Source organism: Simochromis diagramma, unplaced genomic scaffold (assembly GCF_900408965.1).
Source record: "Simochromis diagramma unplaced genomic scaffold, fSimDia1.1 OVJJ01000254.1, whole genome shotgun sequence".
Classification (NCBI taxonomy): Eukaryota; Metazoa; Chordata; class Actinopteri; order Cichliformes; family Cichlidae; genus Simochromis; species Simochromis diagramma.
Genome location: NW_024387056.1, coordinates 92,773 through 164,861, shown reverse-complemented (window position 1 = coordinate 164,861; position 72,089 = coordinate 92,773). Strand labels below are relative to the sequence as shown.

The 72,089-nt window shown below is 40.5% G+C and overlaps 1 protein-coding gene and 1 pseudogene across 7 annotated transcripts; one reads left to right on the top strand and one right to left on the bottom strand.

The window, feature by feature from the left end:
* Positions 1-15,999: 15,999 nt before the first annotated feature.
* LOC120741893 lies at positions 16,000-30,813 on the top strand (annotated as a pseudogene).
* A 3,767-nt stretch (positions 30,814-34,580) lies between these two features.
* LOC120741894 (leucine-rich repeat flightless-interacting protein 2-like) lies at positions 34,581-59,890 on the bottom strand. Of its 7 annotated transcripts, XM_040044998.1 has the most exons (19): positions 58,875-59,854; positions 52,209-52,292; positions 51,236-51,253; positions 50,970-51,017; positions 49,307-49,351; positions 48,774-48,824; positions 47,801-47,878; positions 47,634-47,669; positions 47,319-47,444; positions 46,929-47,099; positions 45,577-45,669; positions 43,151-43,243; positions 42,903-42,995; positions 41,449-41,587; positions 38,036-38,085; positions 37,816-37,933; positions 37,505-37,584; positions 36,717-36,821; positions 34,581-36,582 (listed from the first exon to the last, which is right to left on the bottom strand). In XM_040044998.1, exons 1-19 carry the CDS (start codon positions 58,962-58,964, stop codon positions 36,472-36,474), a joined length of 1,629 nt encoding a protein of 542 aa, XP_039900932.1. In that variant the 5' UTR covers positions 58,965-59,854; the 3' UTR covers positions 34,581-36,471. The 7 variants fall into 7 exon arrangements, with proteins under 7 accessions (XP_039900932.1, XP_039900926.1, XP_039900925.1 ...); XM_040044992.1 differs by lacking the exons at positions 34,581-36,582; positions 36,717-36,821; positions 37,505-37,584; positions 37,816-37,933; positions 38,036-38,085 and adding an exon at positions 38,092-40,498 and having other exon boundaries at positions 58,875-59,024; positions 59,624-59,890; XM_040044991.1 differs by lacking the exons at positions 34,581-36,582; positions 36,717-36,821; positions 37,505-37,584; positions 37,816-37,933; positions 38,036-38,085 and adding an exon at positions 38,092-40,498 and having other exon boundaries at positions 58,875-59,887.
* Between the last annotated feature and the right edge of the window lie 12,199 nt (positions 59,891-72,089).

Here is a 72,089-nt window from a genome sequence, read left to right as displayed (position 1 = left end):
TTGTATTGATGTATAATTTTATAAGCTGTTTCATTGTTATGATTTCAGCTCTGAATTTTATAAAACTGCATCCAAAACAAAGAGCAAGTGATGACAGATGTTTATGTTCACAAAGGAAAATTATCCCCCAAAATGCCTTTTAAACAACCTTCTGTATTTTGGAGCATAGATCGCTCAGTTTACAAAGGGATTTTTGATGTCAGTCTGTTTTTTGTGATGACACATCAGTAATTTCTACCATATTTTGCTGTTTCTATTTGAATGAGAGCTTTTTAAAAAGACCATTATATGGGGGTCTCTTTTACAGCCATAGCAGAATAGAACCATTAAGTCTTTTCACTGTTTGTTTGTTTCACTTTATTAAAGACACACATGGGTCCTCAACCTCATTCCATCATTGTATGCTACAATGAGTTTTTGTATATTCCCTTCTCTGTAGGTCTTGTACAAATAAGGAGTGTACATTGGAGTGCAGAAGGCTTTGAAGAGTCCAACCTTCACTGGAGCAGTGCCCATACCAAACTTATGGCTCAACATGTTATCTTGTGCATACACTAGGTGACATTGTCTATAAATGTCCACATCATCAGACAAATAATCAGATATGTAGTGACCTAAATATTTAACCACAGTACACACTTTAAGAACAGAGCCTGATAGAGAGAGTTCAGGAATGACTAAATTCTGGTCTTCTTTATTTCTGGCAGTCAACATATTCTACAACCATTCTTGGCTTTGTAATGAATATCAAACTCGTATTGAGACCAAGCCTTTAATACTTGTTGAAGGCCAGCACTATATGGGGGGGGGGGGGGGGGTAGGTCACTAAATCATCTGCATACATCAAATGGTTAACTATGGTACTGTAGGATTGAAAGTTTTTTTTTAATTGATTTCAAACCTGTCACATTTGATTTAGCTGGATGAAATGATGAGATTTAAGCAGTTAAATGTTAATGTGAATTAACTGGAATTAAAGCTGCAGTTTGTATTTTCATTTAGCAAAAAAATGCAAATTATCTGTAACCTTCAAATAATAATACTAATAAATATAGTGATGCTTTTCTATAATAGTGAATGAAATCAGCTTTGCACATGAGCTGAAGGAGAGCCCAAACTGTTGTTCTAACAGTATAATACTCGTATGTGCTGTTTATGACCTGCACTGCAGCCAGACACCAGGGGGTAATAGAGATATTTTGGCTTCCTTCTATGGGGGAACTGTTTGATAATTCATGTTTTCTAGTAATTTCATGGTCACCATGGTGACCTGGGTGTTTTGAAGCCCACTTTAGACTAGTGTTTCTAAACGGTGTGGAGTTTTACCAGATTTAAGCCCTACTGGCAGTTGTTCCTTACAAGGGTCATGTGATTAGGCAGATGATCAATAATGGGTCAATGACCCTTAAAAGGGACAACTGCCTCTAAGGCCTTAATCAGGGACTCTCCATCAATTGTTCTTTGAACTGAAGAAGCATCTCGGGTGAAAGGTGAAATGTCTTCAAGAAGTCAGGTAGCTTTTCTTTCCAAGCCTTTTGTTTTTATATCACAGAGACTGATGGATGCGCTCCATTCACTCACACGTTGCTGTAAACTCATTAAAATATCTCAATAAAAACGTCCTCTCTGCTTTCACGGAGAAAATAGCTGTGACTCAGCTCTGATTCACTTTGGTTTTCAACAGAAATTTTTGTTTGCTGCCTGAAGTGGCTTCTTCCTCACTGTAACACGTTACTCACTGGGCTGCCATAGGTTAAAAAAAACCCATATATATACGGCAAAAGACACTGTGTTCCAGTGTTGAAACGCTGCAGGAAGAAGAAAAAAAGCGTCATCACAGATGTTTGTTTCAAAAAAACTGGAAAATTAGGAGAAATAAATCTCCCTTAGGCAGCCTTCCAGCTGTTTGAGGAAAGATTTGGGGATTTCCGAGGTACACTTCCGAGGCATCGTCGATCCTTCTCTCTGAAGTGTAGATATAGAGACCGCAGTGTTTTTGTCACAGGACCGTGGTTTGTGGACCCCTCTTTTTGCGTTTCCTTCTTTCTCAGATTCATGAACTTTGTGTCGCATATAATCGTCTCAGTGTGAAGCTCCACCTGAAGGTAATGTTAGTAGTCTGTAATGTGGTTTTTTTCCTGGCTGACATCAGCTGTGCGCAGCTTAGTTTCAGCTCAAACAGCAGAAATCCGCCGCTCTATATCACGGTAACGGACTCACAGCTGGACCACCGAGGCCGAGCGCTAAACGCTCTTCCTCCTTTAAGTGTTTGTGTCTGTACAACATAAGAACATAAGAAGTAAAACTAGTTACAATTTTTTTCTATGTTGAAGCCTGGAGTTCAGTATTCTATCATCGTTTTATGGAAGTTTCAGTTGTTGGTTTAACTACAGTAATAGTTTTAGTAATAACTATGCACTGAATTATTATTTTCATTTTCATGAAGCACTTGAAAGCAAGAGTCCAAATTCTTCTGATAATGCCAGTCGTTGCTGTGACTTTGTATGTTATATTGGTATTTATATATTTTATCTAGTATCTGCAGTAGCTTTAAGAGATTAGCATAATGTTGTGGATGTTATTTTCCATCCATAACATTCTTACATTTTTATTATGGATAAAAGCACAAAGCTTGAAATAGGAGGAGGAGAGAGAGAAAAAAGTCAACATCATTGTCATAAAGCCAACTGGTTTTATAACAGTGATGTGATAACAATAAAATGATTCATTGACGATGGTTTCACGTGACCAAGTAGTGCATTATACGATCATGGAATATGCATTTTTTCCAGCATCCTTGTCGAATAACCTGTTAAAATTACTTCATTTTGTTTTAGTGGCATCATACCATAATTTTTAAGCTGGAAACAACATGTTTATGTAATTGCCAGTGAAAAGAGAGAGCGAGAAGTGTGGAGAAAGAGGATTTTACAAGATCCGGAAGGACTAGGTGAGCAATGTTAAGTGGAAAACAATAAGTAACAATAAGTCAAAAATAAGCCAAAAAATAAATATTTACATGCATGCACAAGGCTTTGTGTGCGTTTCAGTGGCACACTTAAATACGGGTACATCATACTTGATGTATAATGACTATGTAAAATAGAGGTGATGGTATTTGAAAAATCTCTCCCCAGTTTGTTTCATGCTCAGGTGTATGGAGTGGCAGACTGTTTTTCCAGTGTCTGTCCTGAACAATGCTACTTGAGTTTCTTGATGAGTTGGTAGACTGTCCTCATGTACAGTGCTCCATTATAAACCAACATTAACAAGACAGACAATACGCTAACTAATAATAGTACAATACACACACACACACACACACACACACACACACATATATATATATATATATATATATATATATACATACACATAAGTCACTCATTAATAAATAGCTGGAAAAGAAACATGTGTAGTTGTAGCAATAACCAGTGTGTTAAGTGGATGCGTTGTACAGGGAGATGGCCACAGGCAGGAAAGATTTCCTGTGTCGTTCAGTGGTGCTTTTTGGTAATCTCAGTCTCTCACTGAACGTGCTCCTGTGACTGACCAGCATGTCATGGAGTGGGTGGGAGGTGCTATCCAACATTGTCCAACATTGTCTTTATTTTGGACAACATCCGCCTCTCCGACACCACCTTGAGGGAGTCCAGATCCATCCCTACAACATTACTGGCCTTACGGATTAGTTTATTGAGTCTGTTGGCATCTGCTACCCTCAGCCTGCTCTCCCAGCATGCAACAGCATAGAGGATCGCACTGGCCACAACAGACTCGTAGAAAATCCTCAGCATTTTCTGGCAGATGTTGAAGGACCTCAGTCGCCTCAAAAAATAGAGACGACTCTGGCCCTTCCTGTAAAGTGCTGTGGTGTTTTTATCCCAGTCCAGTTTATTGTCAATGTGTACTCCAAGGTATTTATAGTCCTCCACAATGTCAACACTGACCCCCTGGATTGAAACAGGGGGTCAAGTGTTTCCTGGTCTTCCTGAAGTCCACTATCAATTCCTTGGTCTTTGCCACGTTGAGCTGCAGATGATTCTGCTCACACCACGTGACAAAGGAGTCGACCACAGCCCGGTACTCTGTCTCATCATCCCTGCTCAGAAAACTTCTGAAGATGGCAGGTCTGTGTGCAGTGGCTGAAGTCTGTGGTGTAGAGGGTGAAGAGGAAGGGGGAGAGGACAGTCCCCTATGGTGCCCCTGTGTTGCTGATTACCTTGTCAGACACACACTGTGGGAGACGTACATATTGTGGTCTTCCTGTCAGGTAATCAACAATCCAGGACACCAGAGAAGCATCCACCTGCATCGCTGTTAACTTATCACCCAGGAGGGTCGGCCTGATGGTATTTAAAGCACTACAAAAGTCAAAAAACATGACCCTCACAGTGCTCGCCGGCTGGTCCAGATGGGTGTAGACACGATTGAGCAGGTAGATGATGGCGTCCTCAGTTCCGAGACGAGGCTGATAAGCGAATTGAAGGTGATCCAGATGTGGTCTTACTATGGGTCGCAGCTGGTCCAGGATGAGCCTTTCCGGGGTCTTCATGATGTGGCAGGTCAGTGCCATGGGCCTGTAATCCTGGGGGCCACTGGGACATGGCGTCTTTGGTACAGGGACAAGGCATGATGTCTTCCACATCACTGGTACCCTCTGCAGACTCAGACTCAGCATAAACAGTTCATGAAAGACTCCACACAGCTGGGAGGCACGGGTCTTGAGGACGAGGGGACTCACTCCCCAATGGCCACTCCCCAAAGGAACAATGGGCTGGGCGGTCAGTTCCTTAATCTTTGCATAATTAAGATTAATTAAGATTAAGGAACTGACCTCCCAGCCCATTGTTCCTTCAGTGGGCTGGTTTCAGTCATTATGCAAATGTACTGTTTATAAGATTGGGGAAACCTGCTGTCAGCTGAGACTGAAGAAGTCACTTGGATGAGTGACGAAACGCTTCTCCCACAAAACGCTATGTCCAGATGAACAGATTCAACTTTTGGAGATTTACTTTCCTGGATGATTGAGAATGCATCAAGACGTAAATTCTAGAACCGCCTGTGTTTTACAGAGTTTGAAGATTCAGCCTGAAAGTATTCAGCGATTACTTGTAAAGAAATAACAATGAAGGCCATTTTTAGTTTTTAGCACATGGTGGTTTTTGTGGCTCAGCATATAGGACATTTTGCAAAAAAAGGTATCAGCTTTTTTGGGGCTTACTGTGGCACTTTTTGGATATCATGACCTGTTCCGGCATTTGCGGTTGATGGCTTGGCTGTTTGGATGGCTTGGCTGTGTACTCCAGTATTTACAAAGTACTGGAGCACACAATAGTGCATGTACATGCACATCTTCAGTAGAGTTAAAGGCTTGTAATATGTCAGGTTTAAATACTTCAGTTAACTGAGCACATAATCAAATGTTAGACTGACTTTACCACAGTGAAACATTCCATTTCTGCCTCTCATCGCTGTCAAACATTACATGTGTTTAACATCTCCTTGGATCTGTTCTGTTCTCTTTTCCCCTTTATTTTACTGTGGAGTGGTTACTCTCTATTTCCATCTTACACACACACACACACACACACATACACAAATTGGACTGGCGGTCGAATAATGATACCCAAATAAATTTTTAAAGATATTTCTATGCACTCTTTTATGTAACAGGCAAACATCTTTTTGTCTACAGATGATTGTCCAGAAAATGTTTCACAATAAGAGCATTGTTACAAAATGAACACTTTTTGTCCACTGAAATATTGAAGAGCTTTGAAACCGAAACAGTGTAATTCGGCATTTTGGTACAAATTCTACTCATCAAATAGAAGGATAGAGAAATGTGCAGTTACATCCCGGAGTGTGGTGTAACACAAAAGAGGCAATTTCTGTTCTTGGTTTTGTGTGGTAGCCAGTGAAGCTAAAGGTAGTATCACCACTGTTAGCAGCAGATTGTGCCGAGCAGCTGGAAAAACAGGATGGGTGGGTGATGGTAGTGAAGTGTAGTCCTAAAGAGAAGCCCTTCAGTACAAGTACAGGTTTCAAATTGTTTTTCCCCACTCAGCAACATACCTGCCAGGGAACAATCTCTGGTTATTGGCAATTTTGTTCTGAGACATGTGAAGCTAGAGTGGTGGCTAATGATAAATGTAAATTTGGTAAAATTAAAATTCACATCAGCAGTAATGGCTAAGTCAATTGGAGTTAGCTAAAATAAATATTGAATTGGTGTGTAACTTTGCCAAAACAATATCGGGCTCTGTAGTGTTTTTTCTGGCCACCACCTCAGTTGGATCAGGAGTGAGATGTTTAGCCGCATGTTCCTTCAATTGATAGTTGTACTACCATTAATCATTATTTAATTTTTAAATATGATAAACATATCTCTGTTAATGAGCTATGTGCTAAAGGCCTTAAGGTGGCAATAGTTAAAGCCATCACTTGACCGAACTGTTTTAACTAATTATAACAAAATTCCTTCTTAAAAAATTATTTAAAGAGTTGTCATTAAACAGCTAACTAATCATCTAGTATGGTTTATTTCAAGAGTTTCAGTCAGGTTTCAGAGCCCATCCCAGCACAGAAACAACTTTGGTGAAGGTTACAAATGTTCTTAAGGACTCTGACAGTGGACTCGTCTCTGTGCTTGTCCTGCTAAACCTCAGTGTAGCGTTCAATACTGTTGACCTTAACACTTTATTACAGTGATTAGAGGATGCTTTAGCTTTTACAGGTACTGTACTGCAGTGGTCTGAATCATGTCTATCTAATAGGCCCAAATTTGTTCATGTGAATGGAGAGATCTCTTCATACATGAAGGTTTTTTTTTTCTTTTTTCTTTTTTTTTGCCTGTCTCATTTGGATCTTTAGCCATCAGAATTGTTGTCTGAAGGTCAATACAGATGCCAAGCGGATTTACTTTACCAAGTCGATCATCATGGCCTTGCCATATTGGTCCATTTGATTGACCTTTATTACACTTATGTATTTATTTCTTTATTTTATTTTATTTTCGGTTGTTACAGACAGGACAGACAGGACAGACAGGACTTGGGGATAGGACAGGGAGAAAGAATGAAAGAAAGAGAGGGAGAGAAAGAAAAATAGAGGGGAGAAGAGATGGTGAGAAAGGGGGGAAGAAAAAAAAAGAAAAACAAACAAATCACCTGGATTATCTGTATGGAGAAGAGAAGAAGAAGAGAAAACAAACAAAAAAAGCAACATAATAAATACTACACCATCACAATAAACTAGCTAACAGTAGATACTAAATATTAAATGATATTGTGCAGTATGCAAAATCGACAGTGCACAATTTGCTTTGAGGTAGCAACCACGAAAGGTGTAGTTTGTGTCTGTGAACACCCGTGTGTACACCTGTGTGCACACCTGTGTGGATCAGCACGCTTGTATTCAAAAGGTTTCTCCATGTAGCGATCTGCTAGGGAGTGTGGGGAGCCATAGACCCGTCCCCAAGGGCATGAAGCAGGTATGGAAGAGATCCAGGCCCCAGACATCCAGAGGCCCTCAGAGCAAAGAGACCAAGGCAGACCAATGGAGGGGCAACCGTGCCACTCTCTTGGAAAGAGCTGAGGAGAGCCCCAGATGAGGGGTCACCCAGCAGCCACGGAGCAGAGGCCAGAAGGGATTACAGTGACATGCCCGCGGGCTCAGCCGGCAGCCAGAGAGGACCATGAGGGCACCCCACCCCCCGGAAGGGGCCCAGCCGGCCACAGGCACCAGGCCCTGCCAATCGGCCACCAGGAGTGACTCGGTACATACATGAGCACCTAGCCCCAGACACCAAGAACCACCAACACACAAATGTCTGAGGGCATCAGCCACCGGCAGGGAGTGTGGTGAGGGGAGATAGGTCTCCATACCTCGGAGAGCCTAAGATGTTCCCAGAGAGGTGGAGTCAAAGACCCAACCTGACATATAGACACAGACGAACAGACACACGCAGACACAAATGTGCATTCCCACCCCCATATACACAAACAAATACTCGGCACTCACCCAACATGGAGACAGACACAAATAGACACTGTACACACATTCACACTCCCCAAACATACTCTATATCCCAGGTCCAGGTACCCCTGCCCCCAGAGGGGCAAACCGTACCTAGATCCAGCAGATGTAACCATTCTCTCTGGGGTGGAGGCAAGGAGACTGCCTCCTTATCTGCAGTAGCAGGGAGACCCTGCATCCCAGACCCCAATCTGACGGCCAGCACCTCCTCCCAGCCCCCCAGCCCCGGCGGTTAACAGAACGGGGGTGAGTGAAGACCCCAAACCTCCCTCCGCCCACTCATATGTAGTGTTGCAGCGTGCTGTTCTAAAGTGCATTTAAAACACAGGAGGGCATGGTGCTTCCTGCCAGAGAACAGCACGGCTCCTCCCTTCATACACTAAGGTTAATGATGGAGTTCCAGGATTCAGTGGAATCCATCTGTTTGGGCTGATTAGGGATGAGAGGATGGGGAAAAAAAAGCTTGAAAATATTTGTAAATTTAAACATTGCAAATATCTGAAAGATTAGAAATGGAAAGATAAAATGTATTAGGTATTCACCCTATGACAGCTGGGATAGGCTTCAGCAACCCCCTTGACCCTGAAAAGGATAAGCGGAAGTGAATGGATGGACGGATGGATGGTGTATAACTTTGCCAAAACAATCCTGGACTCTTTAGTTTTTTTCCGGCCACCTCCCCAGTTGGATCAGGAGTGACATGTTTAGCTGCATAAATTCTATTAGGTATTAAGCTCACAGAAAGATGACCTGAGCAAGAAGAACAGTCTGAGGTTACTCTGTTTTATACTCCATTCTAGTCTGTGACATTAAGTGCACATAGCAACAACATAGCAACTACATTTCCTGTCATTTCCACTTCTCTGAGCTCACGTATGGGACAAATGCTAAACCACTAACTAACTAACTAACTAACCACTAAGAGAAACATGGCTGTAACCACAGGAAGTGCAACATTTTGATGAAAGCACGCACCTCTTGTGTTGACACAGGAAAGTATGTAGAGATAGCTTTCCTCTTGTCTTTCTGGGTTTCGATCAGAGTGGTCTGATCTTTTACTTTCTACAACACACACAATACACAAAAAAAGCTTGTATGAAACTGAATCTTCCAAAATGTACTTTAACTTGAAAATGTACCAAATAGGTGGTAGTAATGAGTCAACATTCAGTCCACAATTATAGATGAATATGAGGTTCTTAGAATGAATTTTAATGAAACATCTTGTTAAAACTGTAACTCTGTTTAATAGGGACATGGTCATTAAAAGCACTTGATGCTGCTCTCTACTGCATCTTTGCAGAGATTCAAAAAGGAAAAAAGAAAGTTTCTCTTTTTTAGTCACATTAAGTTCTCCAACATGTTTAGACGGTAGATCCTCTTTAAATCCTGGATCAGTTGAAAATGTTTTTCACACATGTTGAATTGACTTAATGTTAATTGGCAGAAGCTTCCAGTTCGAGTGAATCAGTGTCTGTCATTAAATGTATTGTCTGTCTGTGTGTTTTTGTGCGTGCTGGGCTGCTCCTTCATGGCTCCAGCTATAGTGGACTGATAATAGAGGTAGAGCAGCTGATGGCAGCTTCCTCTGCCCGACACTGCTTTCTGACTGCATTCAGCTGACACTCAGATGAAGCGGAAAAGAAGCAGTTGATATTTGGACAGCACATATTATGGAAAGGAGGATTTCAGATGATGTGCAAATGAATGATTTATGTTTCCTCTGCAGGTGAAGGTAGAAAGTGTGTGAATGTGAATTCAGCAACATGGATCACTGTGAGGTCAGAGAGGAGGGAGTCCCTCCCTCTAAAACCACTCTGTGTGGGAAACATGGGAGCCAGACCAAAGCTCAGAGGTGAGATGACCATCTCTAACTGTCCATGACTCTTCTCCATATCACAGCTCAGCACTCACACCACTGCTCCATCGTTATTCACAAGAACCAAACTGGACTTCAATCCAGTGAATTTAGAACACACCAACTCTCTGCTATTAGTGACTTTGAACAAATTAACACCTTGATGTTGTTGGATATAAACTGCAGTGCAAACATGTAATTCCCTCAATCCCATTTAAACTGACTCTTTAAAAGTAGCTCTTTCTTTCCAAAGAACTGAAAACCCAGTTTGACAAACAGAAAGTGATGCTTATGAGTTTTTTTCCATTAATCATGTTGTACTGTATGTTATAGTAAGTCAGAGAGGGGTTAATTCTCCACTTAAGTGAAAGAAAACACTAAGTTTCAAGTGCAGAAACGACTTACTTATAAAACAGCGTGAACATCATTAGTGGGTTCTTCTGAAAAAAAGTTTAAAAAAAATTCTCATGATTGATTATACTCTAAACTCAGGCAACATTTTTTAACTCTAGTTTTCACAGGAAACAGCAGCACACTGCTGTGTATGACTTTAATGGTAATTGTTTTCTTTCAAGAAATAGAAACAGAACATGGTTTGTTTTCAAGAGAAATCAAACGACCTTTTCCAGTCAATCGATAGTCTATATAAATATTTTAATTTTTCTTCAAACAAAAGTGTGATCCAGAGTTTATCTGAAGTGATTCTTGATCATTTCCAGACATTACAAAGCAAACATTAGGCCCAACCAGGCACTCTCAATTTTACTCCACACTGAAAATCGAACAAAATTGACAATTTCATCTACATTTCCATTAAAGTCTGTTCCAATCACAACTCTATTTAGCCTGGAGATACTCTTTACCATTTCATCCAGCTTACTCCAGACTTGGTCTTTATCTTCTGACTTATATCTACTTGTGGGGCATATGCGCTGAGATTACCTCCTTGCCTTACTTTTCTCTGGTCTCCTGCCCACACAATATATCTTCCTTCATTCTCTCCATCATATAAGCCAGCTCTATTTTTTTTTCACCAATCATAGTTAATACATTTAAAGTCCTTACTCTTGTGGTGGCAGATTTCTTTTCTCATGTATTAATCACATATTTAATCATATCACTTTAGTATAGCAAGATCCCTCCTGTCACCCGTTTGCATGCATGTAGAATGCTATCACAAGTGGGCCCCAGGGTTTATTGTACCTTCACAGAGGGTCTTTTATAGACTTGAAGATCTCCAGACATCCTGCTCTTAGGGAGGTGACAGCCAAGCAGAAAACAAGGTCATAATTCTCTCTATGAGGAAAGAGGTTTTAAGGATGGGGCTGAGGGTATAGCCTCCCCGTGACAGGGGCCAACATGTAAGAGTTTGTGGAATGTCTCTGTATATAACGTGCAAGGGCGGTGGCCACGATTCAGAGATCACCCTGGTGTTTGACTGGGGTGGTTCTCTCCACATTGCAATGTATTAATTAAACCACTTCAAATAAAACTGACTGGGTGTATTGCAGGTTATTGTTAAATTTCCACAACACTCTCACGTCCACCCTCCGGCCTTTTCTTCTCTCTCACTGCCTCCTAACATGCCTCCCCTGTCTGCTATTCCTTTGTCTTCAGCCAGCAGTTGCACAGTTTTGACTGGCAACCTGTAGACAACAGCATCAATGGTGCTTGTTGTTAACCTGAGCTCTGACTAATGTAAAATCTGGAAATGGAAATCTGAATTTTTAGTACAGTTTCTTACACAGATATGAGCTTCCAAAAAGGTACATTCCACAGCTTTGGGAATTATGGAGGCAGCTCTCTTAGAAACTTTGCAGACTTGATCGCTTTCCCCTGTGCCTCCCCGAACATAGTATTCAGTTCACTATTGCACTGCAGTTCAGTGAGTTCAGTTTGCAGTATGGTGGGGAGAGTCCACATAGCTGAGAAGGGTTCTGCAAACAGCTGGGAAGAGTCACAGTATGTCTCGAAGTCACCAAATCACTATTCAAAATCTCATTGCAGGTTTTCAATAGCAGACAGATGAGTTTTGCATAGTCTCAGTTTTGTGGCAAATCTTTCATACTCTCATAGGCTGCTGCGATGAGCTGTCTAAGACATGGCAGCTTTAGGTTCAGAATTTTTAGCTCATGTGTAATGTCCACAAGGATTGCCAAATCCATTATCCAATTTGGATCATCCAACTCAAGAACATCCACTTTTCCAACTTCCATGAATTTCTTGGCTTTAGCTCTTAACTCACAAAATCTCCTCAACACATGCCCCCTCCTGTGCTAATGCACCTCAGTAAACTATGGAGCTTGGAAAGAAAAGCGTCTGGACTTCTTTGAGTTGCTTGAAGATGTTTCACCTCTCATCCGAGTAGCTTCTTCAGTTCTAAGGGTCAATGGTGGAGAGTCCCAGATTTAAACCCAGTGGGAGTTTCCCCCCAAAGAGGGACAAAGGACCCCCTGATGATCCTCTACCTAATCACATGAGCCAAGGTGTGAAAGCAGGTGTGGGTCCCAATCAGCCAGGGTTTCGGGTGAGCTCATTGTGAAACCTGGCCCCACCCTATCATGTGATTTCCTGAGGTCAGATGGCCCAGGATATAAGTGGGCGTTAAGGCGTCTTGGAAGGGATCTCAAAACTGGGTTATAGATGGCAGACAGTTGGTGTTGTAAACCACCGCCTCTGTTCAAAGATGGTCGTTCACAGTGGACGTGAAACGTCTTCAAGCAACTCAAAGAAGTCCAGACGCTTTTCTTTCCAAGCTCCTTAGACTATGATGACCTGGATGACTGAGAACCTTCACAGACGCACCTCAGTAAAGTACCATACAATCCCTCAATTTCCTCCAAAAACGCCCTGAACCTGCGGCGTTGTAAACCTCTGGACCTGATGTAGTTGGAGAGTTGGAGAGGAACAATATGAGGGAGGTCTGGAATGGTGTGAAAACCATCACAGGCCACAACACCAAGAACAGCACAGTGGGGGGGACTGTGGAGAAGGCAAACAAACTCAACAACTTCTTCAACAGTTTTGACCAGCCCACAACCCTCCCCACCCTCACCTTTACTACAGAGCCCTCTCCCTACTCTCCTACCTCCCTCACTTCCCCCCCTCCCTGACACTATGACACCCCCCTCCTCCAAACCCTCTATCAACAGCAGGACCCCACCCCCACCCCACCCCCCCATCCTTCCAATCATCTCCCAGTTTCACAGTGGATCAGGTCAGGTGACAACTGAGGAAGCTTCACCCCAGGAAGGCAGCAGGCCCAGACAAGGTGTGTCCTAGGATGCTAAATGCGTGTGTTGCTGAACTTGGGGAGCCGCTACAACGAGTCTTCAATCTCAGTCTGCAACTGGGGAGAGTGCCCGCCCTATGGAAGACATCCTACATCGTCCCGGTCCCCAAAAGGAACCGGCCTAATGAGCTGAATGACTTATGACCAGTGGCACTGATGTCACATCTTATGAAGACTCTAGAGCAGCTCTTCCTCAACCTCCTCCGACCACAGGTACAACATGCCCAGGACCCACTACAGTTTGCATACAAGGCGGATGTCGGAGTGGAGGATGCCATCCTGTACCTCATACATAGAGCCCACTCACACCTGGACAAGGGAAAAGGCACGGGCAGGATCCTGTTTCTTGCCTTTTCAAGTGCCTTTAATACCATCCGGCCCTGTCTGCTTCAGGAAAACTAAACAGGATGCAGGTGGACCCCTGCCTGGTCACCTGGATCTCAAACTACCTCACAGACAGACCACAGTACGTCAGGCTGAAGGACATCACGTCTGACACTGTGGTCAGCAGCACAGGAGCACCACAGGGAACTGTGCTGTCCCCTCTTCTCTTCACCCTGTACACCTCTGACTTCTGCTACAACTCTGAATTATGCCATATTCTGAAGTTTGCAGGCGACACAGCCATCATGGGGCGTATCTGGGATGATCAGGAAGAGGAGTACTGAAGTCTGGTGAAGAACTTCGTCACATGGAGTCACACAAACCACCTGCAACTCAACACCTCAAAGACCAAGGAACTGGTTGTGGACTTCGGAAGGTCCAGAGCAGGTCTACTGGCGGTTCAGATAGAGGGACAGGAGGTGGAGGTGGTCAACACATACAAGTACCTCGAGTTGTGGGTGGACAACAAGCTGGACTGGTCATGCAACACGCAGCACCTGTATAAAAAAGGCCAAAGCCGACTGTACTTCCTCAGGAGGCTGAGGTCTTTTAACATCTGCAGGAAGCTCCTGAGGATGTTTTACCAGTCGGTGGTTGCTGGAGTACTTTTCTATGCTGTGGTGTGCTGGGGGAGCAGCACAGCAAAGAAGGACTCATTCAGGCTGAAAAAACTGATCAGGAAGGCTGGCTCTGTGGTCGGCATGAAGCTGGACACTCTGGTGACAGTGGCAGAGAAAAGGACACTAAAGAAACTGCTGGACATTATGGGCAATGCTGGGCATCCTCTGCACACGGCCATAAACAACCAGAGGAGTCTGTTCAGTGACAGGTTGCTTCTCCCAAAGTCAAGAACCAACAGACTTAAAAACTCCTTTGTCCCACACGCCATCAAACTGTTTAACTCCTCTCTAGAGGGGAGATGGAGGGGAAACAGGAGGACAAAGGAGGGGGGGGGGGGGGACAACTAAGCTGTAGTGCCTTTTCACTGTGCAATACTTTTTGTTAATATCCAACGGTGCAATAGACTCACAATACGTGAAATGTGCAATTCCCTTGTATTCTTATTCCTATTTATTCTATTTATCCCTTTTGTATACTCTGTATTTATATATGTCTCTGTATTTATATATGTGTATATATGGTATATTTCTGCTCACATTCTGTAACTTCTGTCGGTGCTATGCTATTGGAAACCGAATTTCCCGGAGGAAACCACCCGAGGGATTAATAAAGTTTTATCTAATCTAATCTAATCTAATCTAATCTAGTTTATGCATTTTAGGATTTACAGACATGACTTCAAGCATTTTCTGCACAGTGCATGTTGATGTAAACGGCAGTGTCATGGATAATGCTGTGTTCCAAAACACACCTAGTTGCTCAATTGCAAAGAACAGCTGCAGAAATATAACTTTAGCTTTGGTTTGGCCAAAAATGCAACACAAACTCAGCAACTCTTCTGTCAACTCTGTGTGAGCCAAGTGTTTCTGACCTCTGCTTTGAAGTTTACCCAGGATATATATTTTGCATTTTTCTTCAGTAAATTAGAAGAAAACAGATCAGACATCCAGTGTACCAATATGCATTCCCATTCCAATATCTCATAGATATTAAATTGGTGCAGTTTACTGAAAATATTAGATATGCCACAATACTATTAATGTTGGTTATTGAAAAAGTGTTCTTTAAAGAAGAGACGAGATTGTGGCATTTAAAATTAATGTAAACTTGATTCACAAGTTATTGTACAAAAGAAAATAATCTGAGGTTGTCAGAAGAGAGCTACTCACAGTTTTGTCATGGACTGGTTCCTCAGTTGCTTGTCATCTGTACCACACTAATCACCCTGGTTTGGAAGGCTGATGGTAAGGTGCTGGAAGAGAGATTGGTCGGTTATTGGATGTTAGATAATTTGTTTTTGGTTTTATACTGACTTCTTGTTATTCATGTGTTATTGGAGCACTGTAAGTACTTGAACTCAATACAAAATACTAAGCTGAGCTGTTGATTCTCAGTGGATTCAGAAGGACTAGTAAACTTTTACAACTATAGGGAATCATCTGATTCACTGTCTTAAAAAAATTCACTTACTGAATTTTTACTCTGTGCTTGAACTAATTCTTGATGATTCCTCCTCAGAGTGGACCAGGTGAGCTCAGAGGTTCCCAGTGATCAGTCTGCCCAGCAGAGTCAGACACACCTGGAATCCATCATTACGGTCTGTACATGTACAACAACTACTTTTACATCTATTCTGTTCACAGTCATCTCCATGCTGCTCTTTGTAGACCAGTGGATTGTCATTGTGTCCAACATAGATCTGATGTTTGGCTCCATGACTTCAGTCTGATTGGGTCATTCATAAATTATTCCGTTCCAGCTGCTGGAGGACAACATCATCACTTTTGTGAAGAATGAGGTGAAGATGATTCACAAAGTTCTGAGCCAAGATTACCCAACATATTTTGAGAGTGAGAGGGAGGAAGAGGAGGGGTTGGAGGATGAGGATGAAGAGCAGAGGTGGAGAAGCAGAGAGGCATTTGTAATGATTGCATTGAACTTACTGAGGAGAATGAAGAAGGAGAACTTGGCTGACAGTTTGCAGAACAGTAAGAGGATTTCTCTCAAAATGTAAACTCCTGAATGAATGGGACATTTCTCTCAAGAGATGGACCAACATGTAGTCAAATGGACATGTCTTAGAGAAAGGAAACTGGACCGTCCCTTTACAAAACGTGAACTGATAATCTGCTTTTCTTTTCAGAATATCTTGCTTCAGTTTGTCAACGCAAACTTAAATCTAATTTGAAGAAGAAGTTCCAGTGTGTTTTAGAGGGGACTGCTAGAGTAGAAAACCCAACCCTTCTGAATCAGATCTACACAGAGCTCTACATCACAGAGGGAAGAACTGCAGAGATCAATGATGAACATGAGGTCAGACAGATTGAAACAGCATCCAGAAAGCAGTACAGACAGGAAACAAGAATCAGAAAAGAAGATATATTCAAAGCCTCACCTGGAAGAGATAAACCAATCAGAACAGTGCTGACAAAGGGAGTGGCTGGCATTGGGAAAACAGTCTTAACACAAAAGTTCAGTCTTGGCTGGGCAGAAAACAGAGCCAATGAACACATCCACTTCACATTTCCATTCACTTTCAGAGAGCTGAATATGTTGAAAGAGGAAAAGTTCAGCTTGGAGAAACTTGTTCATCACTTTTTTACTGAAACCAAAGAAGCAGGAATCTGCAGCTTTGAAGACTTCCAGGTTGTGTTCATCTTTGATGGTCTGGATGAGTGTCGACTTCCTCTGGACTTCAACAAAAATGAAATCCTAACTGACCCTAGAAAGTCCACCTCAGTAGATGTGCTGCTGACAAACCTCATCAGGGGGAACCTTCTTTCCTCTGCTCACCTCTGGATAACCACACGACCTGCAGCAGCCAATCAGATCCCTCCCGAATATGTTGACTCAGTGACAGAGATCCGAGGGTTCACTAACCATCAGATGAAGAAGTACTTTAGGAAGAGATTCAAAGAAAACAAGCAGGCCAGCAGGATCGTCTCCCACATGAAGGCATCACGAGGCCTCCACATCATGTGTCACATCCCAGTCTTCTGCTGGATCACTGCTACAGTTCTGGAAGATGTGCTGAAAACCATACTGGGAGGCAAGCTTCCCACAACCCTGACTGAGATGTACATCCACTTCCTGTTGGCTCAGGTCAAACTGAAGAAGGTCAAGTATGATGGAGGAGCTGAGACAGATCCACACTGGACTCCAGAGAGCAGAAAGATGATTGAGTCTCTGGGAAAACTGGCTTTTGATCAACTGCAGGAAGGAAACCTGATCTTCTATGAATCAGACCTGACAAAGTGTGGCATCGATATCAGAGCAGCCTCAGTGTACTCAGGAGTGTTCACACACAGATTTTTAAAGAGGAGAGAGGACTGTACCAGGACAAGGTGTTCTGCTTCATCCATCTGAGTGTTCAGGAGTTTCTGGCTGCTCTGTATGTCCATCTGACCTTCATAAAGTCTGGGGTAAATCTGCTGGAAGGACAACAGAAGACCTCCATATGGTCTAAATTGTTTGCAAAACAAGATTTAAGAGATGTAGAATCTGCAGTGACATTTTTCTACCACAGTGCTGTGGACAAGGCCTTACAGAGCCCAAATGGACACCTGGACTTGTTCCTCCGCTTCCTTCTTGGTCTTTCACTACAAACCAATCAGACTCTCTCACGAGGTCTACTGACACAGACAGGAAGTAACTCACATTCTTGTCATAAAACTGTCCAGTACATCAAGGAGAAGATCAGTGAGGCTCTGTCTGCAGAGAAAAACATCAATCTGTTTCACTGTCTGAATGAACTGAATGATCATTCTCTGCTGGATGAGATCCCACGGTACATGAGTTCAGGAAGTCTTTCCACAGATAAACTGTCTCCTGCTCAGTGGTCAGCTCTGGTCTTCATCTTACTGTCATCACGAAAAGATCTGGATGTGTTTGACCTGAAGAAATACTCTGCTTCAGAGGAGGCTCTTCTGAGGCTGCTGCCAGTAATCAAAGCCTCCAACAAATTCGTGTAAGTATATTTGTATATTTGTGCTCATCCTTTAATTTTTTAAAATTCTTCCTAATGTTGATTTTAATTATAGAAAGGCTTCCATGACTAATTCAAAAACCTGAACAGTGTGATGGTAAATGGATTGGTTCATATACAGGGAGTGCAGAATTATTAGGCAAGTTGTATTTTTGAGGAATAATTTTATTATTGAACAACAACCATGTTCTCAACAAACCCAAAAAACTCATTAATATCAAAGCTGAATGTTTCTGGAAGTAGTTTTTAGTTTGTTTTTAGTTTTAGCTATTTTAGGGGGATATCTGTGTGTGCAGGTGACTATTACTGTGCATAATTATTAGGCAACTTAACAAAAAACAAATATATACCCATTTCAATTATTTATTTTTACCAGTGAAACCAATATAACATCTCCACATTCACAAATATACATTTCTGACATTCAAAAACAAAACAAAAACAAATCAGCGACCAATATAGCCACCTTTCTTTGCAAGGACACTCAAAAGCCTGCCATCCATGGATTATGTCAGTGTTTTGATCTGTTCACCATCAACATTGCGTGCAGTAGCAACCACAGCCTCCCAGACACTGTTCAGAGAGGTGTACTGTTTCCCCTCCTTGTAAATCTCACATTTGATGATGGACCACAGGTTCTCAATGGGGTTCAGATCAGGTGAACAAGGTGGCCATGTCATTAGTTTTTCTTCTTTTATACCCTTTCTTGCCAGCCACGCTGTGGAGTACTTGGACGCGTGTGATGGAGCATTGTCCTGCATGAAAATCATGTTTTTCTTGAAGGATGCAGACTTCTTCCTGTACCACTGCTTGAAGAAGGTGTCTTCCAGAAACTGGCAGTAGGACTGGGAGTTGAGCTTGACTCCATCCTCAACCCGAAAAGGCCCCACAAGCTCATCTTTGATGATACCAGCCCAAACCAGTACTCCACCTCCACCTTGCTGGCGTCTGAGTCGGACTGGAGCTCTCTGCCCTTTACCAATCCAGCCACGGGCCCATCCATCTGGCCCATCAAGACTCACTCTCATTTCATCAGTCCATAAAACCTTAGAAAAATCAGTCTTGAGATATTTCTTGGCCCAGTCTTGATGTTTCAGCTTGTGTGTCTTGTTCAGTGGTGGTCGTCTTTCAGCCTTTCTTACCTTGGCCATGTCTCTGAGTATTGCACACCTTGTGCTTTTGGGCACTCCAGTGATGTTGCAGCTCTGAAATATGGCCAAACTGGTGGCAAGTGGCATCTTGGCAGCTGCACGCTTGACTTTTCTCAGTTCATGGGCAGTTATTTTGCACCTCGGTTTTTCCACACCCTTCTTGCGACCCTGTTGACTATTTTGAATGAAACGCTTGATTGTTCGATGATCACGCTTCAGAAGCTTTGCAATTTTGAGACTGCTGCATCCCTCTGCAAGATATCTCACTATTTTTGACTTTTCTGTGCCTGTCAAGTCCTTCTTTTGACCCATTTTGCCAAAGGAAAGGACGTTGCCTAATAATTATGCACACCTGATATAGGGTGTTGATGTCATTAGACCACACCCCTTCTCATTACAGAGATGCACATCCCCTAATATGCTTAATTGGTAGTAGGCTTTCGAGCCTATACAGCTTGGAGTAAGACAACATGCATGAAGAGGATGATGTGGACAAAATACTCATTTGCCTAATAATTCTGCACTCCCTGTACAGTGCTATTCTACTCTGAGCACTCAGCGCTTTCTACAACTTGCCTCTTTCACCCATTCACACCAATTTTGCACATGTACTTTTTATTCCCTTTTTCAGTAAGTTCTTTCAAGCTAACATTTACACACATGCTGGCTTCAACTGAGCAGACTGGCCAAGCCAATTACATTTGTTATGTTGCAAGGCAGTTTCTGTTGCTAGATATAAGAAAATTCTCTCTCGCTGATTCTTTCTCCACCTCCTCCACAACTTTAAGTTTTTCTCTGAAAACATTTATAATTGGTGTTTTTTTGTTTTTTCTTTGGTGGAGTAAACTGTTGCTACACCTTCATCTGTTGTTAGTGCGCAATGTTCAGGTTTGTCTTTTTTTTCTATGCTATGATGGTATTGTAGTTAGAGAGGAAATAAATGTTACAGAGGCTCTTGTGCCACTGGGTTTGTTTTTATCTGGGCAACCAGTTGTCATAAATTGCAGTGGATCAGTGCTAATCATTCATCATTAAACATTATTTAATCTGACAACAAATATCTTTTTTTTTCTTCAGAATGAGTCTCTGTAATCTGTCAGAGAGAAGCTGTGAAGCTCTGTCCTCAGTTCTCAGCTCCCAGTCTTCTAGTATCAGAGAGCTGGACCTGAGTAACAGTGATCTCCAGAATTCAGGAGTAAAGCTTCTATCTGCTGGACTGAAAAATCCACACTGTACACTGGAAACTCTCAGGTTAGGGTTCAGACTTTCCACTTTTGGTAATTTTAATCCTATTGCCTAAAAAGGCTATTTTTCACAGAATTGCCAAGTATGTGTGAATTATTTGTATCTCAATTTCTGCCTGGAAAACTTTTCCATATTTACATTTTTTTAGTTTTTAGTTTGTAAAAATGACTCATGAACATGACACTGGAGAGAAAAAAATCTATCTAAGGATTTTTCATGTGTTGTTTGGTGTAAAAATGCGCTTTTTAATCTACTTTTGCTTTCTTTTCTTACTGGAAGAAAGAAAGTGTCCAGAATCCATGTTTTTAGGTGCCTAATAGGCATTAATAAAAATGACTGCATATTGAACATCTTAAATACATGGCTGTATAATATAGTGATTTACACATATACTGAACAAGCATAAGATTACTAACTTGCTTAGTAATGACAACAACATTATCATCCTTCCGGCACACAATGGTAGGTGAGCGGTTTTGCTAAACCAGAAAGAGTATCATGAGAAATTTTTATCACCACTCAGTGACAAAAATACTTTTTGAACCCCTGAAATGAGACCCAGGAAGTGGTTACAGGAAGAAGGTAATAGACCTGTCTGAAGCAGTTAGAAAAATACAATGCTATTCACTGGACCTCATAGAGATGTGAGTGTGGAGGAAAAATCAATTGAACTTTTTTTATTTATATAGCTCCAACAACAGTCGCCTCAGGTGCTATGTTGTAAGGTAGCCACTACGATATACCATACAGCAGTGGAAATGGGCTTCCTCCAAAGGGTGGCTGGCCTCTCCCTTAGAGATGCGGTGAGAGGTTCGGCTGAGAGGGGTTCAGAGTAGAGCCGCTGCTCCTCCACATTGAAAGGAGCCATTTGAGGCGGTTGGGGCATCTGACAAGGATGCCTCCCGGGCACCTCCTGGGTGAGGTGTTCCATGCATGTCCCATCGGGAGGAGACCACAGGGCAGACCCATAACATGCAGGAGACATTATGTCTCTCAGCTGGCCTGAAAACGCCTTGGTGTTCCCCTGGACAAGCTGGAGTAGGTGGCTGGGGAGAGGGAGGTTGGGGCTTCTCTTCTTAGGCTGCTTCCCCCACGAAATGACCCCAGATAAGCAGATGGATGGATGGATTATTAATTCATGTACTAACAGAGACTTAATGTTTAATAATCCACATTTCATTGTTTTACTCTTTGGTGCTGTTAAGGATACTGTGTTGTTCATGTTAATCACATTTTGGTGTAAGTCTCTCATCTCAGAAGGAGAGAATGAGAGAGAAGGGCAAATTAGTCATCATCTAAGGATTTGGCCTGGAGAGTCCACAGGTATAGTGAGTAAGGCCAGAGGAGCAGCCACTGTCCAAAACTGTGGACTTGCACATTGTTTTTGTATTTGTCTGTCTTTTTTAAAAGTGAACACAGAGAAAGGTGCATCTCCACCTCCAGTTGTGCTTGTTCTCTCTAACCTCTCTCCTCTCAAAAATAAGAACAAAATCCACATTAGCTCAGAGTAGGTTAATTAGATCAGCGGTCTCCAACCTTTTTTGCGCCACGGACCGGTTTATGCCCGACAATATTTTCACGGACCGGCCTTTAAGGTGTCGCGGATAAATACAACAAAATAAAACTAGTACCGGTACCGAAAAAAAGAAGATTTATTCATAACACACGTGAAAAGACCCAGGAAAACCGAGTTAACGATAAAAACGATAACAAAATAACGCTGAAAACCGATAAAAACCCTGAAAACCATACATTTCACAACTGAGCCTCAACTCTCGCAGCCCGGTACCAAACGACTCACGGACCGGTACCGGTCCGAGGCCCGGGGGTTGGGGACCACTGAATTAGATCATTCAAGTTATTTTTTCAGTTTTTAATTTTATTTGATTTTGCTTTGCTCCTGCTAAATTCCAATATATTGCAATTAAAGTCTAAAATTTGTCTTCCCATCAACTGCATTACACCCAGTTAGTTACCAAGTGCACCAATCTATAGGGGAGGTACTATTAACAGTCCAGAACTGCAAGAACTTGTGTTTTGCGGAGTGTATGACAATACATTTCTTTACAGTTATCCTGCAATAGTCTTATGCTGCTGGGGCCTTCCCATGACACACAAAGGGAGGAATCAGGGTCACCTGATCCAGAGCTACTTATATGCTTTATCAAAAAGGAAACTTTTAAACCTAATGATGAAAGTAGAGATTCTCAAAACTGGGAGCTGGCTCCAAGGATGAGGAGCCTGAAGGCTTCCTTTCACTACTCAACCACAAGTAAACTAGCAGTGTGAAAGCAAAGTGCTTTATTGGGGTGATATGGTACTGAAAGGTCTGAAGGGCCTAATTATTCAAGAACTTGTATGTGAAGATTGTTTTGTGTTTCTGTAGTGTGTCGGGCTGTCTGATCACCGAGTAAGGCTGCAGTTATTTGGCTTCAGCTCTGAGCTCCAATCCCTCCTGTTTGAGAGAGCTGGACCTGAGCTACAATCATCCAAGAGGCTCAGGAATGAAACTGCTGTTGGCTGGACTGAAAGATCCAAGTTGGAGACTGGACACTCTCAGGTATGGATGAGAATTTCTAATAAAGGAGGAAGAGCTGGAAACATTTTGCATCCTTCACTTAGTTCATGTGTCTTTCATGCAGATGTGACATTCTAGTTTAAAAATAACAAGCAAAATATATATAGGTGCCTCCAAGCAGAACAATAATGATAATAATGAAAGCTTGGCAGCCTGGCATTGGGGTGGAGGACGCCATCATCTACCTCCTGCACCGAGCTCTAACTCACCTGGAGAAGCCTGGAAGCACTGTGAGGATCATGTTCTTTGATTTATCCAGTGCTTTTAACTAGGGGTGGGTTTTTATAATCGATTTATCGATTAAAATCGATTCTGGCTTGGATAACGTAAAATCAATTCATTACAATCCTGAATCGATTTTTTAATATAAATTTATTTTGCCCGAAATGCCAGAATCTCTGGTGAAATCTCACAAAATTTCAACAACCACCAAATAGCTAAGACAGTAAATGAGAGCAGGAACAGGGATTCTGCACAAAGACTTAAACACACAGCGCGGACCCGCGGATCAGAATCAGTTAGATGTCGCCTTTCTCACAGTCGGGGCTGAAAGCCGACAGCTCGCTGATTCTGATCTGTCGGCGGGTCCGCGCTTTGTGTTCACGCCCTTTATGCGCTGATTCTAAAGCTGTTAGTTTGATCTCTCTCCAAACAATAAAAATAAAACTGACTGAACCAGCAGCAAAAGAAGATCCAAACTACGCTTCACATAAACATCGTCATGTATTCACTCTTACTTTTACTGTTTTGCTTTGACCACGATGCACAGCTCTCTCTCTCTCTCGCTGTACTTCAAGAACAGTTTCCCGTCTAAAAATCTGTTTTCTTCATTATTTGCTTGCTTGTTACGCACAAGTCTACCGTTGTTTACAGTGCTGTCGGCCGACGTTTTTTTTTTTTGTTTAATATACTTCCGAAAAGAAAACCTAATTTCTGCCATTCAATACTGAACAAATTTAAGCTTTTTAAAATTATGCAAAATGCAAAACGCTTAGCCGTGTCTCTAATAAAACCGCTGTAACTTCAGATGTAATGTTCATGTGTTGATTAATGGTTTTCTTTTGTTTTTGATGTATTGTAGAATATTTTTATAAAATGCCAGGCCAGGAAAATCGCCTTCATGTTTTTCTGTGTTTTATCCTCAGCTACTTTGACACAAAGGCATCTGCTGTGATGCTCACACCTTTGATAAAGTCTTGTGTGTGTCAGCTTCCTTTTTATAGATACAAAAATATGTAAATGTACTGATCTGAATTATAATATTTCTGACTGAATCAAATCGAATTAAATTGAATCGTGGATCGAATCGATTCGGGACCTTGTGAATCGGAATTGAATCGATTCTAGAAATCAATGACAATACCCAGCCCTACTTTTAACACCATCCAGCCACAACTTCTGAGAGACAAGCTGGAGCTATCGGGAGTGGACCACCACATGTCCCAGTGGATACTGGACTACCTCACAGAACGTCCACAGTATGTGAGGACACAGGGCTGTGTCTCTGATACGCTGGTCTGCAGTACGGGAGCCCCACAGGGAACTGTGCTGGCACCGTTCCTCTTCACCCCCTACACTGCAGACTTCTCCATCAACTCCCCACGCTGCCACCTACAGAAGTTCTCTGACGACTCTGCCATAGTCGGCCTCATCACAGGTGAGGACGCCGGGAAAACCAAGAAGTTGGTGGTGGACTTCCAGAGACGCAGACCCACCACACCGACACCGGTGAACATCCAGGGAGTGGACATTGAGATAGTGGACTCTTATAGGTACCTGGGTGTTCACCTGAATAACAAACTGGACTGGAGCCACAACACCGATGCTTTTTACAGGAAGGGCCAGAGCAGACTCTACCTGCTGAGGCGGCTGAGGTCATTTGGAGTACAGGGAGTGATTTTAAAGACCTTCTATGACTCTGTGGTGACATCTGTCATTTTTTACAGTGTGGTATGTTGGAGCAGCAGTTTATCGGCAGCTGAGAGGAAGAGGTTGGATAAACTCATCAGGAAAGCCAGCGCTGTTCTGGGATGCACCCTGGACCCAGTGCAGGTGGTGGGAGACAGAAGGACTCTGGCCAAAATAACATTTCTGATGGACAGAGTCTCCCACCCCATGCATGTAAATGTTGCTGAACTGCAGAGCTCCTTCAGTGAGAGACTGCTGCATCCTAGATGCATGAAGGAGCATTTCCGCAGGTCCTTCCTCCCTGCAGCTGTCAGACTGTACAATCAGAACTGCTCCCAACAAACATAGATGTTTACATCTGCGCTGTAACTGCAATAATTTAATCAACCGATTCGCACTACAACCTGGTTTGCCTCTTATCTGTAGTTATTTTTATTTAATTTAATAACTGTACAGTACTCTGTTTATAGTAACCATTGTCCATTTGTAAATATGTAAGAAAAATTGTGTATGTTTCTGTTCTGTGTCCTGTGTACTGTTTGTTTGTATGTGTGTCTTTCTGGCTGCTGTTACAACCAATTTTCCCCTTGTGGGACAATTAAAGGATTATTCTATTCTATTCTATTCTATTCTATTCTATTGTTTACTTCCCCTTAAAATTACAATATTTGCAAGGAAAATGCATTTGTGGGTTAAGCAACACAGATGAGTATGCGGGTTGCTCTCATGGAAAAACTTGCCAGATCTCGTCTGCCACTGCCAAGCGGTTATTCTGTTATTGATTCTTGTTTGGTGTTTTTTTTTTGTTTGTTTTGTATATTTATTGTACTGAAGTCTAAAGAAATATTTTGTATTATTGGTAATTTAACCGTTTATTTAATTTCCTCTGGATCATCTGGGAGAGAGCTGTCAGTCATATCGTCCTGCAAACCTTCACCATGCTTGCTGTAGGTTGGACTTATTCCCAGTGGATGAGAGGGTTGCTTGTTTAAAGTTATGTATGTCCATAAGTGGCATGTGGGATCAGGACACCTTAGAAAATAAATACATTGATTATTTATTTTGTAATCAGATAATTGGACCCGTGGCCATATAGTCTGGACACTTGGGTGACGAGAAGTCAACTGTGAACTGATCACCACCTGGTGGTGAGTTGGATTGGCTAGCACTGCAGGAAGCTGAGCAGGACTGGCAAACCTTGGTCTAGAGGATGTGCACCAACTATAGGGGATCACAATCCCCAGCTTCCTTGGGAAAGTCTATGCAAGTTGCTGGAAAGGAATCCAGAAGTCGAACCTTTATGCTCAGTGTGATTCTTTTCAGGTTGCGAAATGCTAGACCACCTTTTTATCCTCCATCCATTTTTCTCCTCTACTTCTCCTTTTAAGTAGAGGAGAATATGGTGGGGTGCTGGAGCCTACATTAGCTATCATAGGTCAAGATGCAGGTTATACCCTGGACAGGTTGCCAGTGTGTCGCAACCATGTGCACTCACATTCACACCTATGGGCAATTTAGAATTACCAATTAATCTAACCCCACTTACTACATGTCTTTGGACTGTGGTAGGAAGCCACCGTACCCAGAGACAATAAATGAAAATGCAGGGAGAACATGCAAACTCCACACAGAAATGCCCCAGCCAGATGAGTCAAACTCAAAACATTCTTGCTGCGAGGCAATAGTACTAACCACTGCACCCCCATGCTACCAGCTCTTTATCCTCTCAAGTATACTTGAGGGTCCATGAGAGTTTGTTCAAGCAGTCTACATGTATTTTGACATGTAGACTGACTTGGACTTGGAGAATGCAATCAACCATGTCTTTTGTGGGGGGGGTGCTTTAGGAATATGGGGTGTCTGGCGAGAGCCATCTCTGTAAAGCTGTTGCAGGAGCTTGGGCCACCTTGCCACCAGAAAGTCGGATTCATTATTGGTGGGTTGTGGACTCCACCAGGGCTACTGATTCTATTAATTATTTTTATCAACAGAATTCTAAGTGTAGCTATGTGGTGGAAGGCTTCCAATTTAATGGCCTCAAAATCTTATCTATGCTTTTTGTAGATGATGTGGTTCTGTTGGCTTCATCAGGTTCATTTATAATAAATAATAATAAAAACCGAGATTAAAACAGTGGGAAGACTTGAGAATTTAAAATTCATAACTCATAAAGGCTACCATGTTTTATCCATATTACATAAATTCCTCGCCAAAACAAACATGTCTTTAAAAGACCTTAAACACCACCACAGACTGTGCAGAGCTTAGAGATAGGGGCATAGTAGACCAGATGTAAAAAGAAAAAAAGTATTGCCCACTTAAACTGGTAACTGTTTTTGCCACCCTTATATGCAAGAACTAAAGTTAAGTATTTCCAATAATTATTGATCACGTTGATATGGAGAATTTTTGGCCCACTGTTCTTTGTAGAATTGTTTTAATTCTCCAACATATTGTCAGGTTTATGAACATTAATAATCAAGCCAAAGTATCTAAATAGGAATTAATTCTAGACTTTGACTAGGCAACTCAAAAACATCAATCTTTTGTCATTCGAAGATGGATTAATAATCACTGCATTGACAGTAAGGAGAGCATTTCAAGTGGGGGACAGTCAAAGGAGGTCAAACCAGATTTTATTGCTGCAACAAGCAATCCAAAAATCCAGTCCAGATCATCAGCACATTGATCCACATACAGTGGCTTGCAAAAGGATTCGGCCCCCTTGAACTTTCCCACATTTTGTCACATTACAGCCACAAACATGAATCAATTTTATTGGAATTCCGCGTGAAAGACCAATACAAAGTGGTGTACACTTGAGAAGTGTAATGAAAATCATACATGATTCCAAACATTTTTTACAAAATAACTGCAAAGTGGGGTGTGCGTAATTATTCAGCCCCCTTTGGTCTGAGTGCAGTCAGTTGCCCATAGACATTGCCTGATGAGTGCTAATGACTAAATAGAGTGCACCTGTGTGTAATCTAATGTCAGTACAAATACAGCTGCAGCAACAACAACATGAAGTCCAAAGAACACACCAGACAGGTCAGGGATAAAGTTATTGAGAAATTTAAAACAGGCTTAGGCTACAAAAAGATTTCCCAAGCCTTGAACATCCCATGAAGCACTGTTCAAGCGATAATTCAGAAATGGAAGGAGTATGGCACAACTGTAAACCTACCAAGACAAGGCCGTCCACTTAAACTCACAGGCCGAACAAGGAGAGCGCTGATCAGAAATGCATCCAAGAGGCCCATGGTGACTCTGGACGAGCTGCAGAGATCTACAGCTCAGGTGGGGGAATCTGTCCATAGGACAACCATTAGTCGTGCACTGCACAAAGTTGGCCTTTATGGAAGAGTGGCAAGAAGAAAACAGTTGTTAAAAGAAAACCATAAGAAGTCCCGTTTGCAGTTTGCCGCAAGCCATGTGGGGGACACAGCAAACATGTGGAAGAAGGTGCTCTGCTCAGATGAGACCAAAATGGAACTTTCTGGCCAAAATGCAAAACGCTATGTGTGGTGGAAAACTAACACTGCACACCACTCTGAACACACCACCCCCACTGTCAAATATGGTGGTGGCAGCATCATGCTCTGGGGGTGCTTCTCTTCAGCAGGGACAGGGAAGCTGGTCAGAGTTTATGGGAAGATGGATGGAGCCAAATACAGGGCAATCCTGGAAGAAAACCTCTTGGAGTCTGCAAAAGACTTGAGACTGGGGCGGAGGTTCACCAGGACAACGACCCTAAAGATAAAGCCAGGGCAACAATGGAATGGTTTAAAACAAATATATCCATGTGTTAGAATGGCCCAGTCAAAGTCCAGATTTAAATCCAATCGAGAATCTGTGGCAAGATCTGAAAACTGCTGTTCACAAACGCTGTCCATCTAATCTGACTGAGCTGGAGCTGTTTTGCAAAGAAGAATGGGAAAGGATTTCAGTCTCTAGATGTGCAACGCTGGTAGAGACATACCCTAAAAGACTGGCAGCTGTAATTGCAGCAAAAGGTGGTTCTACAAAGTATTGACTCAGGGGGCTGAATAATTACGCACACCCCACTTTGCAGTTATTTATTTGTAAAAAATGTTTGGACTCATGCATGATTTTCGTTCCACTTCTCACGTGTACACCACTTTGTATTGGTCTTTCACGTGGAATTCCAATAAAATTGATTCATGTTTGTGGCTGTAATTTGACAAAATGTGGAAAAGTTCAAGGGGGCCGAATACTTTTGCAAGCCACTGTATGGATTGATGTGTATTTGTGAAAATATTGGACTGTTCCTTTATCAGTGTCAAACATTATGTGTGTGAGAGGGATGTAATGTCCATGTGTGCATGCTGAAAGAGACTGTGCTGGTCTGACCCCCCTCTTCCTTTCAGGGTGGAGCCTGCTGGAGTCCGATGGTTGAAACCAGGTCTGAGGAAGTGTAAGTGTCTTTTCAATGTGATTCATAAAAACAAAGCAGCACACATTCAACCATCTTCAAACTGTCACATCACTCATTTACATCTCTGATGTCAGGAGTCATCATGAAAGTGTCAATCAATGAACAGATGATGGATCAATAACTGCAGCTGGATTGTGTTTGTTCTCTCCATCAGATTCCTGTCAACTCACAATCGACACAAACACAGTACACACAAACCTCAAACTGTCTGACAACAAAAGGAAGGTGACACGTGTGACAGAGGAGCAGTCATATCCTGATCATCCAGAAAGATTTGACTATGAGCCTCAGCTGCTGTGTAGAGATGGTCTGACTGGTCGCTGTTACTGGGAGGTTGAGTGGAGAGGAGAGGTTCAAATATCAGTGAGTTACAGAAGAATCAGAAGAAAAGGATACAGTGATGACTGTTTGTTTGGATACAACGAGCAGTCATGGAGTCTGTACTGCACTGATGATGGTCCTCGTTCTGTATGGCACAATAACAGAAACACACTCATCTCCTCCTCATCCTCCTCCTCCTCCGTCTGTAACAGAGTAGCAGTGTATGTGGACTGTCCTGCCGGCACTCTGTCCTTCTACAGAGTCTCCTCTGACACCCTGATCCACCTCCACACCTTCAACACCACATTCACTGAATCTCTTCATCCTGGATTTTTTGTCTGGTCAGGTTCCTCAGTGTGTTTGTGCTGAGTTGAGTGTAAAGAAGGTCCTCTTGTTAGAGAAACATTCTGACTGTTGAACAGATAGTTCAGTCTGTACATGTCTGTCTCTTTCACTCAGAAACACGTTTCCAAATTCATGGATTCAATCAGTTGATGTTTTAAACTGTTCTAAATGATTCCTTGCAAACTTCTTCCTCTTCAGTCTTTTAAAGATGGAAGCTACGATTATTCCAGGATCCACGTGTTGTTTTTCTGTATTTTTTCCCCTTAAAGCTTCACAGTGAGTATCACAGTGTTGAATGGACTCCACACACACAATGGTTGTGCTCACACATGTCAAGTTTATTTACCACACACTCTGGCCAGCGCTGGTCAGCTTTTTTTTTTATCTCTCTTCTCTCATCTCCTTCCTCACTAAGAAGGGAAAAGACCCTCATCAACACGCTGTGTTCTCACCTGCCTCCGCGGCACCGCCCTGTTCAGCTCACTGCACCACTCCTCCCCAGCAGCTGAGCCAGGGACCACACCTCCACCACAACCAGTATGTTGTGTTTCTTTGAAGCTCAGTTAACAACCAGCTCCTCTGTATTTTCAACAAGTCTGAGCTTGTTAAAATGAATCCAAATGTTTGATTTCTCTTAATGCGATTTTTCCAACCTTCCAACCTGTTCCACTCATTTTTGGAAACTGTGATGGAAGCAGGAGAGGAAGGAAGCTTTCAACAGGAGCAGATTTTCATATTAAGAGCACATTTGAATGGTTTTTGCTTTAATTTGTTGTCAAATCCTGAGAACAGACAGGCTGTTTGGATGCTCCACGACTGAATAAGTGGACATCCAATCATACTCAGTGTATAAATCATTAAAGACATTCAGCATCTCTCATGTTTCTGTTGTACTATAAAAATAGCTCCTTTAAAAACTGATCCAGTCAAAGAACCATGAACTTCCATACTGATCAGATCAATATGTACAGTTCTGATATCACCAAGTCCTCAGATGTTTTATCACCCTCTGCTGGTGAGAAGATGAACTGTAGGATGTCAGTTTTGGGGGGTTTAAATTTGTTTTCTGTGATCCTTATCTGTTTTGGATCCATTCTGCCATGCAAGTGGACTCCAACTTGGTCACAGTGTGTCCATAATCATGCTCCAAGTAAAACCACAAGATTAACCTTATAGTGTTGAAACAACAACAATTAAAAATTTGAGTAATAGTGAACCAGTTCCATTGTTTGTGGGCTCCTCAAGCTGAATCCAGCAGGTTATTTGGTGGACATTTAAACACTTAAACAAACAAGCACGCATCTATAAGTTGAACGTCTCCAAAATCCTTTAAACAATTGAACTTTATAGGGCAATTAGACTTATCCCTCTATGAAAACTCTCCAGCTGCTATAAAATGTTCAGATGAGTCTGAACAGCTGGTTTGTTCAGGCTCAGACTGTCTCTATGCCAGAAACAGTCTGAGCTGGAAACAAATCCGGTGGTTGTTTATTAATAGGATGCACAGGCCTCAGATTAACACTCTCAGCCCACAAATCCTCCTCTATGAAAGGAATATACAGGCCACCATCTGCAAATAAATAAATGGTCCACATTTTAAAAAAAAATTACAGATAAAATCATGTTAAAACTAAAAGAGAGTAATACAATAATAATATAATGTGGTCCTTATGAAGGAAAACACTCTGTCTTTCAGATTACTGAAAGTGGCTGAACTCAGCAGTACACTGGGGTTATAATTAAATTCAAACATGAATTCAATGGCAGATTAAAACGCTGTGTTTAGAGTAGTAAACACCAGAAAGCAGGATAGTCACGTGGTTTATGTAGACATCAAGGGCATCTGGAATATGTGAGCATAGGGAGACAGAGCTGTGTTTTTTAGTCATTACTAGTTAATAAATGTATTGATCTACAATAGTTTTTATACCTCAGTGCATGTAGCATAATCTTTTGTGTAAATATAAGTAAAATATTCAAGGAACAGTGTTGTCAATTCTTCTTCCTTAAGTTGTCAAACAATAATATGACAATAATTCAGACCAAAAGTCATCTTAAACTAGACAGGTAAATATGTCTGTGAAGGTTCTCAGTCATCCAGGTCATCGTAGTCAAAGGAGCTTGCAAAGAAAAGCGTCTGGACTTCTTTAAGTTACTTGAAGACGTTTCACCTCTCATCCAAGAAGCTTCTTCAGTTCCAAGGTCAAATGGTGGAGAGTCCCAGATATAAACCTAGTGGGAGTTTCCCCCCACAGAGGAACAAAAGGACCCCCTGATGATCCTCTAATCGCCTGAGCCAAGGTGTGAAACTGGGTGTGGGTCCCAATCATGACACCAACTCTCTGCCATCTATAATCCAGTTTTGAGATCCCTTCCCAGACACCTTAACGCCCACTCACATCCTGGGCCATCTGATCTCAGGAATTCGCATGATAAGGTGGGGCCAGGTTTCACATTGAGCCCACCCGAAACCCTGGCTGATTGGGACCCACACCCAGTTTCACACCTTGGCTCAGGGGATTAGAGGATCATCAGGGGGTCCTTTTGTCCCTCTGTGGGGGGATACTCCCACTAGGTTTATATCTGGGAATCTCCACCATTTGACCTTAGAACTGAAGAAGCTTCTCAGATGAGAGGTGAAACGTCTTCAAGTAACTTAAAGAAGTCCAGACGCTTTTCTTTGCAAGCTCCTTTGAGTAGACAGGTAAATGTATCGAGATATTAAACTGATTTTTATGTTTTTATTAGCCTTCTTAAATCAATTAATTGATGTTATATAAAGTCTGTCATCGGTTCCTATCAGTGTGTGTAATAAAGAAACAGGATTAGTTTTGTTAACACAGCTAAATAAAGCATGAAAAGTATTTAGTATAGTTCCCCATTTAATCTTGGGCGATTATATTTTCAGAGATGGTGTCTAATTTTAAATTGACCCTATGTTTTTAGCCTCACTTTGAGTCCTCTGCCATTAGCTGAGCTGTGACGTAACACAGATGTTAACTGTCAGCATGGCACAAAGACTCAAAACTGTTAATGAAACTTATCAGCTATGCTTGAATATTTATTTATAGCCATGTTTTACACAAGTAGAAGCTTTATCTTTAATTTTTGTGCCGTTATAATCCTACATCCTATAACACGGCAGGTCATATATATCACTGGATAAATACGTTTACGCAGAGCAGACAGCTTCATAATGTTCATAATATTTCACTCAGTCCAGTAAAACATATATTTTCTTCTGATTTCATAATGTCACATGAAATAACAAATATAAAGTAATTTATATTGCTGTTCCTGGTTAGATTATGTTTTCTGTTAGCATGTCAAAATTCTACTAATTGATGGGTGAATAACTCTATAATCTATTTAGAGAATCAGAATCTCATTCTGATTTCTCTCTGTTGATAACATATAGTTCTTTAAAACCTTTCCATTTAAAAGTGCATCTCATACTTTTGTGCTGCTATACCTTCATGGCTAGAGTCTGCTGCTAACTTCCTGGAAGCATTGCCAGGCTATGTCATCCCCCATCTCTATAAATAGAAAAAGAAAAAGAAATGTCCATTGGCATGAATGGGGTGGCTGTAGCTCAGGTGTCAGAGCAGGTCAGCCACTAACCAAAAGGTCAGTGGTTCTATCCCAGGCTGCTCCAGTCTGCATGCCAAGTATCCTTGGGCAAGATACTAACCATCGGAGTGTGAATGTGTATGAATGTTAGATATTTAGCACTTAAGAGCTTAGAAGAAGTGTTGGTGTGAATTAATTAGTTGTATAAAGCGCTTTGAGTGCTCAAACAGAGTACAAAAGCGCTATATAAGAACAAGTCCATTTACATGGTGCGACTCTCCATTCAATGGCTCTGGTAAATATTTTAGAGAGTCACCTGTCCTGTCTGCAAATAACCAGTTGTCAGCTGCAAAGTGATGTGCAATGACCAAATCACTTCTTGTGGACGCAGCTTTAGAAATAAGAATGTAAACATGTTTGCTCATGTGCTTCTGATGTGCAAGTCTATAACATGCAACTGTTCCAATTAGACTGTTTGTCATTTTAACTGAATTTTATCGAAGCATACCCAAAACAGAGTCCACTGAGACAGTTCAGGTGGCCGACCAGGAGACCGATGACAGAGACAGAACAGGTCCGGAGGCCAGCCGTGGGGAAGGCAGCGGCGTCGACAAAACCGGTCCGGAGGCCATCTGCGCCGGCAAAGAAGTCCAGTCAGCGGCCTGGGAGCGACCTGTCCATTAGTGTTATGAGTCACCTTACAGTGAGATGACAAACAGCAGAAGGTCACGTCCCTCAAGCCAATCCAGTTTAGTACTACAGGCAAGTGGATGGTGGGTTTTAACTGAGAAGGCTTGTTCATTCACAGAAACCACAAACACAATGAGATATTGCATGAGTTTAATTGAATACTCCATCACACTGATCAATAAAATCAATAAAACCCCACTGACTGATATATTGACACCCCGCATCCTAATCAATAGGACAGCCGATACAATAAAATAGATGAAAGTTTCCCCAAACATGAGATAAAATATTGCACACTGAATGATCAGGATCAGCTTGTATTGATGATTTCTGCTCAGCAGGCAGCGACCCGTACATTCACAAAAACATCAGAGATTATTGATTATCAGATTAACACTTGAAGAGTTTGATCCAAACATCCTTCAACACCCAGAGAGACAAACATAGGTGCTGCCGTAGAAAATCCCTCTCACTGGATCAAAACAGCAATTCAAACTCTTCATCCATTCATTCATTCATTACATTTACAAGCTGGTGATTTAACATCCCAAGTGCCAAGGAAAGTCCCAAAATCTAAAACAGAGACACAACATGACCTCCTCCACTGTGGCCACACCTCCACACCTCCTTCTGTTGCCTGGTTTCTATCAATCTGCCCAAAACTGCTCAAGTCTCTGAGGGAAACTGCGCCCCCAAGTGTTGGAGAAGAGGTAGTGCCACACTGCACCCAGATGGATGCTGATGAGGCAGATGGAGACTTTCTTTTAACACACCTGGAGGGCCAGGTGGGCGATGTTTACCCACACTGGGACACCACGACTGCAGCTCTGATGGTTTTTAATGTGCATTAGGAGCGTCAGAGGGTAAAAACACAGATAAATGGTCACATTCTGTTTGCTTAGTTTCATTTTTAAGTCTGCACATTCTGTAATGTGACCTTTAGATATTGGATAATAGCTAAATAAATACAAAATCAGGGGAGAGGTTGGATATGATGATAAAACACTGAATTTGGGGCGATTTCATAGGCACTTTCCTGCTTCAGCTCCTGTTTAAAAATGCTCATGAAAACTTTACCCTATAATATATGGACTACTGAAACGTATTTTGTTCAAGGCAACCTATATATTGTGAGAAGACGTGCTGCAGTCATGCCGCATAAATATATTTGGTTTGGTTCCAACAGACCTCACTAACATGAACAAGAACATTTTTCAAAAGCCACAACTATTCATGTATATCCATTTGAGGCTGCTTAAGGTTGAGGCTTTCCTAAAAAGAAAAGGAAAAACAATAAAATACTGAGTACAGGTAGCATTGCTCAGCCTTTAGGGATTGATAAAAGCACATTGAGGCTGGTGACTAAATAAATCACTTCCAGTCACTGACTAAACTGTCCACAAGCATTGAAAAGTGATCACTCCTTTTTCATCACCTATCATGTGTAAACTATTTGATGAAAGACTGTAAAGCTTCTACAAGATGGCCTGGATATGGACTTCCATGTCCACAGATAATGCTCGATATGGGATTGTTTAAGCAAGATAACCATGGATGTACTATGAAGCTTCTACAAATGGCTCTAGTAAAGACATACTGAGTGGAACCAGAATTTCTTAGCTTCTGCTGGGGCGTAGAGTGTTGAGCCAACATGATGATTTTTGCTCTAACCTCTGGAACTAAAATATGTGGATGTTGAACTAGAATACATTGCTTTAATGCAGTGGAGGTTTTTGTGTCTCCTGGCTCGATCTGCTCTGTTTTTTTGTCCTCTGAGGCTTGATGGATGGACAATGCTACAGTCTGAAGTCCGATGTGGTAAATCCTGCCATGACTATGGATGGCATGTGTTCACAGAGCTACATTAAAGATCACATTTCATTTTCTTAGATTGGGGTTTTGGTTTGTTTTCACTGCCTCAGCAAACTCCACATATCTGGTGCTTATTTAGAGTAAAATCAAGCACTCGCAAAGACATTCTGTTCAGGTCTGATTGTCTCTGGAGATGAAGATGGGAAGAGCAATCACTGCTGGGCTAGCAGGGCATTACGGTTGGCCTTCATCTTCTCCAGGCGCTTGGAGAGGTGGCTGTTACTGGCCTCCAGCTCATCAATCCGATCCAGAGCTGAGCGGAGCTGCGAGAGACATAGAAACAACAAATGTTCCTTAGTGCTCACATAGAAAACAGTGAAGACAGAATACATGCCCAAGAAACCAGAAAACACAAAGCAAGGAAAGTCAACTCCCAGACAGAAGGTGGTGCTCTCACCTCTCTCTGCAGCTTTCGTTTCTCTACCTTTAGCTCATCTTCGATCTTCTCTGCGTTCTCCGACGCCCCTTTATAGCGACTCACCTGACCCTCCAGACGGATTACCTGAGGACATCAACAGCAACATGAACAGTCTTATTTAAGGCAGATAAAGTTTCAAACTTCTTGATGAAGTCAGATGAAAGTGAACTTTTAGGGAGGGAGTGAGTACAACTAAACAGATTGAAAGTTTTGTTGTGTTTCCTGGCCAAGCTACAAGAAAGACCTACAGGAGCTTTTATGACATCCCACAGATCTTGACTGATCCCCTCATTGCAGCTATAACAGCTCCTGCTCTTCTGGGAAGGTTTATGGTCAGACAATGATGTTTTGACATTTGCAGTCTCCATTTTACTTCATATCAAAGGTATGTGATGGAGCAGATATTAGGGCTGTGTGCAGGGCGGTTAATTTCTTCCACAGCAAACTCATTCATTCTAGCTTTTATGCACCTCACTTTGTGCACAGTGGCACAGAGTGCTAGAAGAGAAAAGGACCTTCCCCAAAACGGTTCGCGCAAAGCTGGAAGTAGAGAATTTTCCAAAATGTGACAGTAAGCCGAAGCATGAACATTTTCCTTCAGTGGAACTGAGAGGCCTAGATAAACAGGGATTTACAGTTGGTGTGGTCAAACACTTCTGTCCATGCAGTGCACCTATGGTAAAGGTGCTCCAAAGATTTATCTTGTTTGAATATTTCTGAGATTGAACCCATTTGGGAAGGAAACACTTAAGCATGTCAGTACTTACATTTTGTTCAAGCGTGGTGACTTCCTGTTCAGATTTCACTAATTTGAATTTAAGGTCACTGATTTGTCTGTTGGCATCTCCTACAGAAAAGAAAATCAAACGAACAAAGAAACTTAATGATCATTTTAATTATTATGTAATTTTACTGACAACGAATCCACAGAAATTTCACAAATCCAATGTACATTTTGTGAATACTACAACAACGACAAAACTAAACAGAAAACATGAAACTGAAGAATGGCAAGGGGTAGATGAGGAAGATTAAACAGGATGAAAGATTAAAAAGGATGAAAATGATGAAGACTCACTCTGCAGTTCTAGCAGATGAGAGTCCATCCCGTTCTCCAGACCATCGTTCTCTGTATTCTGAACTCCTTCTGTGACGATCTTCTGTCTCTGATCCAGCTGAGACTGCAGTAGCTTCACCTGTTCACACATTCAGAAGCACATTTCATATACTTGGCTAACATCGGATTAAACAAATCTGCAGTGGAGGTGCTTTCCAACTTTATAATACAGGCAACTCACCTGATCCTGTAAACTCTCTCTTTCTTCAAAAAGTTTTTTCAGCCGAAACTCTGAAACAGCAGAAAAAAATAAGTCCAGGAAACAGTCATATTATTCTAGCCTGAATTCTCTTATGGTTTAACCTTGAATTAAACATCAAACACTGATTCGGCACATCTGCCTTTCATTATAGCTTTATTGATTGTGAGCAGAGTGCCCCTTTAATTGTGTTGGAAAAGATCTGTGCCAATCCTTCCCGAGAACATTATGAGTGATGCATTATGTGAGAATAATAATAAATCCTGTAAATGGAAGTTGAAAGCTCCATTAAGTAAAGTCCTTTGACTAGTTGTGGTTTTTCAAACACACTTTGCATGTGTTGTGTCTGAGCAGCTGAAACATGATAGAAAATATAAAAGGACCCAATGTAGATCCTTGAAAAGCTAATCTAAAACGCTGACTCTGAAGTTATCAGTTCTTTAAGTTCTTTAAGTGTACTGGGCACCAATTTGAAGCCTTTCTGCTTCCTCAAGCCAAAAATTACTTAATAAAACTTTACATTTATTCATGATAGAAAATTTCAAATGTAAAATACAAACAAATATTCTTTTCAAACAAGTGCGTTTTATTAATCTGAAAAAAAAAAAAAAAATACCATCAACCCATTTAAACAGAAATAAACTATTGATTTCATGTAATTGTTTTGATGCCAAATTCATGGCAGTTAAAGTTTACAGCTGCTTACCCTTGTACAGTGTTGCAATTAACTGTCAAGAAAACAATTTCCAAGCAGTCAGCTTATAAAAACATGTCAGTAAAGAACATATTTATAGGTGAATGGTTTAAATATTCACTTTATTTATTTGATCAGTTCAAATACTTAAGTACTGATAACAGTACTGATGCTTCATTGATATTTCAAAGTCTAATAATTTAGAATCTAAAGCTCCAACACTGTGACTACCAAATCATTATTTCCTTCATTTTTGTGATTTTAGGAAATGCTGCACTCAGATTTTTTATTTTTCCTGCAGTCTGAACATGACTCTCTCTGTCTTCTGCAGCATTTCATGCTTCCAACTTCAGCAAGAGCCTCCATTTCCATCTGCTGGCCATCCTCGTTGATCTCCTCACAACTGTCAGTGTCTCCGACCAACTCCTTTGAATTTTTGGCAGCTACTACATGACAGCTTTGACTCTTGAATCTCTTTGAACTTGTTGACGAACCCAGATTTGACCCAGACACCTTTGCTGTGGCCTCTTCAGGTTTAGTGAAGTAGGAGTCGATAAAAACAAAAGGCTCTGAGCAACTTGTTACAGTTGTTTCATCTATATCAGCAGGATTTCCTCCAAACAATTCTACCACTTCCATTTCATGGGTTTTAGACATGATCCTTTGTGCCTTTTGGTCAGCATTCATAGGACGATCCAGATTATCTGCATACAGTTTACTTGTGGAGGCTACTTCCAACATCCTTGAAGCTGAATGGTCTCTCAGTAGGCCTAAAGGTTGGGTCAGACATTTTTCCACATGTTTATTAAGTGTAGGATCCATCATGTGGCCAGTTTGCTCTTTGTTGTGCTGACTAGGCTTGTTCTTTAATATATTTTCCACATCTGAAGTCCACTTTTGAAGAGATCCCAGGATTTCTGAGAAGATTTGCGAGATTTCAACTACAAAAACTTGATTTCCAGCAAATCCTTGGTGGATATTTTGAGTCATCTTTTCCAAACCAGCACAGATGTCCAGTGGGGCAAATGATGTTGATGTTTGAATGTTACGTTCTGCACATTTGGAGGAACTATGTCTAGCTGGTTCATGAATCCTCTGGTCTTTAAGTTCTTCGGGTGATTGAGCTGTTTCATGAAATGTGTCTTTGTCCACCTGAACCTTTTCCACACTACCAGAAACATCACAATTGTGACTTGATACACTAAGCAGTACCACTTTGCTATCCTGAATGACATGTTCAGTAGGATGATGAAAAAGTTTTGATTTGAGAACAGGTGAAACAACTTCAGGGCATTTTTCTGAATTTTCCTGAGTTTTGCTGATCTGTTCACTAAAGGAGTGTGTCTCTTCTGTTGGATCCTGGTTTGCTGGTGCCGTTGAAACCAGCCCAAATTCATTTTTAGGTTTGGTTGCCATTTTTGGTTCATATATCTTACAAGCAGCCCCTGGCCTTTCTTTATTCATACGTAGTTTGGCTCCTTTCTTTCTGTGTAGAAGACGTCCATGTTGCCTGCTCTGGATTTTCTTGATTCTCTTGGGTCTTGGTTGCTTGGTTCTTGCAGCCTCGTTTCCTCCTAGATGTTTGTCAGCTGTGTTTTGTCTTTCTATAGGCTGTTTGATCAACTTGCTTTTGCTGATGGTGGAAATGTCATTCAATGACTTTGACCGTTTAAGAACCTTCCAGAGGTAGTTTTTCTTGTTGTTCTCAGGTGGTCTGTTGCCTTCTTTTGTCTCCCACTCTTTAGTTTTTCCTGAAAGACCAGGAAGAAACATTGGAGGACCAAACACAGCTGACTCTTAGAGAAGTAAAACATAAATTAACTGTCTAGAAGAGAATTAACTGGCTTGTGGTGATGAAGGAAGAAGGCGATCAGAGGGATTAAACCTCAATTCTTGAATTAATCTTCTGTAGCATGAACTCGAAGAGCTGATTTTAAAAATCCAGATACGATGCTGAAGCGATTGAAATCATTTGAGATTTTTATCAAAATTAAAGAAAGATTACACAAGCATGTGTTTGTTAGAGACTCATTCAGACATGCACATCATGCAATATTAAAAAAAGGGAAACAAAAACAAACAAAAAAAGAAAATGGTTCAGTAAAGTAAAAGGAGATGAAACATTACAAAAATAAAATTACCAATGCCAAGTGAAAATAAACTACTCTAGTTTTATGCTAACATATCTCAAAATTCCATATGTCATATTCCTGCTTCAAACTTGTGTAACTAATAATAATGACTTAAAATATAACAAATTTTAAAAGTCAGAATTGTAATTTACAAACTAATATCCTGAATAAAAATATGTACTCTTGATTTTAAAAATGAACACACTGAATTACACCTTTTAAAACATTGTAGCAATTCCGACAATTATAATTTCAAAATGTTAACATTAAAAATAAATGTTGTGGTATTAAAACTATAATATGACGTTGATAAGTTAATGCTTTATTTGCATTCACATTAACTACTGTAAAGTTAGCACCTATTCTTCTACATGTACATTTACATAATCATAAAATATAAGTTGGACATACGTCAAAAAAGATAAAAGAATAAAAACAATAACAAGAAAATAATATTTATAATAAATGTATAAATAATTAAAGGAACAAAAAAGTCAAAAAAATAAACAAACCCCCACCCCCCACCCAAACACTTATATATTCTTATGAAAGGTTTATTTGGGTCTTACCAAGCATGTTCTCTCTGCCACCTTGAGGAGACTCCTGAGCCAGTCGAGAGGCAGATTCTGCACTTATATCGTCCTCGTTCCCACCGAGTTCCACATCCCCATTGGTGGTAATGTCAGGAGAGATGGTTACCCCGTTTTTCTGTCCAGCAGAAATTCATAAAATCAGTAATCAGTCAACAACATAATCAATACCAGTCGCCCTCTGTGTGTGAACGTTGGTTCTTGTATTTAGTCAGAAAGCCTACAGTTCAATTTTAAAAATCTTAAACAGCTTCACATTAACTGTCCTGTGACAGTTAACAGATGTCACGATGTATTTGCGTAAGATTTAGAAACTTGCTATAAAATTTAAAAACACAGCAAACTAAAATAAATATTCTAATAACATAAACCCCTTTTTTAAATGCTTTAAAAGGAATACCGTAATTTTACTAAAGAAAGTAATGAAAGTTTTAGAGAATAAATTCTAAATTAGTTAAATTTTTCAAAAAGTTAGTTTAAAGATTCTGATAAATGTAGAAAAGAGTTTAGATACTGACACAGTTTCAAAAGGAATGAGCGCCGACTTTCCCTCCAAGAAAAGCAAACAAACAAACAAACAAAAAACCCTAAAAAAAAACTTTTTTGCAAGTATAAATTTAAGTGGTTAAAGTGCAGAGAGAATAATCTGTAATTTAGCAAAACATGTTTCAAAATAAACTTTGAAATGTTAAGAAAGTTATAAACTTTATATAAAATTAAATAATTTGACCTTAATATCAATAAAGTTGAAATGTTAGTTATAAAAGTATGATAGAATAGGTTTAATTTTAACAATATAATTTATGCTAAAATGGACCATAGCATCAAAGCTTTTCACTTTCATGTAAATATATGTATTCATTTGCATTTATTTAGATAAAAAAAAAAAAATTGAAACATTAAACAATTTTATCAATTAAAAATTAGTTTTAAAGGAGTAAAGAAGCAATTTTGCAGAAAAAAAAAACCCCACTGGAAATTAAAAGTTTCATTAGTTCATTGGAACTCTATATGTCCCATTTATTTACCACAGAACAGAGAAATAACAGTAATAAAAATATAAAACATGAGGGATCTAAAAAGTTAATTTGTATAATAAAGCTGTAACTTGACAAAAAAGGGCAAATTTATAAAGGTTTATCAGATTAACAAGTCTTTAACAGATTTAGATACCTACAATTTTTTTTTTTTTTTTTTTTTATTGACACAAGGTTCATTACAATAAGAACAAAATTTAACAATTAATCTTTTGTAAGTGAAATGCATGAGATTTTAGGTGAAATGAAACTCAAAGGTTTTTCAGATTGTTTTTTTAAAAGAAGGTTTTTATATGTTAGTTTATGGAACTAATGCTCAGTTTTAAAATGCTAAACTGATGAATCAGATGTATTCTCAACTCTGAGCTCTTCCTGCTGCTCTTCAGAGTTTGATACCTTTAGTAAATCTCGCAGTCGAACCACCTCGTCTCTGAGCCGGTCACGCTCAATGCAAACAATGTCCGAGATTTCTCTGTGCCGTTCCAACGCCTGAGCGACAACGAGCGGGGAGGAGAGGAAAGAAGTAAGCAAGTAAGGAAGAAAGAAAAGAGTTAGTGAAGGAAAGAAAAGTAAAACCCTAAGAAAGAAGAAGTGAAGCTTCAGACTTAAGTTTGAAAATCGTAAAGCACTGAATGAAACCATACCCCGATTTTTTTGTCTTTCCACTGCAGCGCCTCCTGCAGGTCAGAAACTTCCTGACAGTAACTGCTGCTCTTCAAACGCAGGTCAGTCACTTCCTGTTCACCATAGACCCAGACGAGGGCAGCAGAAAGCAGTAAAAATGAGTAAAGAGCAGAAGAAAGCGGAAGGAAAGAAAGAAAAAGAGGAGGAATAGGACGGCCAAACAGCTCAGACAAGCACCTAGACGGCCCAGTCAACCGTCAACACAAACTGTCATACGAGTTTTCTAATGAGCAGGCGCATATACCGTATTTTCACGACCATAAGGCGCACTGTGCTAAAAGGCGCAGTCTCAGTTATGTGTGCCCTTACTGTATTTAACACACACATAAGGCGCACTGGACCATAGGGCGCATACAAGTACCGTATGCGTATTTAAAAATAAAGCGGGAGCAAACCTGAATTCGGTACCTTACTCACATTTCTATTGCCGGTAATCATCATCATCAACAACACACAAGCATACAAGTGTGCATATTTAAAAATAAAGCAGGAGCAAAACAAAGTTTGGTACTCACATTTTTATCATCAATCAAACCCATCGAAGTCCTCATCCTCTGTGTCTGAATTGAACAGCTGCGCTAAATCTCCATCAAACATGCCAGGTTCACTGTCTTCACCGTCAGAGTCACTTTCCGTGCCGTGCGGCTCCTCGGAAACGATGCTGGCTTTTGCGAAAGCTCGAACAACAGTGCCAGCAGACATGTTAGCCCAAGCATCTACAATCCATTGGCAAATTGTGGCGTAACTCGCCCGGCGCTGCCTTCCACTCTTAGTGAAACTGTGGTCTCCACCGGTCATCCATCACTCCCAGGCCGCTCGCAGCCTTACTTTGAACGGGCGGTTCACACCGATGTCCAGCGGTTGGAGTTCCTTTGTCAGGCCTCCCGGAATGACAGCAAGCTCACAGTTCATTTGCTTCACAAGTTTTTTCACATCGGCTGTGAGATGGGCACGCATAGAGTCACAGATCAACAGCGATGGTGATGCGTGGAAAAAACCACCTGGTCTCCTTACATACACCTCCCTCAGCCAGTCTTTCATCATTTCCTCATCCATCCAGCCCTTTTCATTTGCCTTAATGATGATTTCTGCTGGAAACTTCTCTTTAGGCAAAGTCTTTCGCTTAAAAATCACCATAGGCGGCAGTTTCTGTCCATTAGCATGGCAGCCAAGCACAACAGTAAAAGAAGACTTTTCATACCCCGTTGTGCGTATCGCTACCGTGCTGGTCCCCTTCTTCTCCACAGTGTGACTCACCGGGATGTCAAAAGTGAGCGGGACCTCGTCCATGTTTGTGATGTGGCTGGGCTGGATGTTTTTTGTCGCCGATGTGTTTGCTGCAGTAGGAGCGGAAGATGGCCAGCTTTTCCTTATAATCCGCTGGAAGTTGCTGCGCTACCGTAGTCCTGGTCCGGATGGAAAAATGGCACCGTTTCATAAAAAGAAAGCACCAAGACGGACCTCCTTGGAAATGTTCAATGTTCATCTCTTCAGCTAGTGAAACTGCTTTTAGCCGAATGGTGACCGTCGAAACGCTTCTCCCGCTCGCTCTTTGCTCGATGATCCACCGCTCGAGTCTTTCCTCCAACTCGAGCCACCTCGCCTTATGTCCGCGGAAACTCAGCTGCGTTTTCTTGACCTGCCGGAGCTTGTTTTCTAGCTTCCTCCATTTGCGAACCATCGATTCGTTAATCTTAAATTCTCTCGCTGCTGCTCGATTTCCATGTTCCTCCGCGTAGCTGATGGCCTTCAGTTTAAACTGTGCTTCGTAAGCATGTCTCTTTGCCATTTTCAGGGTTGTTAAAACAACGATGTCCTGCATAATGCACATACCTGTTCTTTTATACAGGTATGTGCGATTGTCCCGGTATATACGATCAACGCCCACACTTCACCCTTTAACGTTCTCATGGTGTTCTCTACTACGTCCTCCTTACAACACATAGGGTGCACCGCGCTATAGGGCGCGCCGCACTTTTTGAAGAAAATCTAAGACTTTTAAGTGCGCCTTATGGTCGTGAAAATACGGTATATATATATATATATATATATATATATATATATACATATACACACACACACACACACACACACAGTTGTAGGGATGTCAAAGTCCAAAGTCATGTTGCCTATTTATACTGTAAGCCTTTTTTTTGTTTTTTTAATGCAGTGTATGAATTCACTGGTGTACAAAGTTATCAGATAGTTTCCTTATATACTGTTACAAAGATGTCAAATGAATTACAAACAGCGATTTGTTCGTTTGGTGTCATATTTATCTCTGTTTTTTGCTTCAGTTTGAGCTTTTTGGACTTTGTGTGCTCAACTGTTTCTGCTACATGTCTTCGCTGTAATTAAAAGTAACATAGTGTGCGTGTTAACCAACCGTGAGCAGCTCCTCAGTCTGTCTCAGAGTTTCTTTCATGTCTTTGAAGTGAAACTGCAGTAAGCTGTGAGCATGACGCTCACGCTCCCACTCCTGAAAACACACACAAACACACACTGATAAACAACAACAGTAGACGAGAAAAAAAAAAAAAATCCTCAAATCTGCAGTTAAGATAATTACAGACATGGTAAAAAAAAGAAGACCCTCTTTAAATTGCTTAGGCTTTATGTACCAAACGTAATACACATCTAATATTATGCCGTGTCTTTATTTCACATTATTTAACTGTTCATGAAGAACAAACTCCAGCCTCACTGCTTCCAAAGGAACTATGAGGGTCGGTAACACCAAGGTGCATTTTGAGCAGTTCTGAAGTTTCAGGTGTGTTAACATGAAGGTAAGGAAGACATAATCAATGATATTAGAGAAGCAACTGCTGCTTCCTGTCAATCTGGGAAAGGTTATGGGGTCATTTCAAACAATCTGAGGTCCATCATTCTACGGTGAGAAAGATTATTCACAAGTGGAAAACATTCAAGGCAGGAGAGGACGTCCCAGCAAACTCACCCCGAGATCACACCATGCAAGTCTCAGAGAAAAGATAATGTTTTTTTATTGAATCTTTTTTACTGATCACATGTTGTGAAATGTGCAGAACAGTCCTGGGTTACAGAACGCTGTGAAACAAGGAAGTAAGATACTCTGAGAACGCTGTAATCTCAGAGGTGTTGGTGCTTCAGAAAGCTGAATGTATCACAGCCTGTAAGCAGAATTTCAGCCTTTACATTTAAGGTTAAAGCTCTCAAAGAAAAACAAAAAACAAAAAAAAAAACGTCTTCAAGAAACTTAAAGAAGCCCAGACGTTTTTCTTTCGAAGATCCATAACTACAATGACCTGGATGACTGAGAACCTTCACAGATGAAATTTTAGGTATATTTAATTTTTTTTTGTAATAATTTGTTTTTTGTATTTATTGCATGTTTATGTTTTTCACTGCTGTAATCAAAATCATATAAGCTGCTGCACTGAACAACTTTCCCTTCTTGTGACAAGAAAGTGAACTGAAAGTTTTCGAGTTAAATCTGAGGCCGTTAGTGTCACAGCTGAAACTGGGTAACAGCATGATGATCCAAAGCACGGCAGCAAATCTCCGTTAGAAACGTTAGGTGCCACAAACGTCCAGACCTCAGCCCGACTGAGACACTTGTGGTTCTATATTTGGGTTCAGTTTTTGTCAAATAAATGAGACACAGTGATGATATATAATGATGATACGTGGACTTTCTTTTTCTTTGACTCTATTCATATCAAACATGGTTGCAAATATAAATGTATACAAATATGTGACCTTGTGTGCATCGTCGCAGCGGCGCCGCGTCTCCCACAGCAGCTCCTCCATTTCGTTGAGCTCCTCCCTCAGCGTCTCCACCTGATACATCAGAGTCGACTTCTCGTTGTGCAGTTGAGCGTTAGAAACCATCGCTTTACGGTACTTCTCCTCAGTCTCCGCCAGAGAGTCCTACAGTCACAAAATAGGTTTTTATTTTTTTCATATTTATCACAGTAAAGCCCTTGAAACAAACTTTGTACATTTATTTATTTATTATTTATTATTCATTAATTCATTATTCAACATGAGCACTAAAACTGGTGAGTGCTTGAGACACATTTATTTAAATCTTGAATTCAACTTGTTTCAAACACTAAAGAAACTGTCTCATGGTTTTTTAAACGTGACCTTCATCTCTCTGATGGACGCTTCGGTTTCTACGGAGAATGACGTGTCACAGCTTCCTCTGCGAGATGAGGCTCCACCCAGCGAGGCCAGAGTGGCTGCTGAGAGCGTCGAGGCCGTCCTAGAGCCCTGACACAAAGATGATTACCAAATTTATATCAGATCACTTAAAATAAATCAATAACAAAAAATGTATTTACTTGGTAAAATTACAGTATTTTAGTTTTTAAAAAATAAAAATTAAACATAAATTTTATACAAGTTTAAAAAACATATGATGTTTTTAAAAAGATAAAATAAAATCAAGACTGGGCTCACTTTATCTGGGAACTCTCTGTCTGTCCTGTCTTCCACCTGAACACAGAAACACTGATTATTGATATGACTGATTGAGTTTTACTGTAAACTTCAATGAGTGAGGCTGCGAGCAGCCAGCACGGGGGTGCCACAGAGTCAGACTGAGACATCCAGAGATGAGAGCTCACCACTGGGCTTGCCCGAGCTGAACTGGCCCTGGAAGAGGCCCGAGAACCCGAACCCAGAAACCCGCTGTAGTCCGAAGGCTGGACATAGGAGGAGGAGGGTACAGAGGATGTAGGAAAAGAGGAAGGGTGAAAAGGAATGAATGCAGGTGAAAAGGAAATAAGAGAAAGGAGAAAAAAAGGACGGAGGGAGAAAAATTAGGATTGAAGGAAGGAAGGAAGGAAGAAAGGAGATGAGAGAAAAAGAGGATCAAAAATTAAATGTGAAGGTGACACAGGAAGGAGGTAGAGAGGGAAGGAAAGAAGAAAGAAAAGAGTTGGTGTCATCAGTTGTTTATCACTTTATCAAGATGTAAAAATAAATCTTTAGAAAACTGATCAAACTCATTAATGATCAATGGAACTTAAATGTTTTGATTAATCAGGATGAAATCAGCATGTGGGTCAATAATGAGTTTGATCATAAGATAGGTTTGCTCTAACTTCACTGCTACTCAGTTTGATCTTCTACTGAGCTACACACAACCACAGGAAGTGATGTCAGAGAGTCAGACCCTATAGCCGTGGCAGCGAGGAGCATCAGAGAAAAACGCTGAAGGCTGCAGACAGGTAGAGACGACCAGACTCTTTATTTTCACAAGAAGTGACCTCACAATGAGCAAGCTCATGATGTGACTCAACCTCCTGCTGTTATTGATTATTAATCGGCCTCCTGTCTCTTTCCTGCTTACAGCTGCCGCAGCAGCGTCCCCGTCTGTACATAACCTGCAGTAATCAGCATGAAGCTCTGCAGCTCTGAACGAGCTGCTCATATCTAGTCTTCACGTTCAACCTCTGTCATTTACCACCAAAATGCTTCATACAGCAGCTTAACGAGCCGCAGTCCATTAGCAGAACCTGAGCAGTGTCCATAAAAACTAGGTTTTTATGTAGTAAACTCTTCTTCTGTGGTTAAAATGCTGAGATGTGAACTCACCCTGAGGCTGCCTCGACTCCCAACTGACATCCTCTCCTCATCGTCAGAGATCTGCAATTAAACAAGCAGAGCATCAACAGACAGCACAGTTCTTCACATCATTGATTCTGTCATTGCACAGGCTTTACCTTACAACATAAAGCGTCGTGAGGTGACTGCTGCTGTGGTTTGGTGCTATATAAATAAAAACTTAAAAAAAAAAAACTTTACTAGACCTGAGTTAGACCTGAGTGTAAACTACCGAGACCTGAGTGTAAACTATCCAGAGCTTATTGGATGATCTAATGTTCTTTAGAAGTTGATCCAGCCTTAGGATGTTGCTTTGTGTTTAGATTTTAGGGGACCAAACACTCCGACCTCCTGGTGAGTTAGTGGAAACTAACCATGCCTACAATGATGTCATAGTGTCCCAAATACACCTTTCCACACAAGTCGTAACTGGAGGTGTGATAGTCAGCGTGGACAGGTAACACACATGATTTTTAATTTGTTAAAGAAATAAAGAAACAGAAAAACAGGAAAGAGATACAGACCGACGCGTGCCTCCGAGAGTGGCGAGAATACCGCTCACTATCCTCCTGAAAGGCCACGAAGTAGAAAGCAGGTTAAAAGATTGAAACCAAAGAAGAAGGCGGCAGGTGTCCTCTGAACACGTTAAACAGCAGGTTATTGCATCATTGGCATGGTCTAATAAAGCACAAACACATGAAGGCTGCTGCATGCAGACAAGAAGCATGGGGGGAGAAATGACAGACCATAGCCTGTCAAAATACTACAAAAATTTTGTAGTTCTTATTTTAAAAAAAGAAAAAGAAAATAAAAGTAATAAAAGAGGTCTGCTTAGGGGATAAGTCGAACACAGTGTAAAAGTATAAATACAAGAATAAAAAATGAAGATACACAAAAAGCAGTTAAAAGTAATGCTCTATTAATTTAAAAATAAATGCAAATTGACACAAATATAAAAGTTAATATTAATTAGAATTAAACAGAAATCAGACGCAGGTGTGAAACAGCAGCAGCTGCAGAGACGTGCGAGCAGGAACGGTTACTGGGAGGATGATAACTGATAATCTATCAGACAGGATTAAACAGGCCATTAATCTGAGCCTGTCTGAGCACGTGCAGAACAGACAACAACAACAACAACAACAACAGACAGTGGCATCCTGCTGACACATGAAAACTCCTGCTGTTACGCACTTAAAAAAAAAAAAAAAAAAGCTGGGTAAATGGGGTCAGGCTTTAGGATTGAACAGAGACAAAAAAAAAATCAGCTGGTTTCACTCAAACATCTGGATTCAGGCTCAGTTTTATTTGACTTTTAACATAACGTTAAACTGTGCTCATGTACATGTAGCTTACATTAAGGTAATACTGTTTTATTCTTTTTTATATTCATTACATTTTAATATGCTGTGTTACATGATATAAAAGACACCTCAGTGTTGCTTTTACTTACATCACGTTCCATTAAATCACATTAAAGTTTAAACTTTTATTCAACTTTTTGCTGAATCACACTGTGTTAACAAAATTAAATTCAATTTTTGATGAATTATTGTCATGATCTCTGTCCTGTAATATGAACTCAACATTTAATATAAAATTATGGCATTTTCAATACAATTTTATTTTTCCTTTCTTTTATATTTATATCAAACAAATTACATTATTAGTATTTTATTTCAAACTGTGACACTCTTAAATGTAACTCATGTTAACGTGTACAGCCCAGAGTCACATGGGAGGCTTCAAAGGGCTGGTTTATTTTATGTTACACAGAAAACAGGTTCTGTTACATTGTTTAAAATATTGATTATAATTAAAAAACTCTAAAATCGGATACTTTTTACTTTCTATTTTTTTATGACTTCTAATACAACGCCTATTTAAATTCATTTCTGTTTTATTTGTGGATACACATTTAATATGTTGTTTCATTTCTAATGATGCATTGCATTGATTGCATTTTGCATATACAGCTCATGTAATATGCTACACTGTTATCTAAATGTAATTATTATGTACTTACACGACGGGTATTTTTTATTAGACCGTGTTTTATTATTACTCAAGTCTTGTTTTAGAGTCATATGATTGACTATGAGCTGTTGCACAGGTAATATGATGAAACGGCCCTTTATCTCCACTGGAGCTTTCATGTGTCAGCCTGACACTCGCACAGAGTCCTACCATCCACTGCTCAATGTGACCCCACTTATTATCCACACCGTAATACTTCTGTAGAGGAGGACGAAGAGGAGGAAGAGGAGAAGATCAAATGGGGGAAAGGACAAAGTTTCAACTATTCAAAGACAAAATATGAAATCTGTTTACTTTGTCCTTCTGGGGACACCAGCTGGGTGGAGTTAGTGCAAAGCCCCACCCAGCTGGTTCCCCCAAAAAGATAAAACTAAAAGAAAGAATGAGTTAAGGCTGAATGGAGGACTTATTCATACCTTATGACTGTGAAACAGCTAAAGGAAGAACGAGAGGAGAGAAAAAACAGGTCAGAGAAGCCAGAGGTCAAAGGTCAAAGGGGCGTCCAGGGTCAGATAATGAAGACAGAGGACACAAACAGACTGCAGCTCAGTGGGAGATAACGGCTGAGACTTTAAACCCAGAGTCTGTGTCTCCAACAATTTCAAAGTAACTACACATTTATAGAAATGTAACTATTTAACTTCTTGTCCGACTTTCACAGCAAAAGCAGTTTTTTTACTTTGTCAGAGGCTGATGACGCTCAGCTCTTTTCTGAATCTCATTCATCAGTCACTCACTGATCAATGACCCGTCATTCAAAGCCCTTTCTTATTTTTTATATCTTTGGTATAAGAAGCAAAATCAGAAGAGCTGATGAAAACAAACTAATCATTACAAACAATCAGTAAACAGACACACTGTAATAATTTATTGTTAATAAAGTTGTTCTGAGACTCACCACAGCAGGACAAGGCCGGGTTACCTCCACACTTCAGACCGAGCGGTGACTAAAGGCTCAGTCAGACTGGCCTTTGACCTCACATAAACACAATTTGATGACTTCCTGTCTTTGTTTATTCTTATTCTTTAGTAAACTGAGTTTTTTTACGGCATGCAGCCCTGCTGCACAGCCTGAAATTTTATAAGATAAGACTTGAGAACAGGAACAGTGTTTACTGAGGTCAAAGGTCATTAGAATGAACGAATCAACAAAGAGAAGATGACCTGCTTTTTACATTTTCAATTTGTTTGTTTTTTTTAACTGTTCTTATTTACGTGGTTTTAAAACATACCTGAAGAAGTCAGTTTTTCCTCCTTGGATCAAACTGTTTTCACAAGCTTGTAAAATAAACTGTTTCCATGTTAACTTGTGAGCTCTTCTCTTTCTGATCAGTAATTGATCACCACAATTATAATCATTGTTTCTTAAAAAAATAAAAGCCTGCTAACCTCTTTCTGTCGCTCCAGCTCCTTCATGCGGATTTCTCGGGCCTCGGCTCTCGCGGCCCGCTTAGCTGCCAGCCGTGCCTCCGCCTGAACACACATGGAGATCAATACATCAGCCAAAATTTTGTGATCAATAACCAATTACCGGGTCACAGGTTTCAAATGCTATGAGTCAGCAATAAAAAAAAATTATAATAAACACCAAAAACAAAAAAAACAAAACCCAAAACTGTGATTGATAATAAAACATGAATGTTATGTAACTTTAATAAGAATGTAAGTTAAAATAAAATAAATAAATAAAAGCCTCATTCAGCCGTCTGTTCGTCATTGATCAATAACTCGATCAAATTCCTCTCAGCTTTAATCAATACACTCAGTGATGTCATCAGTCACTGTTAGAGACCATAAACCTGAACCACTTCCTGCTTTTATTAAATTAAATTCTAAATGTAAAACTAAAGCTGCTAAAAAGTAATGACATTAAAGCTTAAAATTAAAAAAAAAAAAAAAAAAAAAAATTCACACCAAAACAAATTAAAAAAAAAAAAAAAGTCCTAAAAATTACATTTTAATAAACAGTTTGTTGCTTGTTTTGAACCATTTTCTGTTCTTTTTTTTTTTTAAACACTTCTTATTTACAATCTTTCATTTTTATTTTAAGCATTAAATAATTATGTAAATACAAGTTAAAAAAAAAAGTTTGTAACCTAAAAATATTTTATCTGAAAAAAATAAAATTAAAAACAACATCTTACTTGCAAAAATAACCTAAAATACTGTGAAAATGTTAAACAGTAAATATATTTATGTGAAACTGATGTAAATGTTTGAGGTCTGATTCTTCAGGTGAGTCTCAGGTGAGTCCAGCAGGGGGCATCAGTGTGTCTCTCAGGTTCATTCAAAAAGATTTATCAGCACAACAACAGCGTTATTATAAAGTACAGGTGATCACAGTCAGACACCAGCTGATCAATTACTCCACAGGAGACATCGTCTTAATTACTGAATCAATCTATAGGTGTCATGTGATTGGCTGCCACAAATCACCTGATAACACATGCCTCAGCTCAGGTATGTCTAAAAAGAAAAGGTGTCCAGACTTGTGACAACATCAGAAATGACTTAAATTACCAGAGAAGAAAAGCTGCTGTTTCCAGGACACCACTTAAAAGGACAGTACACCCGAGTGTGCAAACACCTGTCAACATTTAAGCTGTGTGTTCTGTCACTGCAGAAGGAATGTGGTCCATCCACCTCTCTTCATACCTGAGACACTCCCTCCATCTAACTGTCAGCACACACCTGAGAGATACCTGAGAACACTCAACTCTAGGCCTGCCACAAACGATTATTTTGATAGTCGACTAATCACCGATTATTTTTGCGATTAGTCGACTAATCAGATCGTGCATCCATTGGACGTAAAACATACAGCTTATTGCACCAGCATGCACCTGCTCTTATATAACTATCATTAGCTTACAGCTTGAAGTGTTTAAGGTATGTGCTAACCAAAAATAAAGATAAGATGATAGTTTATTAAACTTTTAATGAAATTTGCAGATTGTCTCGGTGGAGTTTAATAAACCCAGCCGTCTGCTCTTTGCTATCTAAAATATAACAGGACACTGGAGTATGTTCTTGAGCTTCTCACACTTCTGATAATCAGTTGTCTGCTTGATGTTTATTCAGCTGTGTAACAACTATAACTTTAATCTCAGCCAAACCGATTTACTTAGGAACAAATAAAATACTGAAAAAAGCCAAATAATAACATTTTAGAGTAATATTAAAACTAACTAGCTGCCGCCATTGTTGGAAACTGAGCAGAGCTGCGCTATGAATTCTGGGATAGGTTGGGCCACGAAGCAACCCATCCTTCAAATCTGGGGAAATGAAGGACACATTTGTCGGCTGCATTTGTCGGAGTCTTCAAATTTGGACAGTCTTCGTCGTGTCGCTGTAACGTAATCGGCCTAAAAATGCGGGAACAGGAGGATGTGATTCCTGAATTTGGACACAGCTACGATACCCGACACTGCTTCTTCTTCTTTGGGGTTTAGCGGCAGCTGGCATCCTTTAAACATGCAGTGCTGCCATCTTCTGTTTCAGTCCGTTATTACACTCTTAAATCCTGCTACTTACTTATTCCTGTGTCTTTTGGGATCTTACAAAGCTTCAAACGATGCGTCGACGACTAAATTAGTCGATGATTTTGATAGTCGACATAATCGTGACCAGAGGTGTGGACTCGAGTCACATGACTTGGACTCGAGTCAGACTCGAGTCATTAATTTTATGACTTTAGACTTGACTTGAAAAAATGTTCTAAGACTTGTGACTTGACTTGGACTTTTACACCAATGACCTGGGACTTGAATTGGACTTGAACCGGTTTACTTGAAAAGACTTGATATTTTACCCCAAATATAAAATTTAACATGCATATTATATAGAGATTGAAAATGTGACGTCATTCACGGGTAGAACCGCAAAGGATTCTGGGAACTCGTGGCAAGAGGTACTAGCGCACGCAGGCTTTCAATTGAAATCAGTTATACAGCGATAAAAAGAAACACAAAAATGTCAAGAAGTTGTTGTATTATTAACTGCAATAGCCGGTCGCATGACAGCCACGGGAAGCCGACGGGTAAAGAGATCGGTTGTTATCGGATTACGTCGTTGAAGAGAAATTGTTCGAGCCATGTTTCCGAAGTAACAAAGAGGCGACGGGTGGCCTGGATTGCAGCCATTCAAAGACAAAATATAACGTCCCAGAACACTCCAGCTCACAGGTTAGTCTGCTCCAAACATTCCCACAAAGGTCAGTCTGCTGTAGTAGTTAATGCGTCATTATCATAACATAATTGGTGATATAGGTTACAAACAAGTCTGGCGCTGAACAGAAATTGTCGCGTTATGCTCCTGTGTTTATTGTGCATAAATAGTAAATTGTCCTGACACAATATTGCGTTTCGCTTCTGTTATTACCATGGTACATTGACAAAAACATATACTTTTATTCACAGGGTAAAACAGTTGTTTTGTATCACTAATTGCCCAGTGCGATTACAGCATACAATATTATTGTCACTGCTACATTTCTGTGATGCTACCAGAAATTATTTCCACTACTAATTAATTACCATTGAGCTCAAAGGTCCTATTAATAAACGGTTAACGAATGTGTATTTATGAAGACAATTTGTGAGACTGGTAAACTTATGATACGTACGATGGTCTTTACTTTCTACACGGTGCATTTCAAGGTCCTGTACCCATCCGTCGGTAAACTGTACCTGGGCTTGTTGCAGTGACCGGAAGTTACTAAACTTCACGAGTGTATACACTCACAAGAACCGTATAATTATAAATATGCATATAAATATGCTACGATGAGATAGCTGACTTCATCTAACTAGCAAATGTTTTCCAGGCTACGTTGGTGATGCAGTTTTTTTTAATGTGTATGATATTTTTGTCATGCGATTTTAAAGCCAGTCCTACAACCGCATCCAAGAATAACATGCAGCTTATCTCAGAACTGTTGGTGAAAATTATTCTTGGAGCTAGGTTTAATTGAGCTGCATTTTAAAGAGGTGCAATTTCACAATTTGTGTATATTTTCTAAGTTCACTATTTTGTCATGTGTTGAGAAAAACACAGATTTAAAAATTACATGGTCTAATATTTACATTTAGCATATAACTGCAACATGCTTTTTTTCGTTTTTTTTTAAAGACTCGAAAGGACTTGAAATTCAAAATTTCAGACTTGTGACTTTACTCGGACTTTTACACCAGTGACTTGAGACTCGACTCTGACTTGCCTGACATTACTTGAGACTTGACTTGAGACTTGAGGATAAAGACTTGAGACTTACTTGAGACTTGCAAAACAATGACTTGGTCCCACCTCTGATCGTGACTAGTCGACTAATCGTGGCAGCCCTACGCCCAACCCAGCCTTCAAATCTGGGGAAATTAAGGATGCATTTGTCGGATGCATTTGGAGAAGTCTTCGAGTTTGGACAGCCTTTGACGTGTCACTGTAACGTAATCAGCCTACAAACGCGGCTACAGCCTACAAAATATTTATATTTTAATGCAATTACTTTATTATATTATACATTCATTATTGTAAACATAAAAGTACCTAATTTTTTGGAAAGATTTTTCACAATTTGAATTAATCTTTTTTTTTTTTAAATGATAAAAATACTAGTTTAGTGTTTAAATAATAAAAAGTACCACCAGTTTATTTTGTACTTATAAACTCCTGAATATTATACTTTTACTGGTTTTAAAAACATTTTACTTTATCAAACATGAATTTGATGGTATATTTAAACATGTACAAGAGTCCTTGTCTTTACACTGCAGTGATGATGAGTCTGCTGGTGATGAAGATGAGTGGGCTCGTCATGTTGTGACTGCTGAAATGCAGATTAATGTTTGTGCTTCAGCAGGGGATTAAGAGAGGTTGCACATATACACGCGCGTACAGAGTGTGTGTTTGTTCTCCCAGTAGGTCAGTGGGAGGGAAAACGTTGGTATTTGTGTCACACCAGACTCCAGTGAAAAAAAAAAAAGCCTGATTTAACAGTGTCCACACTGCTGATTAGAAACACACACACCCACACAGCTTAAAGGCTGTGTGGGTGTGTGTTTGTGTGTGTGTGTGTGTGTGTGTGTGTGTGTGTGTGTGTGTGTGTGTGTGTGTGTGTGTGTGTGTATGTGCTTCAGGCTCACTGAATGTGGCCAAACCAGTTTCAGGGTGAGGCTCCACAGCTAGCGCCACCACCCGCTGAGAGAAGAACCACAACCGAGCAACAGCAACATCACCGAGCAACAGCAACAACAACAAAAACAAGCTCCACAGTGAGGTGTGACACATGCTGGGAGTTTTCATTGAATCTGATGAGTGTTGGGTTGGATGAAAGGATGTTTACTCCACATCCACGAAAGCTTCTGACCAGAACCGGGCAACGAGAGCAAATCAGCATCTCGCCTGCATCATGACTTACGAGTTCTTGCCCTCATAGTTAAACTGGTTTGTACTGCAGATATGCAGAGATGCTGTTTTCCTGTAATGTGATGGGACCCAAGTACTGCAACAGACTAGTGAGATCACCAATCATGATGGTGATCAGTGGCACACAGTTTTTAGTTGTCTTCATTTCCATTCATCTTCTCTTTTCTAAAACCAAAAATGTGTTACATTTGTAACTACACACCCTGCACTGCGTTTTAAAGTTGGCAGTACATACACAGGGAATATTAACAGAATTACTAACATAACGAAACAAACTAATGCACATGGACGAGACTATGTAGCTTTTCAATTACAGCTGAAGCTGCCACACTTCAAATTTATCATAAAAAAAAAAAAACCTAGTGCTGTCAGTGTTAATCTCGTGAAAATGACGTTAACGTTAACGCGGCAAATCTCCGTTAGTGAGTTATCGTGGATCACCCTGAATGTGGGGCTGCACATTATCAACACGTTAGCGCGGTTAGCTAGTTAATGTGTTACCGCCGTCCAACGTCATTTTAACAAGATTAACTCTGACAGCACTAAAAAAAATAAAATAAATACAGTTACCAATCCAACATTTTGTCCTTCACATCTTCCAAATCCATCAAACTGGCCAGATTAGAGTCCTCGCTGGGCCAATTCTGGTCCCCAGGCCTTACATTTGATACCCCTGAACTATACCATAGGCGTTGCTCCATTATAGTTGAGTAGTACCTAACGTGTGTGGAGTTTTTACATCAAATGACTTCCAGTGAAGTCCTTTGTTTCAAAAATGGCAGTTTTGATTTTTGTTAAGGAGGTGCTCTCGTAACTCATCAAGTGACGTTACTGTGCAGCCAATTGGTGATATGCAGTCTGTTATTTTCAGATCACCTCTGGTCACTATAAACCCAGGTCAAGTACTAAAAGTGTCTGATACCAGGTTCTGTCACCTGAAACAGACAGTTTACTAAAAAAAGATTATAGTCAGGGCTCAGAGTTAGAAAGCAGTCAATCTGCAACATCAGTCTGAGTTTCCAGCTTGAGCACCCAGGGCGACACACTTTTGTTCTCACATTTTTTCCTCCCGATCATCATCATCATCACAATCATCAGGTCTTTACCACAAACCGCTCAGATGTGACACCAAACGTGACCTGCAGCAGATCTCCTGATTTAATCTCGATTTAGACTCCATACACCATCCACTGATGTCATAGTCAGATGGAAAATATGAGGAACCAAAGATCTACAGATCTGTGACATACTGAAAGTAAAACTGTACAATACTCTGAAGTATCAAACTATAGGAACACAAATTATACTGTAATTTTATCATTTCACTTTCAAATTTGAGTAAAAATTTAATGATTTGTTCCTATTATTTTTATGTAAACACATTTTAAAATGTTAATTTTTTAGACGTTACTCAGATATATTAATATTTTACTGTAATAATTTAATGCTTCTGATCTTCTGCTGTGAAATAAAGTCTTGGCTGGGGTCCAGAGGGGCCCCTAAGCAGTGTACGGCCCTGGGCCCTAAACAGCTGGGACCAGCTGTGATTCACAGAAACGTTTCTCTGATGTAAAATTTCTCCCCCTGATCGATCAAATCGACACCAGCGGGTCTATTAATAAACATCCTCACCTCCCGGGCGATCTGGTTCAGTGCATCGTCCTCTCCGGTCAGTTTCTCCCGGTTCGGGATCCTCTTCCGGCCCGGTCCCTGAGTCCCCATGGTTCCGGATGATCCTCAGAGACCCCCCGTGGTCCGGGACATGCGGCTCAAAATCTGCGGCTGAAAAAAAAAATCCTGAATAAGCCGGATGGAGACTAAAAACTGGTTTTCTTGATGCTAGGCTCCGCTGCAGGCTCCGCTTCTCTCCGGTCGGGTTCCTGGTCCGGCCCGTATCTCATGTCTCCATAGCCCAGGAGGATTTTACCTGGAGCCAAATTATCCACAAAGGCCCCCGTCAGTCCTGAATCTACCCACTTCAAGTTTAGAATGAGATTATCCAAAATAAACCGGGTTATCTTCAAAGAAAAAAGGCGATTGTAATGTGATTCTGCAGTTAGACTCTCCGGGATCAGAGTCCCGCAGTTCGCATCACTCAGAGGTGTACCTGCGCCCGAATTATCCACAAAGGGCCCCTTTAGTCCTCGGTGCACTAACCTGACAGTTGGAACCAATAAAACCCCTGATAAACCCGGGTTTGTGTCAAAACCGGGATCCTGCCCCTGCGGTTTTGCGGTCAGAGGACGTGCGGAGCGGCTTCGGCCGAGATGCCGCAGCAGAGAGCTGAAGTTAGCCGTCTGCCGGCGTCACCACCGGAAAACCTCAGCCGGAAAACCGTAAATATCCCGCATCTGATCTCGCACCCCTCCGCAGGGACTAACCGTCACTGCAGCGTCGGTGAAATAAACGTCAGCTCGTTAATCCGCCATCTTATCGGAGCTCCCGAGGAGGAGAAGGCGCTGCTAACTCCGGGACCCTGATGTACACACGAGACGGGCTGGCAGGTGAGCCGCAGGTGGGCCGTTCCCTAACAGTGAACGCATCACGACACGCCGCAGTGTGACAGGGAGGAGGCTTTTATTGTGGAGGAATCAAACATGCACCGCCGGAAGAGACGCTAGAAAACAAAAGCTGATGAACGATCAGTCAGCTTTATGTGTGTTCAGAAGTGACGTTTCCATGGTGACAGTGCTCATGGACTAAACCTTTAGCTGTCTCATGACGACTTTAAAGTCCGACCTCAGTTGGGGTTTGGGGAGGCAGGGAGAGTCTGGTTACTGAGGGAAACCATGGAAAAATGAAAGAAAGGGACTCCAGGAAGCAGCGTTGACAGGTGACTGATTCTATAAATGTTCCTATTGATAAGTGAGCCGAATGTATTTAAATCGGGTTTAACAAACAGGAAGTGTTGAGCTCAGACCTCACAGTGTAAACACATCTGAGACTGTCATTTTTCCACACCGATTTTTCCAACCTCACCACATGCTCTTACTGTTTCACTTAAGCAGGACAGGGAAAGAAGCTCTCAACGGGAACAGATTTTCATATTAAGAGCACATTTGAATGGTTTTTGCTTTAATTTGTTGTCAAATTCTGAGAACAGACAGGCTGTTTGGATGCTCCATGCTCCATACTCTAACAGTACTCAATGTATAAAATATTAAAGACATTAAGCATTTCTCATGTTTCTGTCATTCTATAAAACCAGCTGCTTTTGAAAAACCAATCCAATTAAAGAGACATGAACTTCCATATTGATAAGATCAATACGTACCCCCCAATAATCAGACCCAACCAATATAGCACCCACAATAAAATTATGAATTATCTTGCATAAATAGGCTTTTGACTTTCTTTACTCATTTCAGGGATTAGCAACAAAATAGTTGCATGTTTAAGCATCTGGGAATTTACCCAGATTTATTTATTTATTTTGACAGAGATCTTGACACCCCCCCCCCCCCCAAATGTTCAGCACAGCTCTGATGTCACTAACATCTCCTTGAACTTCATTGATGGTGATTTGTGGCCCTCTGCTGGTGAGAAGGAAAACTGCATGATGTCAGTTTAAACTGTGGAAACAGCTTCAACAAACTCCGAATTTCAAAATAAAATAAATTGATTTACACTTTTATCTTTAAATAATTGTGTGTGTTCCCAGAAGATGTTGAAGTTGTCAGTGTCTGTGGCCACAGGTGGGAGTAGGAGCAGACGGGTAGATGAGCCTCACAGATTGCTGTAGTGAGCTGAACAGAAGCACAAAGTAGTCTTTAAGAAGCAGAGCTCCTCCTATGTTCTGGTCCAGAAGCTCCACTCACTAGACCGTTCTCCTTTTCTGTTCTTTTCATGACCACTGCTTTCCCACCTTCTCATTCTCAATACTGACATCATTACTGTAGTCCAATCATCTTCTCGCCTGCCTTCTTTGAACCAATTAGCCTTCACTTTGCATGGTTTAAATCTGTGCTTTCCATCGTTCTTCCTTTAAGACTCTTCTTTATGCATCCCACCTCCTCCCCATCTCCAACTCAGCCAGAGCTATATTCAAGGTTCAGTCTTCATCTTCACCACCACCAGTGTCCGGACTCCGGAGGGTCCTGTCCTAAATCCTGTCACTGCTGAGATTCTGTTCTGCCTTTGTTCACCAAGTTTTAATTTCAATTTCTTTGATGTTTTACCTTTAGATTGATTTTAAATAAACCCCTAATATAACAGAAAACACTTGCACCTTGATGCAAATAGCCTAGTGCATGTAAACAGGCATGCTTGGTGCAATACAAATTTAAATATGTAGCATTAGATCTGTTCAGGTTCTCAATTATAAAGGTCATAAAAATCTTAAGAGCTGGACTTTAAGTTTGTAAAGACGTCTCACCTCTCATCCACAAGGCATAGCATAGCATCTTTATTTATAATGCACTTTACATCCAACAATGTTGACCAAAGTGCTACAAATATAAAACAGAGAGGAAACAGTTTAAATTACATATAAAATATCTTAAAATTAAAAATAATATAATTAATAAGAAACGTATTAAGAGACATAAACAAGTACTGCTGTGCTAAAAGCCAAGGTAAATAAATATGTTTTAAAACGTGATTTAAAAACAGATAAGGAAGGTGCCTGTCTAACATGTAAAGGCAACTCATTCCACAATTTTGGTGCTGCCACAGCAAACGCCCGATCCCCTCTGAGCTTACGATTAGTCCTGGGCACGCTCAGGAGGAGCTGGTCTGCTGACCTGAGGGACCGGGAAGGTATGTATGGATGAAGAAGCTCAGAGAGGTACACAGGGGCAGCATTGGACAAACATTTAAAAACAAATAAAAGCAGCTTAAAATGGATCCTAAAATGCACGGGCAGCCAATGAAGTGAATATAAAACTGGGGTGATATGCTCATATCTACGAGTGCCAGTTAAAAGGCGTGCAGCAGCATTCTGGACTAACTGCAGTCGAAAAACAGAAGATCGACTCACCCCAAAATAAAGAGAATTACAGTAATCCAGCCGAACGGTTACAAAAGCGTGGATTACCGTTTCAAATTGTTGTCTCGTAAGAAAGTGCTTAGTTTTGGCCAGTTGCCTCAGATGAAAGAAACTAGACCTTACAACCAACCCGATCTGGCTTTCAAGCTTAAGCTCAGGATCCATTTTAAAACCCAGATTAACAATCTCTGGTTTACAGAATGATTTCAGGGATTGCAAATCAACACTTGGAACAGCAGTGGAAGCAGGTCTGAACACCATTACTTCAGTTTTAGAATCATTAAAACAAAGAAAGTTTAGCGCCAACCACAACTTGACGTCCTCCAGACATGTTTGTAAATGATTTACAGACGACCCATCTTTCTTTTTAAGAGGAACATAAATCTGGCAGTCATCTGCATAACAGTGAAACGAGAGTCTGTGTTTTCTAAAAATTGAGCCCAATGGAAGTAAATAAAGTGAAAACAGGATAGGGCCCAGAATGGAACCCTGTGGTACTCCATGAGACAACGGAGCACGGGAGGACTCACAGTTTCCTAAGCGAACTGAAAAGGTTCGGTTTGTTAAATAAGACCTGAACCATTTCAGAGCCACACCTGTTATACCGACACACTGCTCCAAACGTGAGATTAAAATTTCATGGTCTACAGTGTCAAATGCAGCAGTTAAATCGAGTAAAATAAGAATGACACTTTCACCAGAATCACATGATAAAAATATATCATTAAAAATTCTTAAAAGTGCTGATTCAGTACTATGCATTGCTTTAAAACCAGATTGAAAAATCTCCTGAACATTTTGTGCATTCAAGTATGAGATCAATTGGTCATATACAATTTTTTCCAAGACTTTAGATAAAAAGGGCAGCTTAGATATTGGTCTAAAGTTCTCAACAGCGTTTGTATCTAGCCCAGGTTTCTTAAGAAGTGGTTGCACAATTGCATCTTTGAAATTCTTTGGAACCACACCTGAAGTAAGGCTGCTATTTAAAATGGTTAAAATAGTTGGACCTATGGTAGAAAAAACTTCTTTCAGAAAAAGGGGAGGGATAGGATCATAAGGTGAGCCTACAGGCTTTAAATGATCCACCACCTCCTGTAGCTGAGCAAGAGTAACCGACTCAAACTGTTGAAAGACAGCTGAGCAAATTGGAAGATCAGAGGGGTCAGATGTGGGCAAAATAATCTGCGCCCTAGCCGAGGCTACCTTGTTTATAAAGAAGTGCAGAAACCTTTAGTAAGTAAGTAAGTAAGTAAGTAAGTAAGTAAACTTTATTTATTAAGCGCTTTTCACAGACAGGCAATCACAAAGCGCTGTACACAAATATTAAAATAAACAATAAAATCAATAGACATTATATACAATGTAAAAGATCAAATGTAGATAATGTAAAAAAATATAAAATATGTAGATCAACAAAAGGCTTGTTTGAACAGAAGAGTTTTTAACTGTTTTTTAAAAGAATCCACAGAGTCAAGCAAACGTAATTGTAGTGGTAAACTGTTCCACAGCCTTGGTGCAACAGACTGAAAGGCTCTGTCCCCTTTTGTCTTCAGTCGTGTACGGGGAACAACTAAGAGACTGAGTCTTTGAGCGGAGATGACGAGCAGCAGTGTATTTAAGAAGCTTGGATAAGTAATCTGGAGCCTGGCCATTTAGTGCTCTGTATGTTAAAACAAGAATTTTAAAGCGAATTCTAAACTCTATTGGGAGCCAATGTAAAGAATATAAGATGGGAGTGATGTGAACACGCTTGGTAGAACGAGTTAGTAATCTGGCTGCTGCATTTTGTATTGTCTGGAGGCGAGAGAGAGATGATTTATCCAAGCTAGTAAACAGGGAATTACAGTAATCTAAGTAATCTTTCACACATTTCAAGTGAAGGCTCAAAACTAAGAGCAGAGGGAGGGCTTAAAATAGTCTCAATTGACTTAAACAATATGTGTGGTTTCTGATAATTCACCATAATAATGTTTGCAAAGTGTTTCCGCTTTGCTTCTTTTATTGTAAGCTGATATAAGGCCCAGCACTCTCTTAAACTTTGTAAAGAGACCTGTAAGTTATCTTTTTTCCATCTCCGCTCAGCCCTACGACATTCACGCCTCGCAGCACGGGTTTCATCGTTCAACCAGGGTTCAAGCTTTGTCTTAGGATGCTTAATTTTTAGAGGGGCAACAATATCCAAGACAGTCTGACAAGTGGTATGAAACCAAAAACTGAGTTCCTCTACGTATTGGAGTGTCTCAGGAATGGAGAACTGATTATAGTAGGTGGAGAACCGTGCTGTCGTGGAAGAATTTAACAAACGAGATGTCTTTGCAGGGACAAGCCCCCTGAATTCATTTCTAGATAAAGAGATGTCAAACAGAACCGGCATATGATCAGAGAAAACAGGATCGGAGACTTTCAGATTAAAAACAGGCAATAAGTGGGCTAAAACCAGATCGAGAGTGTGGCCACACTGTTGCGTGGGTGCAGACACACATCTAACTAAATTAAAAGAATCAGTACGATTCAAAAAGTCTTTAACCATGGGCTTATCTGGACAGCACACATGAATATTAAAATCCCCAACAATAAGAAAGGAGTCATATTTTATCATGACTTCAGTTAGAAATGCAGCAAATTCCTTTATGAAGTCTTTACTGTATTTTGGGGCCCTGTATATTATTGTGCACAGTACGGGGGGAGAACAGGCTATTTCAAACAGTAACAGTTCAAAACTGGAAAAATAAAATTCCAATGAAACCTGCTTGCACTTGTAGCGATCTCTGAAGATAGTAGCTACTCCTCCACCTCGACCAGATCTGCATGGGACATTAAAATAGCAGCAGTCCGAAGGCAAAAGTTCTGCAAAGGCAGTTATCACCAGCAGTTATCCACGTCTCAGTTAAGCAGAGAAAGTCCAAGTAGTGTGACAAAAAAATATTCCTTAAGGATAAAAGTTTTATTCGATACCGATCTGGCGTTTACCAGGCCAAATTTGGCCGGAGTTGAATAGTCACTAGATTTTGAAGCTTGCGCAACGTAGCGCAGGTTTTGCATATTCACTCCGCGCCGCCGTGGACAGGGAGGCAGGGAGCGGCCGGGCGGGAACAGCCCAGAGCCAGCGAGCGGCACCAGACACGCATAGGACGGCCTACGAAGATGCCAGGGAAAAGGGGCGCGACAGGCAACGCCAAGGACAGCACAACCAAACGACAGACAGGCCTTCAGTTTCACCAATCTCCCACTCCTTTTGCCGCGATGGCGGCCCCGCTTCCGCGGAGACGGCACAGGTACACGGAGCAGGTGAGTAGGAACCAACGACAGGAGTGGAGGCGGTATTTTGTGTGCATTTCCCAGTCTACACACCGGCGTATTGGGAGATAGTCGGAGATCAAGTAAAACTTGGCAATCATAGACCAGCAGGGAGTCGACATCATAACAAAATAAAAACATTAAAACAGAAATGTGGAGGAACAGACGGCGAGCCATACATATCAGCGCCATCTTTACCCTGTTACTCACAGTGAATGCTCACTGTGAGCTCGTCTGGCAGACGTCCCCTTCTTTTTTAAAGTTCTTAAGGCAAAGCATTATACTATGAACAGCAAGACATCTCCAACAGAAAGAAACTAAAGGAAGGGCAGACATCTGCCTTGAATGGTTAAAGGGTGAGAAAAAAGAAGAGACAAAAGTGGAGAGACCAGGAAATGGGAGAAAAGTGAGACGAATACAGAGAAAGATGAATGAAGATCAGGAGTGATATGCAGTAGTAGTGTGTAAATGCATGGAAAGTGAGAAGAAGTAAGTGAAGTAAAAAAAAAAAAAGCTCAGTGCATGAGAAAGCCCAAATCTATGACAGCCTATCTAAGGGATGGTTCGGGCTCGCCTCATTAACTGGGAAGTGGTGACAAAGGAGAACAGCCTGATACCTGAAGGCTTTTAACCAAATTGGAAACTGCCAGATAAATATAATTCATACTAATCCCATGCTTTTTCTTAGGCCAAGGAAGGGAGCACCAACTAAATGGACTGATTCTTATATAGTGCTTTTCTATTCTCCCAGAGAACTTAAAGCACTTAACTGATCCAATCAGTTAAGTGCTTTAAGTGATTTTTAAGTACTTACTAACATTCACACATATTCATACTCTGTTGGATGCATCAGAGAGCAATTTAGGTTAACTGAAGAAAGCTGGCATAAAGATGATTGGACTAGCCCAGGGGGTGGGCAACTCCAGGCCTCGAGGGCTGGTGTCCCTGCAGGTTTTAGATGTGTCCTTGAACCAACACAGCTGATTTAAATGGCTAAATTAGCTCCTCAACATGTCCTGAAGTTCTCCAGAGGCCTGGTAACGAACTAATCATGTGATTCAGGTGTGTTGATCCAAGGTGAGATCTAAAACCTGCAGGACACTGGCCCTTGAGGCTAGTCACTAGCCCATCGGGACAATGAGTTTGACATTACATCCCCCTCATGCACATACTGTTAAACACTGATAAAGGGACAGTCCAACATTTTCTCAAATACACTTCAATCCATATGTGGATCAAAGTGGTGATGATTTGGACTGATCCTGGATCTGTCAGTCTTTTGAAGCAGCTGTTGGATAAATCTATAAAGTCAAATCATGGGTCCACCGTTGTAATAACTGGTGCATTCATATAAGAACACTTTAAATTGGGAAAATATTGTGTCATCATCATGATTCTTTCCCCTGACTGGACAACACAAAATGAGGAAGAAAAAATACTTGATGATGTTACGACTTAATTCCAATCTGCACATTACTACCTGCCCCCCCCCCCCACTTATTTTAACTGGGATTTACAATGGAAATGGCAAAGAGTAAACATATTTATTGGGTTCCTCTAAAAAAAAAAAAAAAAAAAGATTACCGATAGAAAATGTAAACATTCACGTGGGATAGATGTGTGCTTATAAAAGGCCAGTGTGAAATTATATGGTAAGTTGGCAGTAAACACTGGATTGTCCAAAAAGTTTTCAAGTTTTTTAAAACATAAATAAAGTGATGCAATAATTATTAACTTTTATAGATCTATATTTTAATCACAATGGAACATAGAAAACATATCAAATGTATAGTCTAAAAAAGTGCTCTAACTTAGGAAAAATAAATTTAGCTAATTTTCACTTTGATAGCAACATACCTCAAAAAAGCTGGGTTAGGAATAAAAATGACCTCAAAAAGTAAGTGGTACCACAATAAAAAGGTGGTGTTTATCAAACACTACTGAGATAATTACATGTGCATGTGTAACCAACATAGACTATGCAACCACTTAAAACTGGACTCAAAAGTGTAATCAAATCAATATTGTATAAATGTATAAATATCGTATTCGAATGATTACTGCCGTATAGATAAGAGAGATACTGCTCTGTGAGCTCCATTCACTCTCTTGTTTCTTTTTCAACTTTAATTTTTTAAAATTAATTTTAGTTAACATTAAAAGAAAAAAAAAACAGTAAAGAAAATTACAAACCAACAAACATACAAACAGGCTGGAGTTTACATTTATTTTCCATCTATTCCATTCGCATTTCTTGTTGTGTTGTTTTCTTGGTGCCACTTCGGAATGCTTTCCACTTCCTCCATTGTCCATCGTATTTACATCCCATCAATCTGATATTGAATGTTATTTTTTCCATCTCTGAGATACCCTCTACAATACTAATCCAATCTCGTTCAGTGGGAGGGTCTGGATGTAACCACTTCTTTGTAATTGCTTTTTTAGTTGCGGCTAGAATAATTTTTACTAAATATAAGTCCTCCTTTTGTATCTGTTCCTTTATGTTTCCAAGATACATCACTTGGCAGGTGTTTGGGAGTGCATATCCCAGAATATTATCCATGGTCATTTTAAGGTCTTCCCAATACTTTTTAATTTTTATGCATTTCCAGAATACATGTGAATGGTCTGCTTCTGTTTCTCCACATAGTCTCCAACATTCCTGTGGACTTGAGATCTGTTTACTTTTAATATTGGGTGTAATGAAAAAACGTGTCAATTTTTTCCATCAAAATTCCCTCCACAACGGCGAATTTGTTGTGCTGTGTTGTATTTCACACATACTGACCCATTCCTTCTGTTATAGTTATGGCTAGTTCAGCTTCCCATTTCTTTTGAGGTAAAAGGTTGTGTCCTGTCTATCCTCACTCTCTTGTTTCAAACTCATTAAAATATCTGAAAGTTCCAAACCAAAACCAAAACTCCAGACTCAGTAAAACAACATGTTACATGATAAACCATTTACAGCAGTTTAAAGTTCAGGAAAGTTTCTTTATGGTTCAGATGATGATTATAAAGTGTACAGGTCAAAGTGCGTGAAACTGACTGTTACGATTGGTCAAATTTAGTCCATATAAATATAATAAATGTTACCCTTTTTTTTTTTTTTTTTTTTTTTTTTAATAAACAAGGAAAACACCTTTAGTCTTTTTTTCATTTGAATATATATTTTTAAACTGATTAAAAATCAAAGCTAATGCTATACCAGCTTCTAGCATTGCTGAACAGTGCATAGAGCAAACCTGATTACAGGAGCTCCCAAAAAACAACAACCAAACACATCAAACCTCAAAAAAAAAAAGTTGACTAAGCCCCAAAAGAGCAATTAACCTGTGTAGTTATTACAGTACAGTCTCAATACTTTCTTTTCTTGTTTGAACAGAGATTTTGCTAAAAGATGTGCTGATCCCTATTACAAACAGTCTGGTATAATAAGTAGTTTTATTTGGAATTGTGCAGGGCTTGTCTCCATCATTGTTTCAAAGAAAAGAATTATCAAGATGCGGTGATAGCCAAATTGGCCAGCAGATGTCACTTTGGAGATGAGTTTCAGATTGTTTATGCACCTCAATACAATTCTGGTGTTGTGCCAAAAAACCAACAAACAAAAAAACCATCCACCCACTTTAACCCCAAACTCTGCCACATGTGACATCTGCTGGTGATTAATAGGACAGGATTGCCTTTCATGTGTTTCTGTTTAGGCTCAAACCCATTTGACGTTTGGAGTCTTGCAATGACGAAATAATAATTCCTCAAAAAAAAAGTTAAACCAAAAGTAACAAGTCAGTTTTAAAAATGCGAGGAGTAGAAAGTACAATATTTGCTTAAAAATGTAGGGAGTAAAAGTAAAAGATTTGAAGTAAAGTACAGATACCTGAAAATTCTACTTAAGTACAACAAAGTATTTGTTCTTTGTTACTTCTCTCACCTCTGTTTTCTATGTTCCACTGTGAATAAAATGTGGGATTATGAGATTTGCAAAGAATTAAATTCTGTTTTTAGTTTTATAAAATAAATTATTTTTGTTCTAAAGTGTTTAACAAAATCAGAAATCCTTATTCTGGAACTTTAAATGTTTTACAACCCAAGTAGAGCTGGATTTTATTATGCCAGATGTAACAGTACTAAAGATATACTTTTACATCTAATTTATAGCAAATTTTAATATGTAGATTATTTGGTGCTTTTAGTCTGTTAATGACACATCTATTTTGATTAAGGTGAAATGGATATTTGGTCCATTTTTAATACATTTTCTATAAGACATTTTCTCCATACCTGAGAGTGTCCAATTTCCAACCTTCATCCTTCACTCCAGCCGAAAGCAGCTTTATTCCTGAGTCTCCTGGATGGTTGTAGCTGATGTCCAGCTCTCTCAGATGGGAGGAGTTGAAACTCAGAGCTGAGGCCAGAGAAGTACAGCCTTCCTGTGTGATCAGACAGCCTGACAGACTGCAGACACACAAAACAACAATTCATACGTTACTGGAGGTCAGTCTTTCTTTCTTTCTTTCTTTTTTCTTATTTCAGATACAATTACATCTATACTTTTTATCTATTAAATTCAGTTTCCTTTTTATTCATAAAGAGATTATTTCAAACAGACAACAGGACCGCCAGTAACACAAGACCTCCTCAAATACCCCAGAAATCAGATTATGTCCTACGAACAATTACTTTATCCCAAAAAGATACTTCCAATGGAAACTGCTTAAAGCAGGGCCATCCAAGACAGCTGATTGGGGGATGCACGGAAGGAAAAGAACATTCTCCCTACTCAACAACAACTGTCAAGGAACAAACTCTGGTTACTGATGATTATGTTTTTAAACATTTTCAGGTAGACACACCAGCATCCATCGTCAATTGTCTTTCATCGTCAGAGCAGGCAATATTGAAGGAAACCTGAAACTACCGGCTAAGGATACATTTAGATTTGGTAAAATTATAATTCATATCATCAGTAAAGACAACAGGTTATGTAGATTGGAGATGGCTAAAATTAATATCGAATCAGTCTTTACATTTCCCAAAACAATGTCAGATTCTATACAGGGAGTGCAGAATTATTAGGCAAATGAGTATTTTGTCCACATCATCCTCTTCATGCATGTTGTCTTACTCCAAGCTGTATAGGCTCGAAAGCCTACTACCAATTAAGCATATTAGGTGATGTGCATCTCTGTAATGAGAAGGGGTGTGGTCTAATGACATCAACACCCTATATCAGGTGTGCATAATTATTAGGCAACGTCCTTTCCTTTGGCAAAATGGGTCAAAAGAAGGACTTGACAGGCACAGAAAAGTCAAAAATAGTGAGATATCTTGCAGAGGGATGCAGCAGTCTCAAAATTGCAAAGCTTCTGAAGCGTGATCATCGAAGAATCAAGCGTTTCATTCAAAATAGTCAACAGGGTCGCAAGAAGCGTGTGGAAAAACCGAGGCGCAAAATAACTGCCCACGAACTGAGAAAAGTCAAGCGTGCAGCTGCCAAGATGCCACTTGCCACCAGTTTGGCCATGTTTCAGAGCTGCAACATCACTGGAGTGCCCAAAAGCACAAGGTGTGCAATACTCGACATGGCCAAGGTAAGAAAGGCTGAAAGACGACCACCACTGAACAAGACACACAAGCTGAAATGTCAAGACTGGGCCAAGAAATATCTCAAGACTGATTTTTCTAAGGTTTTATGGACTGATGAAATGAGAGTGAGTCTTGATGGGCCAGATGGATGGGCCCGTGGCTGGATTGGTAAAGGGCAGAGAGCTCTAGTCCGACTCAGATGCCAGCAAGGTGGAGGTGGAGTACTGGTTTGGGCTGGTATCATCAAAGATGAGCTTGTGGGGCCTTTTCGGGTTGAGGATGGAGTCAAGCTCAACTCCCAGTCCTACTGCCAGTTTCTGGAAGACACCTTCTTCAAGCAGTGGTACAGGAAGAAGTCTGCATCCTTCAAGAAAAACATGATTTTCATGCAGGACAATGCTCCATCACACGCGTCCAAGTACTCCACAGCCTAGCTGGCAAGAAAGGGTATAAAAGAAGAAAAACTAATGACATGGCCACCTTGTTCACCTGATCTGAACCCCATTGAGAACCTGTGGTCCATCATCAAATGTGAGATTTACAAGGAGGGAAAACAGTACACCTCTCTGAATAGTGTCTGGGAGGCTGTGGTTGCTGCTGCACGCAATGTTGATGGTGAACAGATCAAAACACTGACAGAATCCATGGATGGCAGGCTTTTGAGTGTCCTTGCAAAGAAAGGTGGCTATATTGGTCGCTGATTTTTTTGTTTTGTTTTGTTTTTGAATGTCAGAAATGTATATTTGTGAATGTGGAGATGTTATATTGGTTTCACTGGTAAAAATAAATAATTGAAATGGGTATATATTTGTTTTTTGTTAAGTTGCCTAATAATTATGCACAGTAATAGTCACCTGCACACACAGATATCCCCCTAAAATAGCTAAAACTAAAAACAAACTAAAAACTACTTCCAAAAACATTCAGCTTTGATATTAATGAGTTTTTTGGGTTCATTGAGAACATGGTTGTTG

What these genes read in the sequence shown, in the direction of transcription:
- LOC120741894 (XM_040044992.1), bottom strand. Translation starts at nt 58,964, where the DNA reads ATGGGGACTCAGGGACCGGGCCGGAAGAGGATCCCGAACCGGGAGAAA. An exon ending in CAGCTCGGGCAAGCCCAGTG is followed by an intron (nt 47,670 to 47,800) that starts GTGAGCTCTCAT and finishes TTCTGTGTTCAG; the next exon opens with GTGGAAGACAGGACAGACAG. An exon ending in ACAGAGAGTTCCCAGATAAA is followed by an intron (nt 47,445 to 47,633) that starts GTGAGCCCAGTC and finishes TCTTTGTGTCAG; the next exon opens with GGCTCTAGGACGGCCTCGAC.